At 39.0% G+C, this 72,089-nt stretch overlaps 2 protein-coding genes, 1 long non-coding RNA gene and 1 pseudogene across 3 annotated transcripts; 1 reads left to right on the forward strand and 3 right to left on the reverse strand.

Annotated features, from left to right (window-relative positions):
- The first annotated feature begins 8,594 nt into the window (after positions 1-8,594).
- On the forward strand, positions 8,595-30,747 carry LOC141488631 (uncharacterized). Its single transcript, XR_012468743.1, has 3 exons — positions 8,595-9,812; positions 10,397-10,500; positions 30,421-30,747. It is a non-coding gene; the product is annotated as an uncharacterized LOC141488631 (long non-coding RNA).
- On the reverse strand, positions 16,243-28,133 carry LOC141488630 (uncharacterized). Its single transcript, XM_074188871.1, has 3 exons — positions 28,038-28,133; positions 25,799-25,963; positions 16,243-24,676 (listed from the first exon to the last, which is right to left on the reverse strand). The coding sequence occupies exons 2-3, from the start codon at positions 25,934-25,936 to the stop codon at positions 16,589-16,591; spliced, it is 8,226 nt and encodes a 2,741-aa protein (XP_074044972.1). The 5' UTR covers positions 25,937-25,963; positions 28,038-28,133; the 3' UTR covers positions 16,243-16,588.
- An 11,180-nt stretch (positions 30,748-41,927) lies between the features above and the next one.
- On the reverse strand, positions 41,928-42,402 carry LOC141490106 (large ribosomal subunit protein eL37-like; annotated as a pseudogene).
- Positions 42,403-46,930: 4,528 nt separating this feature from the next.
- On the reverse strand, positions 46,931-54,893 carry TCHHL1 (trichohyalin like 1). The gene is made up of 3 exons (XM_074188872.1): positions 54,831-54,893; positions 52,133-52,290; positions 46,931-51,538 (listed from the first exon to the last, which is right to left on the reverse strand). Exons 2-3 carry the CDS (start codon positions 52,268-52,270, stop codon positions 49,127-49,129), a joined length of 2,550 nt encoding a protein of 849 aa, XP_074044973.1. The 5' UTR covers positions 52,271-52,290; positions 54,831-54,893; the 3' UTR covers positions 46,931-49,126.
- Positions 54,894-72,089: the final 17,196 nt, after the last annotated feature.

The following is a 72,089-nucleotide window of genomic DNA, read 5'->3' on the forward strand; positions in this document are numbered from 1 at the left end:
TGGCAACAAAGAAAAGAGAGAACCATGAATTCAAAGAAGCACTAGCCCTAGAAATTGAGAAATGAATTTTATGAGAACTCTGTAAGCAAAGAAAGTACAACAGGTATTGAAATTATAAATTTCCTTAGTTAATTGTGTTCTTCACATTTATGCCCCAGTTTCATTGCATTCTGTTTTGTGTCTGTTCTTCCCGTGGATACTATGTACATTTGTCGGAGAATGTCCCTTATATTTGTAATGGGGAATATTTTATAGCTACTATCTTATTTTCTTACTAAATTCTCTTGTTTTTTTATGTTTCTACAGGCTGACTTTTAAGGGGAAGTTAACTAGTGGAGGCTCATGAGCTATGGTTTGAGGAGTACTAATCCTTAGAATTATCCTAGAACCTGGGAGCATTAGTCATCTTATGCAAAAGTATGCTAACAGGGAGTGCTGCATATATTTTGTTTTATTTTGTCCTTTCTCAGTGGATACAGCTATCAGAGTGGCATACCTCTGACATTAAAAAGATTGGGCAAGGGGCAGCTAGGTGGCGCAGTGGATAGAGCATTGGCCTTGGAGTCAGGAATACCTAAGTTCAAATCTGGCTTCAGACACTTAATAATTATCTAGCTGTGTGGCCTTGGGCAAGTCACTTAACCCCACTGCCTTGCAAAAACCTAAAGAACAAACAAAAACAAACAAACAAAAAAAAGACTGGGCACTAATTTCAAGCAAGGATTAGATCTGGGACAATGAAATGCTCAGAGTCCAGGTCTGCAATCAAACCACTGACTTAGATAAATTCTCAAGTAGAGACATAAAGATACATAGTGATTATAGTTTCCAAGGGTAATTTTTGTTCCCCTGCAATGAAAAGCTGGTACCCTCAGGTGAAGACAACTATTGGGAGTTCCATCAGGTCTGAGAAGCTCCCTTAGAGTAGGTATTATGTAGTGATGTCAGACCCTTTGTGATCCAGTATAACATAGCTTGCCAATATTGGCCATTGGATTTTTTCCCTGGCAAAGATACTGGAGTGGTTTTCTATTTCCTTCTCCAGTAGATTAAGGCAAATAGAGGTTAAATGACTTGCCCAGAGTCACACAGCTAGTAAGTGCCTGAAACTGAATTTGAACTCAGCTCTTCTTGACTCTAGATCCAATACTGTATCCATTGAACCACTTGGCTGTCTCCAGGTGGAATAGGTAGTATGCTCTTATGTATTCCCTGGAAGGTTTCCTCCCTATTATGATCACTTTTCTGAAAACTAAGGCCTTAATGTTAGGGCATCTTCCCAGGAGCAAATCTGATGATGGTTTGTGCCAGGATCTTTGTTCTAAACAGAACTGTGTCTCTTCATTTCATTTTTTATCTGGAAGAATCAGGGGTGGCTAGGTAGCACAGAGGATAGAGCACCGGCCCTGGAGTCAGTAGTACCTGAGTTCAAATCCAGCCTCAGACACTTAATAATGACCTAGCTGTGTGGCCTTGGGCAAGCCACTTAACCCCATTGCCTTGCAAAAAAACCTAAAAAAAAGAATCACAAATTTAGAGCTTGAAGAAGCCTTAGAGGTTTTCTGGTCCAAGCCTCTCCTTTTACAAATGAGAAACCTGAGGCTCAGGGAAGTCATTAAGTGACTAATCCAAGGTCACACTTGTAGAATGAGCCAGAATCAGGATTTGATCCCAGACCTTGTACTTCCTACCCCCCTGCTTCCCCTAAATTGTTGTTCTTTTTTCTTTATAGATATCTTATCAACATTTTAGTCGTATAGCCTGGAGACATTTTATATTTCAAAGATTTTGTTCCGACCTTTGCCAAGGCCTTCTGTCAGCCACAGGTGCATTTTTTTCTTAAATTTTTTATTTTTTCTTAATTTTCTTAATTCTTATCTTGATTTTTCCTCTTTAATTTGAAATGAATGCCCTTCCCCTGCCCAACACCCCACCCCAACCCTCCCAGGATGCAAAGACTCCTCTGCTTGACTTTCTGTTTTACAAGACTCACAGAATATTTGCCACTGCTTACTCATGTCTTGAACTCCAGCCAAAGTAAACATTTCAGTCTCACAAACAGGAATTACTGTTATTTCAGTAAGTCAATTGTTTGGAAGGAGAGGTAATTTTCAGAGTAACCAAGGTGACTGGAATTATTATCTCTTGTTGTTAAAAATCACCTAGATAATAATGACTCCTACCTTCATAGCACTATCAAGTTTACAAAGTGATTGCAGTCTGTATCCCATCTGAACTTTACACCAACCATGTGAAGTAGATATTTTTGTTGTTCAGCTGTGACTGACTCTTCGAAGTCCTATTTCGGGTTTTCTTGGCAAAGATACTGGAGAGTAGTTTAACAATTTCCTTCTTTAGCTTATTTTGATAGGTGGGGAAACTAAGGCAAACAGGGTTATGTGACTTGCTCAGGGTCACACAACTAGTAAGTGACTGAGACCATATTTGAGCTCTGGTCTTTCTGACTAGAGGTCTGGTGCTCTATGGTGCCACCTAGTTCTATTACTGGTATCATTATTCCCAAGTCATAGACTTAAAGCTGGAAGGTATTTAAAAAGTTCCAATCTACTTGTTTTATAGAACCTGAGGCTCAGAGAACACTGGAGAAGGCAAAAGTAGGGAGCTCCTAGTTTAACTGTCTCATTTTACAGAGAAAGGAATTCAGTGATTAGACCACATAGGTAGTAAGCAGCAGGACTAGAGCATGAGCTTGGGCCACCTTACTCTTAGTCCACACTATTTCCATTGTATCTTTCTGCTGGCCATGCCCAAGATCATATTCAAGGTCATACCCAAAATCATGCCTAAGGTTATGTCCAAGGTCATGCAGGTAAGTTGCATAAATGGAGATGGAACTACATTTTGACTTCAAATCCAAGACATGTTAAAATGGGAAACTGAGGCTTGGAGAGGCTCAGTGATTTATCCATATTGTCAGTAAGTGTTGGAGTCAGGATTTTGAACCCTGGCCTTTCCTGGCTCTTAAGTCCAGTGTACTACCTTGACTACAGGAATGTGAAGTCATGACATGCAAATTAATTGGATTTAAGTTGGGAAGTTATGCAAAGTCACCAGTCTCACTTTATCCTCTAGAGTCATCAGGGTCCAGGGGCCAGATTTGGATCAGAATGTTTGGAGATGGCCATGGATGTGGGAGACATAGATAGAAAGACAATCCACTATAGTGGACAAAGGAATTTGAATTTTAAGCCACATTAAATATTCTTTGTTAACCTCTGTTCTGAGGCATATTGGTGTGGGACTTTCTCCTTATTGATAGAAATTAATGTCTCACTTTCTCCTCTGGAAAGCATATGGAATTGTTAAGAGGTGAGAAATTCTAGTCTTAGGGACTTTCCAAGTGAGAGTTTTCTTCAAATGGGTTTCTAGTATCAAATGGGCTTCCAGTATCAAATGGACTTCCAGCTTCAAGAGAAGATGCAAGAAGACAACTGCAGTTCAGGTTTCTGGAGGAAAAGACTATGGGATGAATTGGCAGTCTCCATCATATCCCTCTATTCCCAGCTTGTAATTGTAGAGCAGAGGCAGGGAACTTCAGAATTTGTGGTGTCATGATAATCCCATGTGGCATTCGAAATTCAATAAATCTAGGAGATTTCTAGAGGGTGAATTAATTAAATGATTGACTAAATATAGCTGGTGAATGATGTCGCAAATATTCATTTGACTTTAGGAGAAAAAAAGTTTCCCCACCCTTGATGTAGACTTTGGGGAGTTTTCTGTTGGGTGAGATCTAGGACATTGAGTTTAGTTATCCCAATGGAAGAGTTCCTTCTCTCTGTAATATATCCTATGTATACCTTCTTTGATTTTGCCAGGATTTGTATACATGGATTTCTTCACTATTCTCTCAGTATTTATGGAGGAACTAGTATTAATTACAGAAGTCAAGCCTTGGATTTAGAACTTAGGGTTCCTCTTTTCCCATAAATGACAAATTGATTCTTTCATATCCCCTGGACTAATAATATTTAAGGGAACAGATTGATATAGTTCTAGCCCAGTGTCCTCTATTTCTGTAGAGAGCAGAGAAGTGGCTTCCAGCCCCAACATTTTGATTCTCCTCCTGGAGAAGAGTGGGAAGCAGAAGAGGCTAGAGATGTCTATTTTGCCTCTCTTCAAGTCACACACAACATATGAACTCCACATCACTCCCTCCTTCCTTATACCTTAAGTATAAGAAAATTTTATTAAAATATTAAGAAGCCTTATCATGCTTTGGAGATGTTCACAGAGGCTATGCTCATGGAGTGTAAACTTAGGCAGACTATGTCAACCTGGAAATCCTTCAAGTACAGACCTGCCAGAGTATAACTGTCGTTGGGGAACCAACCAGCTATGCTATGAGTAGATGTACCATGTTTAGCTATAGCAACATTTAAATATCTTCTATTAAGTCTTAGCAGAGCTCTGATAGACATATGTTCACAGGAGGCAAAGAAAGAAAAAATCTCATATGCACCAAATTATTTGTTACAGCAAAATCCTTGAAGCTGCATTTTCTTTTTGGGGGAATTTCAAACATAGAAACGTGAACTTAGTAGATGTCCATTGATTGAGAAATGGCTAAGTCAAAGATATACTATGGAAAGACAATAGAATTTAATTGCACAATAAAAAAATGGATATGAAGAATTCAGAAAATGGGGGCAGCTAGGTGGCGAAGTGGATAAAGCACCGGCCCTGGAGTCAGGAGTACCTGGGTTCAAATCCGGTCTCAGACACTTAATAATTACCTAGCTGTGTGGCCTTGGGCAAGCCACTTTACCCCCTTTGCCTTTCAAAAAAAAAAACTAAAAAAAAAGAATTCAGAAAATGAGAACACAGTTATTCCTTCTACAGCATGATTTTTCCCATCCCAATTTCAATATACAATGGGTCGGCATAAGAAATTAAATGGAAATTTTTTGGAAGTTTTGTGGAAGCTGCAGATGATATGGGAAGGCAAATGGACAACATATAGAAACTCAAAAGTGTATAAAATATATGTTGTGAAAATAGATATCTTGGTTTGCTTGAGCCTCCCACTCATACTCCCAATTATCCAGATAAGCAGAAGCTCTATATGAGGACTGCACGTATGGGCTTGACATACCAATGATCTTTTGTGGTGACCAAGAGTTAGCCTAGATGGACGTGCAAAAAGATCAGTAACTCTGAAGCCAATTACCAGCTTTGAAGCCAGCTCTGAGTTGTTGAGCTGTCTTATTGGACTTCAAGAAACATCCCTATTTTCAAATACTTTCCTGACTTCAGTTTTTGAGATTATGGACATATTCTGCTTTATGGTTTTTGGATAAATCTTATTTCCAGAGACTCCTCTAATTTTGGTTGTGAGGTTCTCAGAATATGCTGTTTTTGGAGACATCTAATCTGAACTGTGGAATGCTTATCAAGAATGCCTTTTGATTTGTGTATCAGAGGGCTGTATCTCTGACACTTGGAATTCCTCACTAACCCTTCTCCTTGGAGATGAGACTTACTGACTCATTCCTTTCTTTCTTTTTTTTAGGTTTTTTTTTTTTGCAAGGCAAATGGGGTTAAGTGGCTTGCCCAAGGCCACACAGCTAGGTAATTAAGTGTCTGAGACTGGATTTGAACCCAGGTACTCCTGACTCCAAGGCCAGTGCTTTATCCACTACCCCACCTAGCCGCCCCCGACTCATTCCTTTCTAAGCCCACTCCTCCCCCCAAATTCCTTATCTTCCTTTGTTGAAAAGTTATAAACTTTTTCCATCCATTCCCAGGCTTCTGTTCAGCACTGACTGGATAGTTTATGCACATGTTATTCTTTTTTCTTCTCTGCTTAATAAAAAAATCTTTCTTTAATTTCACAGACATTGTCTTAATCTAATTTTCTTACCTTGAGATTTGAATCTTAAGATTTGGTTTTTATGTTCTCCAGGTGTCTTCCTCTTTGGGAGAAAGAGATCTAAATTTCCTCATGAGAGCATTTGTCTAGGCTTAAAATGTATAGTATTATGTAATATAACCCAACTATTTAACTCAAATTTTGCAATAAGGTACCTAAATACCCCATAAAATAAAAAGAAGAAAAATTTCTCTGGTGCAAAGGGATTTTCCTGATGGGGAAGAGGAGGGAGAGGAAGATACTCAATGCTCCTCTATCCCCAGACAGCTGGAAGGGATGACTGTACTTAGATGAACTGATGTAGACTTAAGGAGGAAATGTTTAACAAAACCCAATATAAATCATGACTAGGCTATATAAATGAAACAAAACAAAACTGATTTCTGTGCAATTATAATGACCAAGAACATTGAGATAAAACTCCTTCCTTCTTTAGTTAGATAGCTTGGGAACCACTGGTGTGGAACATACCATATCCTCTTAGATTTGTTGAAATGGTTAGTTTTCCATAACTACTTTTACAAAAAAAAAAACATTTTTACTTCAAGTGATGTCTTCTTTGAAAGGGGAGGGGAGAAGATCCATTTGCAAATGAAGATGATATAAAAACCAAATACAGCAATAAAAATTATATTTTAAAAAGAAATCCTAGTGAAGATGGGAAAATACACCCAGGCTTAAAGAACAGATTCATTTGGGGTGAAGAGTTGACCATTCTGATGAATGGGAAGTAAGGGAAGTAAAGGAAGTAAGAAAGGCTTAGATTTTAATTCACAGGTTACATAAAAGGTTCACAGGTTATTACAAAGTAGGGAAAGAAGAAAGGGAAAGGGAACAAATGTGACTGGGATTAGACCCACATGGATCCAGCAAGGAGGAGGGGATAGGTCAGACTTTTACAGGCAGTCTAGCCCATCTCCAGTGCAGGAAGGAGTCACTGGGAGGGGGAACCAAGGAGTGACCCACCTGGATGTGACTGGTGTCAGGCATCCACCTTAGAAGGCTAAGAGCCAATAAGGTGGAGAAGGGATGGGGAAAGGGTGTTAGGTTGCTTTCTATTATCTTGGGGAATTTACATTTGAGAAGGGGGCTAAATTGAACAATGGAGAGGGAGTCAGAGGCCCATAGAAAATATCAGCCAAGCAAAGATAATAATAATTCCTTAATATAATAGGAAAGGCTAGACAAATATTTCTCTAGTATTCCTTCTTCAACACTAGAAAGTTGTGATTTCTGAAGGGGGTAATCACATTGAAGAAATGACAAGATATGGAAGTGTGAAGGTAAAATAAAAAATAAGACTAGATCCTAACTAATGGGAATAGGAAAACTCCTGAAGTGGTTGCTTGAATTTAGCCCTGAATATTTTCACTGGGCTGGAACCAATTACTGTATTTTAAATATTTGTAATTTTGAAATAGTTTTGATTTGAATATAAAAGGAAGATTTTTAAAAACTTGATTTTGGGGGAAGTAGGGGCCTACGGGGATGTGGAGATCAGATAAGAATTTGTTTTAAAAACTTTTTATGCAATTCAATCAAGTCACCTTAAACCTATTAACTTGGGAGGCCATTAGTCCATTAACTCATTCTTTGAAGCACAGGAAACATCTGGATTTGAAACCTAAAGGGTTGGAGATACTATTTGCTTAAGGCTAAACTCAGAAGTCTACCAGTCACACAGGAAATGACTCACACATAGATCAGAATATAGCAGTTCTCTATCTTCCTCATCACCAGAGAAAGCCTGTAGGCAGAGTGCACTGGGGTGTGTCCAGAGGAGTGGGAGGGTGGAAAGTAGAGGCAGCTTTGGCAATCGAGGGCAATTGAGGGTGAGAGGATTCAGTCTGTCCCGGGAAAGGCGAGGTTGAGGGTCAATATGAGTTCTGCAGAAGGAATAAATTTCCTTACTTGGAACTATTTTTTTGCCTGAGTATCTGGTGTTAAACCACAGGGTTACTTTAACCACAAGACCCACCCTTTTTCCTGCCATCAAGTCTCAGGGTTTTACTTGGCTTACTGGTTCCCTCTACTGGTTTTTCTCTCTCTCTACCATTTAGAATTAGAATCCCCAAGTTAGAAGGGCTTTCAGAAACCATCATCCCCACAACTTAGTAGGATTTCTATGTTTAGTAGCAGTGGTGAAATAATAGAAAGAATGCTGAACCAGAAGTGTAGTACCTGAGTTTGAATCCCATGTATTAACATTTATTAGCTCTGTGTTGCTGGGCAATGTCTCTGGGTCTAATGTTCACATTTGCAAAATGAGGGACTTAGATTATGTGATCTCAAAAGTTCTTTTGGTTTTGAATACAGGATTCTATGTATTTTAGGAAAATCACCTTGGTAGTTGTAGGGGGATGCCCTGAAATGTGCAAAGATTTGAAGCTGGGGAAAGATAATGTAATGAGCTCTTTGAAGCCAGTCATAACCTAATCATGTCTGTTCATGGGCCTAGGGATTTTAATAATAACTTGCATTTATATTGTGCTTTTCAAATGTCATTTTATCCTCATCATGACCTTTGGAGGTGGGTGTTATCATTATCACCTTTTACAGATGAGGAAATTGAGGTTTAAGGCTAAAAAATTTGCTGATAGTCACAAGATGATGATGATATTTGTCCTTTATTCACTAAGAGGACCACTGCATTAAGGAAATGATGCCATGATAAGTATAAGAATTGAATTTGAGTGAGGGGGAGACTGTGTCACCAGCCTCAATTTCTCCCCAGAGCCACCTAGGCCCAATGGCCAGATATGGATCAGGATGACTGGAGATGACCCTGGATGTGAGACAATCAGGGTTAAATGACTTGCTTAAGGTCACACACAGGTAGCTTAGGTTTTGCCAATTCCAGGTCTGGTGTTTTAACCATGCACCTAGCTGCATTTGCTCATTAATCATTTTCTGAAAGTATTAAACACATCTTTCATGGAACAGCTGCCCCAAGAAACACAAGACACATTTATGTTTCTACCCATTCCTTTCCACCTTTCAAAAAGTCCCATTTATAAGCTTCAAAGTTATAAACTTTGAAGATATTTGCTGTCATCATCAATTGTATTGTTTGTCCTTTTATCTTTTTTTTTAGGTTTTTGCAAGGCAAATGAGGTTAAGTGGCCTGCCAAAGGCCACACAGCTAGGTAATTATTAAGTGTCTGAGGCCAGATTTGAATTCAGGTCCTCCTGACTCCAGGACCGGTGCTCTATCCACTGCACCACCTAGCCAGCCCTTCTCCTTTGATCTTGAAGAAGACCATGACATCAGGGAGGTGATGCCAAAACATGCATGTGGATTGAATTTGAATGACAATGCTGTGCTAGGTCACCAGACTCACTTTCCCTTCTGGAGATATCTGGGTTCAGTGGCCAGATATGGGTCAGGATATGGACTTGAGATGATGTCAGATGTGATGCAATCAAGGTCATCATCAAAAGATGTTTATTGAGCAATCTCAAAATTGATGACACTTTAGGAAAGAAAGGTACTTGGTTCTGGGTTTTCATATATTCTAAGACAGATAAAATTGATGCTTAAATTAGAAATGTAGTTGTTTAGAAAGATCAAGATCATCCATTGCATACTGGGCTATCACCAATTGTTTTGATTTTTGTCCTGCCACTGGATAGATGACTCTGGAAGAGAGGGGCTCATGATTGTGCCCAGCTCTGCTTCATCTAAATCAAATTCATGTATGAGTCAAAGCAACATCTGTGATGTCACTGATCTTCTTGGAGAGTCAGGGACAAACAATAATGGCCACTGTAGTCAGTAGATGGGAAAGGAGGGGATAGTTAGACTGGCTTGGGAGTATGCTCCCAAGGAGAACTTTACAGTTGCTGCTATAGGTTCCTTGGGGCAGAATTAATTGATGCTGGCTGTAGAAGGGAAGGCTGAGAGCTGGCACAATGACAGGTAAACATGGGATGGGGAATGATGGACTATAATGAGTTAAATGTTAGAGTCAAATCTTATGATGATTAACTTCTGTGGAGAGGGAGGGATGTGACCCATTGTCCTAACCTTTGATTGGTTTATTATATCAGACCTCCCCCTCCCCAATCCCATTTTTACAGAAAACCATTTTCAACCCCTCTTAAATCCAGTGCTTCTATTGATTATTTATTCTGTAAATATTTATGTAAATATATTTGTAAACTTATGTTAATATTTTTGTAAATATGTAAATTATTTGTACATAGTTGTTAGCACATTGTCTCCTGTGGAGGAGATCTGGCAAAGAAAAGGGATAATCATTTATTTGGCCCCTACTTCCAGACACTTCGTTAAATGCTTTACAAATATCTCATTTCATCATGGCAACTACCCTTCAAGATAAATATTCTTATTATCCTCATTTGAGGCACACAGCTAGGTCTTGCAAACTAGAGAAAGGGAGATCGTACAATGGATGGTTTGTGGTAATCTAAAGTTGTAGATCATTTGAGGCTTCTTGAGATTACAATAAAGTAACTATGAATATTTTCTGCAAATTACAGAAAATCCAAGACTGAAAGTAACTGGTAGATGCAGAATGAAGAAGAGGCTAAAAGATTTCTAAATAATAATTGCTAGCATTTATGGAGCACTCCCCATTTTACAGGTGAGCAAACTGAGATGAAATGGCTTACCCAGGTTCACTCAGCTAGTCAGTGTCTGAAGTCACATTTAAACTCAGGTCTTCCTGACTTTGAACCCTTTGCTCTAATCACTGTACCACCAACCTGCCTCCCAAGTTGGCTGTCCTCATGTGGATAGTTAGGCCAAATTCTTTAGAGTGATTTTGGATCATATGGTATAATCAGTTAACTATTGTGACAAGTGATGCTTTTATCAGTCATATTGTTGAAATAAGCAATTCAGAGATAAATCTTAAATTGTAAGAAATTAAGGTCATGGTGAAAAGCTTGATTAATTGCAAATTTTTCTCTTTTTGATTTTGTGATTAAGTTTTAAGTTCAAAGAAACTGTATTCACTACAAGAAAATATTGCCAGTATGTTCAGGCTTAGGACTGGTTACCAAACATTGCCATGTAGATTACAGTACAATTCAACCCACCTGGGTCCAGAGGGAAGTACCAACTTTAAATAAGTTCAGGCTGTTGATATCATTTCCTTGTCACTAGTGGTTCACAATGAGCAACTTGGGCAAGAAAGTTTTACTTAGCTGAATCATCTCAGATACCATATCCTTGGAATGTGCCTATCCTCCTGGGGTGACTAGGTGGTGCAGTGGATAGAGCACTGGCCTTGGAATCAGGACAAGAGTTCAAATCCAGTCTCAGACTCTTGGCTCTTACTAGCTGTGTGTCCTTGGATAAGACACTTAACCCTGATGGCCCCACATCAAGGGCCATCTCCAGTCATCCTGATTCTTATCTGGCCGCTGGACCCAGATGACTTTGAAGGAGAAAATGAGGTCCGTGATTTAGCACAGCACCTTCCCCAAATTCAAATCTAATTCATGTGCTTGTCAAGGTCTCACCTCCCTGATGTTGTGTGGTCTTCTTTGAGAACAAAGGACAAAAAACCCTCCATTAAAAACACTATCCTCCTTGAATTTGTTTTCCTGCTATGGTTGAGTAATATCATTTAGTTAACTGTTGAGTGATCTATGAATGTCTCATTTTTTTCAGGCAAGACCTGGTCAGGTCCAGTGCAGGATAAATAGGATAGAGACTTGTTGGAAAGTGGATGGATGGTATCTTATTTGGTTAGAGAGCAGAGTACATGAATCAGCATACCTAAGGGGAAAACAAAGCAACTAGGGAGTCTGAGGATCTGGGTTCATATCCCTGCTCTGTAATTTTGTGTCCAATTTGGGAAAGTCACATGACTTTTCTAACTATCAGTTTTCTCACCTATTTAAAAAAAATGGAGATGAAAAACTCTACCAGATGACTTCTGAGATCTCTTCCAGCTCTTGGTCTTGCCTCTTAGAGGTGGTGACTTAGTACCATGGATAGAGCCCTGAGGACTATCTTAGGATTGATCTAGAGTCAGGAAAACCTGAGTTCAAATTGGATCTCAGACACCACCCGGGGCAAGTCATTTTACTTCACTTTCCTCAACTGTAAAATGAGGACAATGACACCATCTACTTTACTGGGTTGTTGGGAAGACCAAATGAAATAATATTTTCCTGGTACATAGTAGGTAATGTAAATGCTCACCATTATTATTACTATTTAGGAACCATTTGGTCCCTTTGCTCTTTATTTAAAGTTGATTTTCAGTCTTGATTTCTCATCAGATTGTTAAAAAAAATGTTTAAAGTTGCTTTATTGTAAACACAAGAAACTTCAAGCAACCCGTGTATTCAAAGATTGAGGTGTGACAATGGCAGATCCATGTTATTCTACTCCAATTCCACCCCTGATGATGCTTTCTTTTCTTTCCCCATAGTTCATATTTACTAATCTGGACACATGTTTTTTCCCCTCAGTGGAAGGTTAGCTTCTGGAGAAATGTTGATGTTTTTGTTATTACTTTTGTTTCCCTAGTATCTAGAACCTAAAATCTTGCCCCTAGTAGACAGAGAAATACATTTTTGCTGAATGAATGAATGACTCATCAGAATGAATACTATGGCATCTTAAAAATGTCAACAAGGTAGAATACAAATGTGTAAATATACTGAAGAGATCAAAGTGGTCACATAACAAAGTAATGGCTATTGTGATTATTTTACTCATGCTTAAATGTGATTTCTTTTATCTCTCTTTTCAAATCACTAAATACATCATTATGATTTTCTGGTTTTATTCAGGATTTTATTGGTCATTATGCTTTTATTTCTCTAAATCACAGCATCTCAAAAAGTGAAAGGGATTCAAATCTTGTCTGAGATTAGTCCAAAATAAAAACAAAGAAGGATTATCTCTAGGATCTTGTAAGTCTATCAGTGAAATTCTAATGACCAAGCTTAGTCCCAAAGAAGTGATAGTAGGCATTTCTGCTACTTCTATGCAAAATTAGGGACATGGATGTGGAACTTTCTAAATGTCACATTTTTTTTTTCTGATGTGTTGGTGCTTTTGTTGAACTTTTTCTCCCTTTTTTAATCTTTCGTTATAAGTCATAGTTCTCTGAGAAAGCAGGGTTCAAGGCAGAGGGTAAGGAATCTACTGGGAAATGTCAGTGATCAAAAGCAAAAATGTCAAATAAAAATGTATTATCAAAAGGGAATTTGGGAGCAGCTAGGTGGCGTAGTGGATAAAGCACCGGCCTTGGAATCAGGAGTACCTGGGTTCAAATCCAGTCTCAGACACTTCATAATTACCTAGCTGTGTGGCCTTGGGCAAGCCACTTAACCCCATTGCCTTGCAAAAACCTAAAAAACAACACCACCAACAACAAAAAGGGAATTTGGTGGTGGTCATGATGCTGTGTATCTTATGGAGAGTGACATGGATTGGATCTGTAAATTCAGGTGAGGAAACTCCATTCTGGTTTTCTAGAGTATGAAATTTTAAGTGACTTGACCTGGGTTATAAAGCCAGTAACTTGTCAGAAGTGAGACTTGAACCCAAGGCTTCTGGCTTTAATACCAGCTCTCTATCAATGAACAATGTCATTTTTTCACTTTTTGAGCATGTGTGTTTGTGTGTGTATGTGTGTGTGTGTGTGTGTGTGTGTGTGTGTATGTGTGATACAAAAAGATTTCACTCCTTCCTCCCTTAGGCTCCAGGCATTACAATACATCTTAGAAAACAGTGTTTGGTAAAGGGTCATAGGTTTTAAAATACTTGTTTCTTTAACATTTTGGGTTGTTGGTTTCTTGCATTTTTTGTGTTACTCCACAGAAGAGAACTCCATCCTGATGAGAGTATATTCATGAAATATAGAGTTAAGTTTAGGAACAGAAAGGTGACACAGTAGATAGAACTTTGGGTCGAGAATCAGGAAGACTCATCTTTCTGAGTTCAAATCTGATCCCAGGTACTTTTTAGCTGTATGACCCTGGACAAGTCACTTAACCCTCTTTGCCTAAATTTCTTCATCTGTAAAATGAACTGGAGAAGGAAATAGTAAACCACTCTAATATCTTTGAAAATTTCTAAATGAGGTCACAAAGAATGAGATACAATTGAACAACAAAAAAAGTTAAGATTATAATTTTTAAAAGTTTGTAAAATAATGAAATAGCAACTTAGATCATCAGCTTGGAGTTGAAAAAGAGACTTTGGAAGTCACCTAATCCAATTTCCTAATATTAGAAGTTAGATGGCACAATGAATAGATTGTTGATGATAGGATCAGGAAAACCTGAGTTCAAATGCAACCTCTCTCACTAGTTGTGTGATCCTGCAAAGTTATTTTATCCCTCCCAGCCTCAATTCTTTCAACTGTAAAGTTGGAGGCAATAACAGCCCCTGCCTCATAAGGGTGATATGGGGATTAAGTAAGTTAATATATGTAAAATACTTTTAAATCTTAAAGAGCTATATAAATCCGTCCTGGTCCTCATTGTCATTCAATTCTTAAAATTATATATATATTTTTTATTTTTGGTTTTTGCAAGGCAATGGGGTTAAGTGATTTGCCCAAGGTCATCCAGCTAAGTAATTATTAAGTGTCTGAGGTTGGATTTGAGCTCAGGTCCTCCTGACTCCAGGACCAGTGCTCTATCCAATATACCACCTAGCTGCCCCCAATTATTTAAATTGTAAGAAAGAATGAACATACAGGATGTAACCTGTCTCCTTAGGGGGTCTGTAGCTAAGGAAGTGAAGTGAAAATCTCTGCAGGTAGCAAGGTAGTATCATTTTCCACACTCCTGTCTTTCAAAAGAATGACTTATTCCTTATCAAATGAAGCATTCTCTTTGGGATCATTGATAGTCATCACCACAAGGTGGCGAACGAGTACTATATTGTGTCCCCTGGAGTCTACCTGTTCTTTGCCCTGTTACTGGTGAGTTTGGCTGATGTGAGCTTTCTAGGGAGAGGACGGTTTCTGGTTACCAGATGCAGGCACTGCTGATGACTCATCAGGTTTCCATAGCAGGAGAAGAGAAGAGCAAAGAGGTGGGTTCTGACTGCAATTAGTGTAGAACTAAGCAATATATTTAGAGGGGATCTTTGTATTTCCTAGGTAGGTGGCATATTTGAATAGTGTCCCTGGAGACAGGAAGACTCATCTTCCTGAGCTTGGTCTCTGACGCTGTGTGACCCTGTTTGCTTCAGTTTTCTTATCTGTACAATGAACAGGAGAAGGGAATAACACTCCGTTTCCAATATCTTTGCCAAGAAAACCAAGGGGGTCACAAAGAATTGGTCATGGTCAGAACTGAAGAATGACAAAACATGGAAATGTACATTTGATTCACTTTTATGAAGCAATTGTTTACTGTGCCTTCAATCTATTCCCAAGAAGACTGAGCCTGGACTGGACCTTGGGTTAGAGTGTGTGTGTGTGTGTGTGTGTGTGTGTGTGTGTGTGTCCGCGTGAACATGTGTTGGGATGGGATAGGTTGGGAAGTCAAAATACTTTATCAATCATTTGTCTAATTTTCTGAGTGGCAATGCTTAACACAGTTGTTAGCATAGGTGCTTAATAAATATTTGTTGACTGACCAGGGATGATATTTGTCCTTCATTCTCAAAGAATCAGAGAGGTGATGTCATGCCAAGTAAGTGAATTGGGTTTAAGTGAGGGAAGGCGGTGCAAAGTCACCAGCCTCACTTTCTCCTCCGGACTCATCTGGGTCTAGTGGCCAGATAGGAATCAGGATAACTGGAGATGACCCTGGATGCAAGGCAACCAGGGTTAAGTGACTTGTCCAAGGTCATACAGTTAGTGTCGTGTGTCTTGAACTTAGATCCCCCTGATTCCAGGACTGGTTCTCTATCCACTGTGCCACCTACCTGCCCTGATTATATCCTCTAAGATTACTTGTAAGAATCATAGAATTAGAGCAGGGAGGGACCTGAGAAAATCTTTTCCTAGAATTTTAGGTCTACAGCCTGAAGAAAACTAAGTAGTGTAACTCCCTCGATTTAGGCACGAGAGAATCCAGAGTAATCAAATGAAAATTTCAAAAACCATTGCCTTACAGTGGCAAAAAGCAAGAGAAGTCTGAACCTGGGACTTCTGACTCGAGATCCTCTCTTCTTTTTACTGTGTCGTGTGCCTCTCCCCTCATTTTACATATGAGGAAATAAAGGGCCAGTGAAGTAAAATGACTTCTCTGAGTCTATAGAAGAATTAAGCAGAGGAACTAGAAGCTTTAAACCTATGTAAAAAGTGAATTATGTTCTGGAATGTGGCAATATGATTTACTTTCTCTCAGCTTCCAAGCTAATTAGCCCAATAGTTTGAATATGTAGGAGGAGGAAAAACACACTTTGGAAGACAGTGTTTAAATGCTATTCATTTATTATTGATTTTCATACAGGCTTAGAATTTGACCCAGAAATGTCCTCCAGCTGAAGCTTTGTGAGCTGTGATTCATTGATTTCGTACTTAATCGTAGAGCCAGACATTTGTTTTCTTCCTTCACCCTAAAGCATCCCTATATTCTATGAACCCCAGAAATCAAAAGATGATAGATTCTGTTGACCCTATACTAGTATTTGCTGTTTTCTCAAAGAAAAAGAAAATAATCAGACCACATAACACTTTTCCTGTAGGTCATAGTGAAGCATATCTAACAACTGAATTTTTGTGTGGGGATCTAGACAGAACTTTAGAAGTCATCCTCAAAGAATGGGGAATCATGTGGGTTCCCAAGATTCTCCTGGTACTCATGGACTTTTCCGGTCCAGTCTGGAGAGTATTGCTGGTCAGCTGGTTTCCAGACAGTACTAGGATAGCAAGCCTCATCATCAGGATATTCTTCCCAGTTTTGTTCTGTGGATTGATTTGTGTTGTCTTCTCCTTCCAACTCTTGAATTGGATAATTACCATAACTTCTTTCAACTGGTTCCCACCTCCAATGCTGCCTCTCACCATAATAATTGTCATCTGATTGCCAGGCTTGGGATCGATAATGACCTTCCTTACCAGATTCCCAGATTCCTGTGTGTCTGCTGCAGTGATCATCGTCAAAGTGATTTGCATTATTTTGTCTGCTTTCTTCATCTTTTTGTTCTGATGGATCATGTATACAATAGCATAACCAGTTGCCTTTTTGTTTGCTCAAAAAATACACATCACAGTACATTGAGTTATCCTTTATCTCCATCAGTGATCCCTGAAAGTTGGGGTGTCTACGCTCAGTTTTCTGTGATGTTGGCTTCTGTTTTGGAGAATTCCAATGATTAGATCCTTCATCTAGCTGTCCCTGATCATCATGAAATCTCTGAGAGAAATCTTTCTGAAAATTCCTTTCATTGTTGCCTAAAAAGTGTGTCTTATCACCTCCACTGGCAGAACTCTGATATCTCACTTGAAACCTCTCATCATTTCTTGGAGTTAGGGTTGGATTTTTCACACGGTTTCCGATCCTATCCCTTGATATGGGGACCTCTTCAAGAATATGGGGTTTCTCATTATATTCATATTTTGGTATTAGGATCTTAGGTCTCACTTGGAAGGTGCCATCAACTTCTGATCTAGGATTTTGGGTTAATACTTGATCACTCCTATTGTTCTGGAGCTCTGAAGTTTGTTGATATTTTCCATCTTCTTGGGATTCTGAATGTTGTCTCCTAGCATCCCTTGGTTCTGGTGTCTCCTGTCGATTTTTGTATCTCTCACCTTCCTGGGGTCCTGAAGTCTGCTGTTTAACTCGGTTCCTTCCATCACCTTGGATTTCTGAGGTCTGCTGACTATGTTTGCTCCTTCCTTCATCTCTTGGAACTGAAGACTGCTGTTGAATGTGGTGTCTCCCATTATCCATTGGCAATGGGGTCTGTTGTCTTCTGTCATTCTGGATTTCTGGGGACTGAGGTCTAACTTGTCTTCTCCCACCATTCCTTGAGACTGGTATCTGGTTCCTTCTGTCATTCTGGATTTCTGGGGATTGATGCCTAAGTTCATGTCTCCCATCATCCCTTGGTACTGGGGTTTGTTGTCTTCTGTCATTCTGGATTTCTGGGGACTGAGGTCTAACTTGTCTTCTCTCATCATTGCTCGAAACTGGTATCTGGTTCCTTCTGTCATTCTGGATTTCTGGAAACTGAGATCTAACTTGATGTCTTCCATCTTCCCTTGGTACTGGGGTCTGTTGTCTTCTGTTATTCTGGATTTCTGGGGACTGAGACCTAACTTCATGAAACTCATCATCCCTTGGTATGGGAATATGCCTTCTGTCATTCTGGATCTCTGGGGACTGAGGTCTAACTTGGTGAGTCCCATCATCCCTTGGTACTGGTATCTGGTTCCTTCTGTCATTCTGGATTTCTGGGGACTGATATCTAACTTGGCGTCTCCTATCATCCCTTGGTGCTGGAATCTGCTGTCTTCTGTCATTCTGAATTTCTGGAGACTGAGACCTAACTCTATGTCTCTCATCATCCCCTGGTACTGGGGTTGGTTGTCTTCTGTCATTCTGGATTTCTGGGGACTGAGGTCTAACTTGTCTTCTCCCATCATTGCTCGAAACTGGTATCTGGTTCCTTCTGTCATTCTGGATTTCTGGAAACTGAGATCTAACTTGATGTCTTCCATCTTCCCTTGGTACTGGGGTCTGTTGTCTTCTGTTATTCTGGATTTCTGGGGACTGAGACCTAACTTCATGAAACTCATCATCCCTTGGTATGGGAATATGCCTTCTGTCATTCTGGATTTCTGGGGACTGAGGTCTAACTTGGTGAGTCCCATCATCCCTTGGTACTGGTATCTGGTTCCTTCTGTCATTCTGGATTTCTGGGGACTGATATCTAACTTGGCATCTCCTATCATCCCTTGGTGCTGGAATCTGCTGTCTTCTGTCATTCTGAATTTCTGGAGACTGAGACCTAACTTTATGTCTCTCATCATCCCTTGGTACTGGGGTTGGTTGTCTTCTGTCATTCTGGATTTCTGGGGACTGAGGTCTAAGCTTATGTCTCCCATCATCCCTTGGTACTGGAACGTGCCTTCTGTCATCATGAATTTCTGGGGATTGAGACCTAAACTGGCCTCTCCCATCTTCTCTTGATACCAGCGTCTGGTTCCTTCTTTCATTCTGAATTTCTGGGGACTGTGGCCTAAGTTCAAGTCTCCCATCCTCCCTTGGTCCTGGGGTCTGGTATCTTCTGTCATTCTCTATTTCTGATGACTGAGGTCTACCTTGATGTCTCCCATCATCCATTGGTACTGGGATCTGGTTCCTCCTGTCATTCTGGATTTCTGGGGACTGAGGTCTAACTTGGTGTCTCCTATCATCCCTTGGTACCAGAATCTGCTGTCTTCTGTCATTCTGGATTTCTGGAGACTGAGACCTAACTTTATGTCTCTCATCATCCCTTGGTACTGGGGGTGGTTGTCTTCTGTCATTCTGGATTTCTGGGGATTGAGACCTAAACTGGCCTCTCCCATCTTCTCTTGATACCAGTGTCTGGTTCCTTCTGTCATTCTGGATTTCTGGGGACTGAGGTAGAACTTGAGGTCTCACATCATCCCTTGATACTGGTGTCTGGTTCCTTCTGACATTCTGAATTTCTGGGGACTGAGGTCTAACTTGAATTCTCCCATCATCTCTTGGTACTTGGCTCTGTTGTCTTGTGTCTTTCTGAATTTCTGGGAACTGAGGCCTAACTTCTTGTCCCTCATCATCCCTTGGTACTGGGGGTTGTTGTCTTCTTTCATTCTGGATTTCTGGGGACTGAGGTCTCACTTGCCATCTCCCATCATCCCTTGGTGCTGGAATCTGCCGTCTCCTCTCATTCTGGATTTCTGGGGACTGAGGTCTAACTTGGTGTCTCCCATCATCCCTTGATACTGGTATATGGTTCCCTCTGTCATTCTGGATTTCTGGGGATTGAGACCTAACCTGTCTTCTTCCATCATCCCTTGATACTTGTATCTGATTCCTTCTGTCATTCTGGATTTCTGGGGACTGAGGTCTAACTTGATATCTCCCATCATCCCTTTGTGCTAGAATCTGCTGTCTTCTGTCATTCTGGATTTCTGGGGACTGAGGTCTAACTTGATATCTCCCATCATCCCTTGGTGCTAGAATCTGCTGTCTTCTGTCATTCTGGATTTCTGGAGACTGAGACCTAACTTTATATCTCTCACCATCCCTTGGTACTGGGGGTTGTTGTCCTCTTTCATTCTGGATTTCTGGGGAGTGAGGTCTACATTCATGTCTCCCATCATCCCTTGGTACTGGAACGTGCCTTCTGTCATCATGAATTTCTGGGGATTGAGACCTAAACTGGCCTCTCCCATCTTCTCTTGATACCAGCGTCTGGTTCCTTCTGTCATTCTGAATTTCTGGGGACTGTGGCCTAAGTTCAAGTCTCCCATCCTCCCTTGGTCCTGGGGTCTGGTATCTTCTGTCATTCTCTATTTCTGATGACTGAGGTCTACCTTGATGTCTCCCATCATCCATTGGTACTGGGATCTGGTTCCTCCTGTCATTCTGGATTTCTGGGGACTGAGGTCTAACTTGGCGTCTCCTATCATCCCTTGGTACTGGAATCTGCTGTCTTCTGTCATTCTGGATTTCTGGAGACTGAGACCTAACTTTATGTCTCTCATCATCCCTTGGTACTGGGGGTGGTTGTCTTCTGTCATTCTGGATTTCTGGGGATTGAGACCTAAACTGGCCTCTCCCATCTTCTCTTGATACCAGTGTCTGGTTCCTTCTGTCATTCTGGATTTCTGGGGACTGAGGTAGAACTTGAGGTCTCACATCATCCCTTGATACTGGTGTCTGGTTCCTTCTGACATTCTGAATTTCTGGGGACTGAGGTCTAACTTGAATTCTCCCATCATCTCTTGGTACTTGGCTCTGTTGTCTTGTGTCTTTCTGAATTTCTGGGAACTGAGGCCTAACTTCTTGTCCCTCATCATCCCTTGGTACTGGGGGTTGTTGTCTTCTTTCATTCTGGATTTCTGGGGACTGAGGTCTCACTTGCCATCTCCCATCATCCCTTGGTGCTGGAATCTGCCATCTCCTCTCATTCTGGATTTCTGGGGACTGAGGTCTAACTTGGTGTCTCCCATCATCCCTTGATACTGGTATATGGTTCCCTCTGTCATTCTGGATTTCTGGGGATTGAGACCTAACCTGTCTTCTTCCATCATCCCTTGATACTTGTATCTGATTCCTTCTGTCATTCTGGATTTCTGGGGACTGAGGTCTAACTTGATATCTCCCATCATCCCTTTGTGCTAGAATCTGCTGTCTTCTGTCATTCTGGATTTCTGGGGACTGAGGTCTAACTTGATATCTCCCATCATCCCTTGGTGCTAGAATCTGCTGTCTTCTGTCATTCTGGATTTCTGGAGACTGAGACCTAACTTTATATCTCTCACCATCCCTTGGTACTGGGGGTTGTTGTCCTCTTTCATTCTGGATTTCTGGGGAGTGAGGTCTACATTCATGTCTCCCATCATCCCTTGGTACTGGAACGTGCCTTCTGTCATCATGAATTTCTGGGGATTGAGACCTAAACTGGCCTCTCCCATCTTCTCTTGATACCAGCGTCTGGTTCCTTCTGTCATTCTGAATTTCTGGGGACTGTGGCCTAAGTTCAAGTCTCCCATCCTCCCTTGGTCCTGGGGTCTGGTATCTTCTGTCATTCTCTATTTCTGATGACTGAGGTCTACCTTGATGTCTCCCATCATCCATTGGTACTGGGATCTGGTTCCTCCTGTCATTCTGGATTTCTGGGGACTGAGGTCTAACTTGGTGTCTCCTATCATCCCTTGGTACCAGAATCTGCTGTCTTCTGTCATTCTGGATTTCTGGAGACTGAGACCTAACTTTATGTCTCTCATCATCCCTTGGTACTGGGGGTGGTTGTCTTCTGTCATTCTGGATTTCTGGGGATTGAGACCTAAACTGGCCTCTCCCATCTTCTCTTGATACCAGCGTCTGGTTCCTTCTGTCATTCTGGATTTCTGGGGACTGAGGTAGAACTTGAGGTCTCACATCATCCCTTGATACTGGTGTCTGGTTCCTTCTGACATTCTGAATTTCTGGGGACTGAGGTCTAACTTGAATTCTCCCATCATCTCTTGGTACTTGGCTCTGTTGTCTTGTGTCTTTCTGAATTTCTGGGAACTGAAGCCTAACTTCTTGTCCCTCATCATCCCTTGGTACTGGGGGTTGTTGTCTTCTTTCATTCTGGATTACTGGGGACTGAGGTCTCACTTGCCATCTCCCATCATCCCTTGGTGCTGGAATCTGCCGTCTCCTCTCATTCTGGATTTCTGGGGACTGAGGTCTAACTTGGTGTCTCCCATCATCCCTTGATACTGGTATATGGTTCCCTCTGTCATTCTGGATTTCTGGGGATTGAGACCTAACCTGTCTTCTTCCATCATCCCTTGATACTTGTATCTGATTCCTTCTGTCATTCTGGATTTCTGGGGACTGAGGTCTAACTTGATATCTCCCATCATCCCTTTGTGCTAGAATCTGCTGTCTTCTGTCATTCTGGATTTCTGGAGACTGAGACCTAACTTTATATCTCTCACCATCCCTTGGTACTGGGGGTTGTTGTCCTCTTTCATTCTGGATTTCTGGGGAGTGAGGTCTACATTCATGTCTCCCATCATCCCTTGGTACTGGAACGTGCCTTCTGTCATCATGAATTTCTGGGGATTGAGACTTAAACTGGCCTCTCCCATCTTCTCTTGATACCAGCGTCTGGTTCCTTCTTTCATTCTGAATTTCTGGGGACTGTGGCCTAAGTTCAAGTCTCCCATCCTCCCTTGGTCCTGGGGTCTGGTATCTTCTGTCATTCTCTATTTCTGATGACTGAGGTCTACCTTGATGTCTCTCTTCATCCATTGGTACTGGGATCTGGTGCCTTCTGTCATTCTGGATTTCTGGGGACTGAGGTCTAACTTGGTATCTTCCATCATCCCTTGGTACTGGGGTCTGTTGTCTTCTGTAATTCTGGATTTCTGGGGACTGAGGCATAACTTGACTTCTCCCATCATTTCTTGGTACTGGGATCTGGAATCTTCTATCATCCAATATTGTTGACTGTGACTGTGGTCCAAAAGAATGTCTACCATTATTTTGAATTTCTTCATGCTCTGGTTTAACTTTCTGCCTCTCTTCATGTTTTGACACTGAGTTCTGCTCTCTTACTTGATGTCTTTCATAATCTTGAATATCTGGAAAATGTGATCTATTTTCATATTCTTCATCATCCTGGATATTACTTCTCCTATCATCTCTTGTTTTTGGGCTTTGCTTTCTCTCTTGTAGTCTCTCATCATTCCAAGGATCTGATGTTGATTGTTTATCTTGGTGTCTTTCATTTTGAGCCACTTGAATTTTCTGTCTATTTTGGTTTCTGGTCTGTCTCTCCTGTTGCCCCTCATCACTCCTGGGATCTGTTGTCTGCTGTCTAACTTGGTTTCCATCATTGTCTGTATGTACTGTGGTCTGATCCCTCACTTGATCATTTTGGGGTTCTGGGGTTTCTTCTCCAAATTGTTGTCTCTGATCATCCCTTGATGCTGGGATCTGATGTCTAACTTTTGGTTTCTCATTATTTCTTGAAGTTGGTAGCTGATCTCTTACTTGGATTCTTTCTTCTTTTTCTGATACAGGCTGATCTCTTCCATATTGTCTATCATTATCTGTGAATATTGATTCCTTTCTATTCACATAGTATTTCTTCTTATGACTGGGTAACTGGCTATCATTTCTTTCTTTGCGTTTTTCCTCATATTTTGCTTCTAGATCTTCATCACTATCATTGAATTCTGGAACATGCCTTTGATATGATGTTTGATTTCTCACTTGGTATTTTCCATCATCTTGTGAAGCTTGAGATATCACATTCACCTGATGCCTTCTTTCCTCCAAGACCCCTGGGATTTGACCATTAGTCTGATATCTCTTATCATATCTTGCTTCTGGGGACTGTTCTCTCATTTTGTGCCTGCCATTATCCCTTGGAGTTGGAATCTGATCTCTCACTTGATAGCTGTCATCATCCCTTGGTCCTAAAGTCTGCTTTCTAACATAGTATATACTACCATTCCTTTGTAGTGGCATTTCTTCCATGACTTGATGGTTCCTATTTTCTCTTGGTGTAATAGTTTCTATAAAATGTTGCTCCCCACTGTCCCTTTGTTCTGTTGTCTGCTCTGTGACCTGATGCCTCCAATTGTCTACTGGTACTCGTGTCTGCTCTTTAGCTTCATATTTCTCATCATCTCTTGAAAACTGACTCTTTTCTCTATCAGAGTATTTCCCATCATCTTCATTAGCTGGGCCCTGTCTCTCAGTATTTCCAAGTGTTGATGTCTCACCTCCAATGTGATGACTTCCACTGACCCTTCTTGCTGTGCTGTCATTTCTTACATGCATCCTTGTTTCTTCACTGGATTCTTTTTGGTTAGCTGTTATTCTGTCCTGCTCAGCATCCTGTGGAGTTTGGGGCTGGGTGTTCTCAAGATTCCTCCCATTATCGGTTATTCCTGGAAATTTGTCATCTCTCAGTGGTGTCCCTTCTACTCTTCCTTCTTGTGATTTCCGTGACTCAGATCTCCCTTCCTGTAGTCCTGGACAGAGCAAAGGTTGAATGTATACATAACAGGCTTTCACTACACTGAAAACCAGTAGAACAAATTCACTGAAGTCAACTGTGCCATCACCATCTTTATCCAGGAGTTGGAGGATTTTGTCAGCTGTTTCTGAATGACCAGGTTTCTGTAAGAAGGTAGGAAAAAAAATTAACCATGCACCATTTCTCCTGTTGGTCTGTATTCTGTCATCTAGTTATCAGAAGTTGTTTGATCTTTTCTTTGTTTATTTTTGGTCATCAGGAATGGTGATTATACCAGTATAGGGAATTCCTAGTGTGAAATCTCCTTTCCCCAATTCAGAGTTTCAACTCCTAATTTGAGAGAGTTCCTTGAGGGCACTAAGAGGTTATGTAACTTGCCCCCAGTAGTGTATACCAGAGGAAGGACTTCATACCAGATATAATTTTGATTTAAAGATTGACCCTATATCCATTATCACACATTAGCTGAATTCTTTTACAGCTGATCCTATAATGGTCCTGTATTTCAGTGCATAATCTGGACTTTTCTTATTTTTTCAATCTTCTAAAATTTACTCACCTCCATTTACTCTGTATTCTGTACTCTGTAATGTTCTTTTTTTTTCAGGTTTTTGCAAGGCAAATGGGGTTAAGTGGCTTGCCTAAGGCCACACAGCTAGGTAATTATTAAGTGTCTGAGACCGGATTTGAACCCAGGTACTCCTGACTCCAGGGCCAGTGCTTTATCCACTGCGCCACCTAACTGCCCCTGTAATGTTCTTTTAAAAAGACACTTTATCTTTCTGTTCCAGGATGAGAGCTCTGGCTGTGCCCATGCCTGGAATGCTCTCACTCTTTATTTCTTCTTCCTCGTCTCTGCTTCCTGGCTTCATTCAAATACCAAAGTCTTCACTTACACAAGAAGCCTTTCCTAGTCTTCTTTAATGTGAGTGCCTTCCTTCCAAGACTGCTCCCAATGGCATGTTGTCACTGCCATTAGATTGTAAACTCCTTGAAAGCAGACACATTTCTCCCCTTTCTTTGTTCTCCCCATATTTATCATAATGACTGGCACATAGTAGGCCTATTATCAATGTTAGTCAATTGACATGCTGAGTTGTATTCCTTCTGTGTCCCTGACCAAAGAAATGCATGTTACAAAACAGTGAAACAGTGTTGGACAATTTTACCCTAATCTGCAATAAGTTAAAGCAAATTACATGTAAGAAATAAATTGATAGTCAAATCAGAGAATTTCCAGGGAAGGGAACTCTGGGGCTTTTTACCTGAAGGGCTTCTCCAAATTCCTCTCGCAGGAGCTGTTTTAATTCTTGTTTACTCAGTCTTTGGCATCCTCTATCAGTCCTTGAATTTTTATAGAAAACATCAATAACACTAATGATGCCTTTCAGGAGTTGAGGCATATTTTTGACTTCCCAGTGGGATTGTACCTGAAGTGAGGAATTATAGAAAAAAATTACTTTTAGATAATCTGTTTTTACTTGTCTCTCTACATCTCCTAGATGGATACTGATAGAAATGTTCTGTTTTGTAATGCAGGATTCCAGCTGACATGTAACATGAAAGGAGAACATTTTTAGGTTCATGTCACCTCACAATAAAAATAAGACAAAATCTAACTAAGGCACTACTGACTGTGCCATCATGAATGACTTCCAAAAACACAGTGACCTGGGACAATGCTCTGCAATCTTTTCTGCCATACACACACACACACACACACACACACACACACACACACATATATATGAATATTGACCATCCCTCTATGCACAATTCTCATATATTAATGCCAATTATCTTTGCTATTACCATGGCTAAAACATCAGATGATGAGAATGAATCATTTATATTTCCAATGATTCTGTTCAGACTAAAGATGATGAAGGGTGTTTTCATAGAATTTTATATTCTAAAAATTCCTCTAATTTTGAGTGAGAGGATCTGGTTTTTACTCTCATTTCTGACTTTTATCACTTGTAAGTCCTTGGTCAAATTACTTAATTTCCTTGGACCTCATTTTTGCTTATCTATAAAATGGAGTGATTAGACTAGATAATCTGCAAAGTCCCTTTTAGCATTAGATTCATGACTTATGATGCTATATCTATAGTCTTGCACCTTCCTTTTATCCTTCTAGGACCATCTATCTAGGTTTGGAAGGGACATTGGAGGCCATCTAGTCCATTCTCCCTGTTTTAGAGACAAGGAACTGAGGTTAAATATTTTGTACATTGCTTTACAAACTTTAAGCAATGAATTTTTTATTTAATTTGCTATTTAAATCCACCATCTTCATTAGTCCTCAAGCTTTTTTCCTTCTTACTCAAGTTTAGCAAACTTTAGCTTTCTCCTGAAAATAGCAAATTCCTTGAAATCTTTCCCAGTAGACAACAGAGTCTGCACTTCCTCCCATTTCCTTTCCTAAATTCATAAAGTCAGAGGAATTGGTTGACATATTTCAGAAGCACACATTCATGAACTGCAAGAACAATCTTTCTTTTTGTAACTTCAGAAAGTAGAGCCCAGAGAGGGAGACAGGGTGGAGTAGTGGCAAGAGAAATAGGTTTGCACTCAGTGGTTCTGGGTTTGAATACAGCTTCTACTAATACTTAATGTCTGTCCTGATCCATTAAAATAAGGGACTGGACTAATTGACTCCAAAAGTTTCTTCATTCTAAATTGATGAACCAAGACCTTTTGACTTTTCCAGGTCACATCTCAAGTTAGTGAAAGAATTGAGGCCTGAACCTAGAACTATTGCCTCTCTTCTATTCTGGATGACAAGTAGATCTGGACCATGGAAGAACCATAGAATATTAGATTGAAAGGAATCTCAGCTCTCTAGTCCTTGTTTTAGGAATGAAGAAAATGGGAAGTTTGAGGAACTTGGTCTAAGGTCAAATAGCCAATTTGAAGTAGAAGGTCCCTAGGAATCAAAGTAATCAATAAATCTGACACAAAATTTCTCTCATTGTTTGTAGTTAGATAGTTGGGGGGCAAAGAATCTCTGTAAAATAATGGGAGTAGTTCAGCTACTCAACCAAAACAGTGACTCAGTCTAACTGTACTTTTAACCTAATGGTATAACTTGGGGCTGAGTCATCTACTAGAAGTTGTTCTGCTTTTCCTAAGTGGTTTCCCAAAGTGACAGCAAGAAAAAGGAAAAGATCTAAAGAATAATGGAGAACAACGAGCCGATAGGAGCATCCAGAGGGAATAGAAAGAGGAGAGTATATTTTCCAACTTAAGGTCACTGGGCTGCTGTTTCCAACTCAGAAAACAAACAAACAAACAAACAAACAAACAAAAAGCTTTTAGGTAACAATATTTTGTAAATAAAACATATTGTCAAAGCTCATTGGCATTTTGCTCTTCTCAGTGATGGACAAGTTCTGTAGAGTTCAGAAAACTGAAGACTCATTGAGAAATATTCATCTCTACTGCTCACAAAAGACTACCAGAAAGACAACCATTGAATGAAATAAAAAATTTGAGACTTACCCTGGTCACTAAGAGCAATGGCAGATGGCAGACTGTGGCTGTAGAGTACCTGGAGTACTGAGGATATGTTTTCTCCCTTTTATATAGGGGTTTTAATTGCACCCTTTAGCCATATATCTCCTGTAGACAACACCCTTTATGTAAAATGGACTGATTCATTACCAACCAAACCCCATTCCACCTGATTATTCCCCAACACGTTGTTTAACTCAGTATTTCCTTGACAGCTTTCCTAGCATGCCTTAGATTTGCAACTCATTATGTGGATTTAAATAGTGTAAATTTAGAAATGCAAGGGGCCATAGTGGTTGTGTGGTCCAACCCCTCTCTCCCACCCCATTTTACAAATCAGGAAAATGATGCCCCCAGAGATTAAGGAATTTTTCCAATGTTAAACAGGGAGTGTATAATTTTAATTAAAATTAAATCATTTCTGGAAAGAGACCCATAAAGTGCCAGAAGGGAAATCACAAAGTTAGTACTAAAAGAGATCCTAATGGTCCTCTAGTTCAATCCCTTCATTTTATAAATGAGGAAACTGAAGCCCAGTGAAGTTACTTTCTTGCAACAGTTAATTATATGTCCCATAAGAATAAAGGCTCCTTGGGGGAAGGGACTGTTTTTTGTCTTTTTTTTTTTGTATTCCTAGTACTTAGCAGAGTTCCTTAAACATAATAAGCACTTATTATGATAAACTGACTTGCCCAAGGTTATATCGTGAGTTAATGGCAGTCATGACATGAATTTAGACCTTCTGATTCCAAAGGCTATCAGTATTTTGAAGTCAGCTCTCAACAGATAATCCAGTTATAAAAGGGTCTATTCCACATATTGCAATGATTTCTATTACCTAATTGATTTATATGAGACTGAAATATTCAAATGCAGTAGAGACCCTTGGTGATGTGATTAAACATAAAAAGAACTAATGTAAAAGAATCTCGACTTTTTCCATCTTTTTTCCCCTCTTCTTTATTCTCTATCTAATCAATTGCCATGTTCTTTTGTTCCCATCTCCATGATTTCTTTCACATTGGTCTCCATTCATGCACCACCACCATAGTTTATATTTCCATCATTGCTTGCCTAAATTATTACAAACACCTCCAAGTTAGAATCCTGGCTTCTATTCTTTGCCCTCTCCAAGACAACATCCACAGAACTGCCAAACTGATGTGTTCAGACTACAGGTCTGTTTGCAACACTTCTTTGCTCAAGAAAATATCAGTAGCTCCCCATTAGTTCTAGGATAGTTAGTGTTACACCTAAAATCTTCCACAATCAGACATTCATTCTCTTTCTAGACCCCCACTCCTCATATTTTTCCCTTCATGCTTTCTAAATTCTAATTGAGTAAGCTTTCTGGATAGTCCCTGAACTTGCTATTCCATCTTTGCCTTTGCACCCACTCTTGAAGATACTAGGGATGTCTACCTTCCTCATCTCTTACTTAGAATTCCTTGTTACCTTTAGATCCTCCTCTGACACATTTTTTTTTCTTATCTCCCTGGTTGCTGAAATTCTCTCCCTCCTCCAATAATATATTTACCTGGCTCTTCCTATATAGTAGTATATCAACTCCTTGGGAAGGAAATTTTTCTTTCTTTTGATTTTATTCACATTCTCTTAATAGATGCTTGTTGGATTATAGTAACATGAACTTATGTTGGGAGAAATGAGCAACCACTTGGTACAGTGGATTGAGTACTGGACTTGGAGTCAGGAAAACCTGAGGTCAAATATGACCTCAAACACTGTTTGCCCATACTGGGCAAATCACTTAACCCCTATTTACCTCAGTTCCTCAGTAAAAGTGGACCTATTGCTGAAGGAAATGATAAAACACTCTTGTGTCTTTCTCAAGAAAAACTCCATGGACTCATGGAGAGTTAGATTCGGCTGAAGGCCAAATGAAAATAATTACACTTGTCTTCAATCTCAGCCAGCTTGTTCCCCACTCCAATGGCTTTGCATGGTATACTCTTCTTTTCCTGTTTAGGGGAATCATCTACAATATGAGAACAGAAAAGAATCTCCCTTTTCTTTTGGATTACAGCAGCAAAGGGCTAGGCAAAGGGCAATAGTGTATTATGGGACCCAGTGATCTCCTAGTTTATAGCTGCCTAGCATGGACAGTATTGCAGTCAGTTTTTCTACTTTCTTTGTTCAATTCCCTGCTTTCCCTAACAGTTGAACCCTTCCTGTAATTTTTTAACCTTGACCACCATAGGTCCATTAAAGTAAGACTTTAAAAAGTATTATATATTATTGCCTTTGTGTTAACCTGCTCCTCCCTTAGTTTCTTACATAACACACCTTATGGTAGATCATGCAGGATCCTTCCTATGTGGTAACAAAAATAACACATTTATTTTTATCAAAGGAACTCCTTAAAGGGCCACCTCAGAAAACGTCCAAATCCAATCCAAGTCATCAATTGATGTCCTTTGGGATTGATGGATTAATCTCCAAAAATCTAATGGGTAAAGAAGACAAATCTGGAACATAGAATCTTGAAGGTAATATGTTGTATAGTGGAAAGAACAACTCATCTTGAAGCCAGAGAAGATGGAGATTCAAATCATACCTCTCAGATCTATTAACACGAGATATCAGTTTTCTTTTCAGTAAAATAAGAATAAAATAACACCTACCTCACAGGATTCATAAGAGAATCAAATGAGGAAATATACATGAAGCACTTTGAAAACCTTAATGTGTTGTCAATGTCATTTATAGGATTGAAGAAGGACGCTTAAGTCTTATGTTGGGAACTGAGAGGACAGAGATGAATAATCCTTAGACTCTTTGTTGGGGAAGAGGAAGAGAGGAAGGAAGATCACTGCTTCTTTTCCTGGACCTAGGGCCTAAGCCCCAATTCTAACACTAAGCCCCCTGTTCTATCTAATGAAATTATCCATTCAGTTTTACCTCTCGACCTTGAACTGAGTTATCTTGGTTGAATGAAAACTCACCTAACCCACCCTGAAAAGATTGAGTTCAAATTCTATTCTCTGATGCTTTTCATCATTGTGTTCTTGGGAAAGCCACAGTCTCCATAAGGTTCAGTTTCCTTATCTGTAAAACAGATAGGCTGGTCTGATGTTGAATATTTCATGCCCATCCAGTCATCTACCAGGAAAGTTGGGCCAGAGAATATAATCCAGAAGGATATATTCAGAGAAAAAGATGAATAAAAATGTTTCTATTTATTCAAAGGTTTAATTTAATTCACACATATCTTTCCAAAATAAAGTATACAAACACACACATGCGTACGCACACACACATATTTATATATATTTCTAGTATGCACACACATATACTTATCTATGTAAATATATTTTCCTTTTAAAGTGATATCATTTTAGGAATAAAAGTTTCAAATTTAGACCACTCTGAATAATTTTGTTTTAGAGAGCTAAGCAAGAAATTTCAGGAAGTTGATAAATAACCTTCAATCCACTTTGATTTTCAGGAGAAAACTCTTTCGTGCCCACACAGAGGTGGGTCCCCTGAGGAGGTCTAAAGTATTATTGAGTTAATGAAAGAGGGAAGGGACATCTGACGTTTTAGCTTTGATGTGTGCCTTTTGTGCCACTGGACAAGCCAGTTATCCTGTGTGTCTAAAGGGCAGGGACCCAAGTGATCCAGCTCCCAGTGGTCATTAAGTACTTGTTAGTGCAATTAATTAGAGTTCCAGGAATAATTATCATTCTTGGTTTAAAAATCTGTCTTTTAAGAGGAATAATCTGTGTAAATTACACCTCCACCCTATTTGTAAATAACTCTGTGGCATTCAAAACTTCTTAGTGTTAGCTGGGCCTTGAGGCTCTTTGTCCTCATCACGTAGCCTGGTGAGGATTGGGCTTGTTCTCTGCAGCTTCTACTCTTTCTTATTTCCTCCTCCTTTCAGTTTTGACCTCTTTCTTGCCATATTTGTTCTTTCTCTCTCTCTTTTAAAAAAATTTTGGTTGTTATCTTTTGTTTTTCTCTTTCTCTTTATATTTACTTTTTAACTTTGCACTTATCTTACAAGTTATATATACTCAATTGAATGAAATGTTCCTCAAGAGCATGAACTGTTCTGTTATTGGTTTTTTCCCCTTACTATTCTTATAACCCAATATAATGCTTTATCCATGGTAGGTGCTTAATAAAGTTTTGTTGAATTGAAATGGATTGTTTCACCCCACCATCCTTTTTTCTTTTTCTCCTTTCATAATTTCCTTTTTCCTTATCTTTTTGTTCTTTCATTTTTTCTTTCTTCCTTTTCTTCCCTTCCCTCCTTCCTTCCTTCTCTCCCTCCCTCCTCCTTCCTTCCTTCCTTCCTTCCTTCCTTCCTTCCTTCCTTTCTTCCTTTCCTTCCTTCCTATAAAAAGAACTATATAAATGTTTGTATTAGGTCTAGAACGTGTGCAAATACCTTTAATTTTCTAAGATGGGATTATCCTTGCAAAAGATTCTGAGCACCTGCTTCTAAGAAACTGGAAGACATATATATCTATCTATCTATATCTATCTATATCTATCTATATCTATATCTATATCTATATCTATATCTATATCTATATATATCTATATATATCTATCTATATATATATATATATGTGTGTGTGTGTGTGTGTGTGTGGACATTTTCCATTGATCTGTCATGAGACTGGGAGTTGCTTTCTATTTTTTTCTTAATAGTGTTTTATTTCTTTTCCAACAATATGTACAGATAGTTTTCAACATTCACTTTTTGTAAGATTTTGAGTTCCAATTTTTTCTCCCTCCTTCCCTTCCTCCTCTCCCCTCCTGCTCCCTTCCTCCCCAAGATAGCAAGCAATTCGATATAAGTTATATCTGTCCAATCATGTTAAACATATTTCCACATCGGTCATATTGTGAAAGAAGAATCAAAATGAAAGGGAAAACCATGAGAAAGAAAATAAACACAAAAAAGTGAAAATAGTTTGCTTTGATAGTTCTTTTTCTGCTTGTGGATGGCATTTTCCACGATGAATCTTTTGGAATTGGATCATTGTACTGCTGAATAGAGTTAATTCCATAATATTTGATCATCATACAATGTTGCTGTTAAATGTGTACAGTGTTCTCCTGGTTCTACTCACTTCACTTTAAGTTCAAGTAAATCTTTCCAGGTTTTTAAAAAAATCCATCTGCTCATCATTTCTTATAGAAAAATAGTATTCCATTTCATCAATATACCACCACTTGCTCAACCATTCCCTAATTGATGGGCATCCCTTCAATTTTCCATTCTTTGTCACCAAAAAAGAACTACCATAAATATTTATGGACATATGGGCCATTTCCCCTTTTTTATGATCCGTTTGGGATACAGACCAAGTGATATTACTGAATCAAAGGATACGCACAGTTTTATAGCCCTTTGGGCAAGTTGTTGGAAATAAGTTTTTAATATTGGCTCCATGGCAGAACTGTCAGCATCTTCAAAATGACTTGAATCCACATATGCTAAAGCTTTTGATGGATTAGCATCTGACAGTAAAGGATTGCTCCACTCATAGGGTGTGGTGGGAAAGGGCCCCAGGACCTGATTTCTTCCTTTTCTCTTAAATTATGTTGCCTAGGTCTTTAGCTTTTTTAATTAATTTCTGTTTCAGACTCGGGAAGTAGAATCTTTAATCTGGCCTGGGAATTCAAGTTATAAGAATTAGTCAGTCCAGTAGAGAAACCCTGAAGATGAAGAATCCAGGGATTCCAGGCCGGAACAAGGACAGTACTTCTGGCTTTGACTTTAAACTTGTTTGGACTAATGTGATGTAGGAACTGACCTAAGCCAACACATCTACCCTCCCCCATCCCACCTCAAGATGGTGGTGTTTGGGTTATGCCCCTGATATGGTATTGGAGGGAAATGTTTGTATATTTGTATTCCCTATAGCTTTAAAATAACTATCCCTTTGTAAAAGATAATCCAGTGTTTCAAAAGGTTAAATGGAACTGGGACACTAGCCATTGCACTTTCAAAATGATGGAAACAGGGGGTGGCTAGGTGGCGCAGTGGATAGAGCATTGGCCTTGGAGTCAGGAGTACCTGAGTTCAAGTCTGGCCTCAGACACTTAATAATTACCTAGCTGTGTGGCCTTGGGCAAGCCACTTAACCCCATTGCTTTGCAAAAAAAATTTTTTTTAAATGATTTAAACACAGCCAGTTGGGGCTTGAGCCAATCTGAGTCAAGAAACTCCCCTTCAGGGTAGGAAATCAACATTTATATGAGCACCTACTGTGTGTCAGAGATGATGTGAAGTGCTTTAGAGTTTTTATCACTTTTGATTCTCACAACAACTCTGGGAAGCAGATGCAGTTAGACTCAGTTAATATCAACATTTCACATTTGAAGAAACTGAGGTCAGCTGAGATCAAGTGACTTGACCAGGATCACACAGCTAATAATAATGGTAGCATTATTTTTATTTATATTTACATTTATATAAAGGGCTCACTAACAAAAATTCTAGGCACTTTAAATAGTAATAGTTAACATTTATAAATAACTTATAATGTGCCTGATATTGTGATAAGCTCTTTACTTTCATTATCTCATTTGATCCTCATAACAAACCTAGGAGATAGGTGATATTATTATCTCATTTTACAGATGGGGAACCTGAGGAAATGACTTGTTTAGGTCAAATAACTAATAAGTGTCTGAAACTAGATTTGAATTTGGTGCAATGTTCTATGCTCTATGGTGTCACCTAGTTACCAGAAAGCCAGGGGTTCAACTGTAACAAGCCTGGCCCTAATAGAGTGGGGTCATAAGCAACTATTACATCAATTTTTTTCCTTTCTGTTTCCACATATATTTTGAATTATATTCTATTTTTTCTCTTTCTTCTCCTCTCCTCTCTCTCTCTGTCTGTCTGTCTCAGTCACTGTCTGACTGAATCATTCTCTTTCTTCTCTCTGTCTCTGTGTATCTCTCTGTCTTGGTCTCTCTGCCTGTCTCTCAGTCTCTTTTTCACTGTGTCTGTCTCTTTTAACTATCCTTCTGGAAAAAAAATAGGAAAACATACTTCAATTACTGGGTCTAGACTTCCCCCTGAGAATCTCTCTAGTCTTCCTGATTCATCTTTACCGTAGAAAGTTCTTAGAAGGGCCTCTAAAGTAAACCATTATCCCCTTATAAGTACCCCCAACTGTCCTTCCTCCTCTACTCCTGTTGAATTTCTATCCCCCCTTCTCTTCTCTTCTTTAAGGATATGATTTCTCTCTCATCACACCCAATTTGGATCAAGGTACAACCTGGAAACAAAATAAAGGCTGACAGAGTGCTTTCCGTGGGGGTGGGGTGGAGGGAGGGAAGTAATATTGGGGGGAAATTGTAAAACTCAAATAATATCTTTAATAAAAATTAATTAAAAAAAGAATTTCTATCCACCCATTAATCTATCAGATCCTATTAGGTGACAGGCATTAGATACAAAGACAAATATGAAATTGGAGCTTAATGAATGAATGAAAAAGCATTTATTCGTGATAATTAGTGCTGTGAACTGAGGATATGAATCAAAAATGTAAGATTGCCCTGTTGTGAAAGACAACACTTAGAAGGTGTTATAGGGAAGACAAAGGCTTGGGTATCCTAGAGGTGCAGAGACTGGATGTGGAACTGACAGCAAGGTCTGGCGGTCGTTAAGTTTCATCAGGAGGTCAGAAGAAAATCTTGGGGAGTCTGGAAGGACTAAAGGCAGGGCTCATGTGGGACCTCCACCTCACTGGTTAATGAATAACACTTATCTAAGCTGTGGGAGCTGTCAAGCACTCTAGACAAGGACTCTGGGAAGGGACAAAGCATTGAAGAAGAAAGCTTATATTTTATTGGAGAAAATATATCCATATGTAAATAAATACAAGATATAGATACACATCTTGGACATATATGTATGACACAAAAATCACAGATACACATATTCACACACTTGCACATACAAGTATTTGCATGAATAGATGTAACACACAAACACATGTATGCACATATATGAATTATATGTCTCACTATGGAGAGAGCAACATTCATCTTCATCAACACAAGGTGATTTTTTTGTGAGGGAAGGCTCTAGAGGTTGAGGATGGGGACAGGTGAGAGAAGACCTCATTGTAATTGGATATTTGAACTGAATTTTGAAGGAAACTAGAAACAAAGGACATCTAGTGTTGGAGATGAGGATGAACTGAATTCTAACCTATGCAGTGCAGCAGCAGAACAATAAGACAGTGATGCGAGTGAGGAAAAGCATCCTGTAAAATCTGAAGGAAATACCACCTCCTCCAGGAAGACTTCCAGATCATCTCACTCTGTCACAGTCTTTCCTTAGACCTCACATAGTTCTTTTGCTTTGGACTCTCAAATGTATCATGTCATATTTTGTATAATAACTATTTGTGTTGTATTTGGATACTAGACAATAAACCTTCATTACTGTCTGGCAGAGTCTGTATCTTCTCTAAATTTTATATCTCACTTAGTACCCTGTTCAGTGAGCTTTGTATAGGAGTCTGCCTTTGTATAAATAATCAGGATTGAATGTGGAGTCACTTCCACTATCACTGGATCCAATCTGCTGGTGCCAAACTATGCTAAGTGGAGTTCTACTTGATGTAAGTCATCTGATTTAATTGGCCAGTATTCCTTGCTTGCCTCTTTGGGTCCATCCATGTGACTGGTATACAGTAACCACTTAACACATTGCATTGAAGAGAGATGTGTTTTTTTACTGACTTTCTTTTGTGTTAACTCCCATAAAAGTAGGGTTACTTTTTGACCCCTTACCTAAGGGAAGATGGCAAACAGGCCCTGCACCATTAGGAGGAGGAGGAGGAGGAGATTCCTAATTTACATTTGCTGCTCTGTCATATTTTTGTAGGCAAATTTCATAATCTCTCATTGCCTCAGTACCTTCTGCAACAAAATAGGGGTAGTCACCGATTTCCATCTTAATTTCCTCCTGAGGATTTTGCGATGTTAAAAGAAATAAGATCCTGTGATGTGGTTTGAGTTCATCTGAATAAAAGTGATACATAAATCCCCGATGTTCCTGTTAGTATAGGGATTGGCACTATTTAAACATGAAGCATTTTTCCAGCTGAATGAGTTTTCTGAAAATATGCTCATCAACAATTACACAAATTTATGACTCCCCAAATACCATTAGGAAGGGGTGTAACTATATAACAAAGCATTGGGACATGCTGTGAACTTAGCTGTCTTAATGATATTCTGACGCAACTCAGTCATGCTCTTTGGTCAGAAAATGGAAAAACCAGAACAGTCAACTAAGCTCCCTCAAATATTCAAATGGGATCTGCGATCTCTCTGATGGTCATGCTCTTTCTAACCACGCCGATGTTAACCCGCCCATGGCCTTCCTGTGCTGCTCTTGTTCCTCTCCCCCTCAAGAGTTCATCATAGGCAGTCCACCCAATGCCCTGATTTTTCCCTACATATAAAAGATATCATATATTGACAACTCAGGATGTCCACCTGTGAGTCTTCTTTCTTTGCCATGTAACTTCCCCATAATTTTTTTTCTTGATGTTCCTTGAGATTCCTTATTTCCTTGATGTGGCAGCATGTTTTCATACACCCTGGATCTCTCCATTTCCTTCTGTGTAATAATGTTCATTTTAATGAATTAAGATTCTATAGTGGTGTATGACAAGGGACTCTATACCACACCAATAGAACATTTATTTATTTTTAGTATTTATTCATTTTCCAGTTACATGCAAAGATAGTTTTCAACATTCATCCTTTTGCAAGCTTTTGAGATCCTTATTTTTCTAGCACCCTTCCTTCCCTCTCCCCTTCCCATAAAAAAATATGGGAGGCAGGTAGATAGCACAGTGGATAGAGCATCAGACTTTAAGTCAGGAAGATCTGATTTAAAATCTGACCTTAGACATTTAGATATTCGTGTGACCCTGGGCAAGTCACTTAACCCTGATTGTCTCTCCAACTACTCCCCAATAACAATATGGGATTTTTTATTTCTGAGAGAAGTGTAGGGTCATTTAATAATAATGCTATCATTTATAATAGCATTTTAGTATTTTATTTATTTTTCTAACTACATGCAACGATAGTTTTTAATGATAATTTTTGTAAGGTTTTGAGTTTCACAGATTTCTCCCTACCCTCTATTCCCTCCTCCTTCCCTGATAGAAACCCACCAATATTAATAACAATGTTTGTCCATAATTTTCAAAGAAGACCATGACATCAGGGAGGTGATGTCAGACAAGCACATGAATTTGATTTGAGTGAAGGGGATGCTGTACTAAGTCACCAGCCTCACTTTTCTTCTCCAGAGTCATCTGAGTTCAGTAGTCAGATATGAATCAGGATGTCTAGAGATGGTCCTGGATGTGAGGCCATCAGGCTTAAGTGACTTGCCCAAGGTCACACGGCTAGTAACAATCAAATGGCTGAGGCTGGATTCAAACTCCCATCCTCCTGACTTCAAGGTCAGTCTGTGCCATCTAGCTGTCCTAAGCAACTAGTATATGTTATATCTGTATAAATTATATAGCATTTATTATGTTTCAGTCAGTGCACTAGATACTTTACTAATATTTTCTCATTTGATCCTCAAAGTAACCCTGGGAGGTAGATTTTATTATTATCCCAATTTTACATATGAGGAAACTGAGATGAATAGTGGTAAAGGAATTATCCAGGATCACATAGCTTGTTAAAATCTGACTCTAGACTTCCTACTCTATCTATTGTGCCATGTAATAGTGCTCTACAGTTTCCTAAAGATGGTTTCCTGGGTGGATGATTAGGCCAAACACTTTGGATTAGGTATGGTTCTCTTTTGGAAGGTTTGATATAATCATCACAATATGGAAATACCTGCAGGCCTTAATCATCTGGGATCCCTCTTTGGTGACAGTTTTGGGCTGAATATTCACTTTGAGGGCTGACTAGAACAGTCAGCCTTCATTTTCTGTCTTTGACATTTTCCTTCAATATGCTGTTTTCTCCCATTAGCTGTTGGCTTCTTAAGGTCAGATACCATTACTGCTTTGACTAGATCTCCTCCATAATAGTGGCAAACAAAAACCTTCGGCAACCACACTCACCCTTATGAACTTCAACTGATATTTATGGTCAGAGGAACTTTAAACAAGTTTATCTCTTATTTTTATGTAAAAATAGGTAAATCGTTGAAAGAAAAAAAACACAGAATAATGGAATCAGACTGATTTTTCTTAGTACATCTCCTATATTTCCTTGCCAAGGATTTCAACTCAAGATTGGAACTGGAATCAATAATATTTTTATTTTATAGATAGGGAAAATAGTTTATGACTGTCACACTTGTATCACTTCCTAGACTATAAGATTCTTCAATGCTGAGATCAGGTCTTATATGATATTCTAATCCAGGCTCTCCTTACCTCTTACCTAGACTATTTCTATAGTCTTCTAATTTTTTCTGGCACCCCACTTTTCTTTTTTCCAATCTATTCCAGTCATACTGATCCATATCTTCCCATTGGACCCATTTGGTTCTGAAGGAGAAAGTGAGGCTGGTGACTTTGCACAGGTCTCCCTCACTTAAATCCAAATCACGTGCATGTCACGGTCCTCTTCAAGAATAAAGGACGTGTAGGGGTGGCTAGGTGACGCAGTGGATAGAGCACCAGCCCTGGAGTCAGGAGTACCTGAGTTCAAGTCCAGGCTCAGACACTTAATAATTACCTAGCTGTGTGGCCTTGGGCAAGCCACTTAACCCCACTGCCTTGCAAAAACTAAAAAAAAAAAAAGAATAAAGGACATGCAGCAGCAGCAGCACCACCACCACCACCACTACCACAACAACAGCAACAAGCAGCAGCTGTAGCAACAACACAACTTCCAAAAATCCTCAGACTAAAAAATTTGACCATTTATTCCCCTGTTCAAGAATTTTCAGTGGGTGTCTATTGTCTTCAGAAAAAAATAGATTTGCTTCTGTTGGTCATGTAAGACCAGCAAATTTGTAGTAGGAGGGACTGGGTTCAAATCTAGTTCTGTCCCTTTGCTACTTGTATTATTTTTGGACACATTGTTTTATATCTCTGGGTCTTAGTTTTCTTATCTGCAAAATGAGATTTTGGATTAAATGAATTCTAATGTATCTGCTATCTCTAAAGCCATACTCTATAATGTAATCTGTCTCTAGCTGACCTTTCAAGATTATTTCATATTGTTCATCTTGACATACTCTTTGTTCTAGTCAAACAGGCTTTGTTCCCTGAATTTGACATTCTGGCTCTTGTCTATATACCTTTCCTTAGATGATCCACTATATTTGAAATGTTCATCTGCTTCAGAGTCTTTGGTTTCCTTCAAAGCACAGTTCTGATGCATATTACACACCCCCCACCCACCCCACATACATACATACATACATACACATATACTTTTATTTGTATATCTTAGATCTTCCAATTAGAATATAAAGTTCTCAAAGTAAGGTAATGTTCTATTTTTGTCTTTGTATTTCCATCACTGAACTTGGCTTGTTGTATATAGTAGGTGGTTAATAAATTTATTTAATTGAATTGGAAGATGTTATATATTTCTGTTATCTCCCATGATACCTGATACAGGGATGAACTAAAGGTAGCAACATTAGTAACTCATCAAATATTATTGAAATGGTTACATTTTATTAAGGGGGGAAGGACCAAATCAGTAGAGATGTATGAAGAGACCCAGATCAAGAAGAAATAATTTAAGGATCATTGGACCGTGTGAAAGCCCATGAAAAGGGAGAGACAGAAAGGGAGAGAAAAATACACACACACACACACACAGAGAGAGAGAGAGAGAGAGAGAGAGAGAGAGAGAGAGTGAGTCAGAGAGGGGGACAGAGACAGAGACAGAGGCACAGAGAGAAAAAGAACACTGATTGTCATATTTCAAGAAACGATGAAGGACAACTGCCCAGATCTTTTAGAATCCAAGGATAAAATGGAAAATGGAAAGAATTGTCTGACCATGTTCTGGAAGAAACCCTTCAAATGAATACTCCTAGAACATCATAAACAAAATCCAGAGCTTCCAAATAACAGAAAAAAATACTACAGGAAGAAAGATATCAAGAACTGAGGAACCACAGTCAAAATTGGACTTGATATGGCAGTTCACTATATAAAGAAGTAGATAGCATGGACTGATATTCCAAAAGAAAAATATATATATATATATTATATATATGTATCTATAACTAAGAGTTAATGAAGTTAGGTGGCACAGTGGATGGAGTGCAGGACCTGGAGTCAGGAAGACTCATCTTTTTGAGTGTGACCCTGGGCTGTGTGTCCCTGGGCAAGTCACTTAACCCTATTTGCCTCAGTTTCCTCATTTGTTAAATTAGTGAAATGATAAACCACTACAGTAGCTTTGCCAAGAAAATCCCTAATGAGGTCATGAAGAGTCAGACATGACTGAAACAACTCAAAAGTAACAACAATCAAGAGTAATTTACCCCAAAACCTGAGAATAAATCTCCAACAGGGAAAAAAAGGACCTTCAGTGAAGAAGAGGAGTATATGCATTCTTGATTAAGAAAAAAAAAGGAAAAAGAAAAAACAAAATCAAATAGAAACTTTGAAATACAAACACACAGCAGAATTACAAAAAGGTGAATAGAAATGAGTAGTCAGACATAATTTTATAAGGATGAAATTTTAACTTTCTAATGTGAAGGGAAAGAATTCAAATATTCCTTGGCACCTTAATGTCATCAGGGTTGATAGAGGGAGTTAAATAAGACAGAGGGGTGACAGTCATTGATTTTCATATACATATATTTATTTATTAAATTCAGGATATTTATTTTAGCAAATAGTTGAATACTCAAGATGAACTAGATGCTGCAACAGCTGCTCTCTTGGGTTTAGGTGTTGCTCCTTCACAGAATCCATTCCTGAATCAGCAATAAGGCAATTTTTATTTGTTTTTTTTTTTGTTTTTAGGTTTTTCAAAGGCAAATGGGGTTAAGTGGCTTGTCCAAGGCCGCACAGCTAGGTAATTATTAAGTGTCTGAGACCAGATTTGAACCCAGGTACTCCTGACTCCAGGGCCGGTGCTTTATCCACTCTACCTCCTAGCCGCCCCAATAAGGCAATTTTTAGGTGCCTCATTTGGCCAGTACCAGTGGTGTTGCATTGTTTAGCCTTTGCACTCCAATATACTTGCTCTTGCATTTATCAGGATATCCACATTTGCCACATGTTGACTTCTGAAGATGGTATACCTTAGAACCACAAGGACAGCACAAAGTGTGCATCTTATTCTGGCGCTAACTGAATGAAGGTGTCCCTTTCATCATCTTCCTCCAGCCTCTAGGACCAAAAAGGATTTTCTTATGTTTTTTTATGACCTTAAAAGAAAAAAAGAAAGAAGAGACTGGACAGTGTATCTTTTTAGATACACTAAGAGGAAAAGGGTAAGAAAGTGGAGAACTTAGCCCACATATTTGGGGTATATGAATAGAAATCCATGAAGTGGTAGAAATGAAGAAGAGACCCTTATTTGAACTTCACTTTCAGCTGAACTTAACAAAGGAGAGTATGGTATTCATATACAATTTGGTGTAGAAATATTTTATGTTTTGATGAATTATTTAATTTAATTCTATCTTCAAAGTAAGAATCAATAACATAAAAATTGTGCAGTTACATGAATCAGCAAATAGTTATGAAATGATTTTGATTGATCAGCACATTTCATCTTGGCAGACTTTGACTGTAGAAAATATCAGGGTTTACCCATCACTCAATCCAATCTCCTCATTGTGGAGATGAAGAAATGCTACAAAGTGGTTCATTAAGATTTTCATTTATTCAGCAGAAGGAATTCATTCAACCCACCCTTCCCCATGAAGAAACTGGATTGGAAAGTTTTTATTTTTATTTAATTTTTTTTTAGGTTTTTGCAAGGCAAATGGGTTTAAGTGGCTTGCCCAAGGCCACACAGCTAGGTAATTATTAAGTGTCTGAGACAGACTGCTCTGAGACCGGATTTGAACCCAGGTACTCCTCACTCCAGGGCTGGTGCTTTATCCACTGCGCCACCTAGCCGCCCCTGGAAAGTTTTTAAAATGACATATTTGTAGCCAAGTTCTCTTTATACTTCTTTTCTTTAGATTTAAGTTTCATCAACATTGGAATGGCTAGAACTGGAAAATGCTGCCCTGTAAAAATAAGTATTTAAATAAGAAAATGACAGCAGTGGAAAATAGGATCTAGAAATCTCTTCATTTGTTTCCCTACCTGTCTCCCTTGTTTGTCTTCAAGCAAGAGTAACCTAGAACTGATGAATCTAATTCACAGAGTTCTTAACATGGGCACAGTAAGTGTTAATAACTATTTAATAATTAAAGAACTCTTGATAAGTAGATCCATAAGGATGTTAGTCAACTGGACTGGAAGGCAACTAGGTAGGGTAGCAGATAGAATGCTGGGTGTGGAATTAGAAAGACTGAAGTTCAAAACTGGCCTCAGAAACAACCTGGTCATGTGACCAAGCAAATTCCTTAACCTCTCAACTGTATAATAGCCCCAGGGTTGTTATGAGAATCAAATGAAATGATTTTTGTAGCAGTATTTAGCACATAAGTAGGAGCTCAATAAATACATATTTTCCCCTTCCCTGGTTCATTGTTAACGATACATACCCTGATGACAGGAAGAAAATTTATATTAGACCAGGATCCCACCCATCTTTAAATTTGATTTTTAGGATAATTAAATCATCAGCTTTTTCTTCTTTAGGTTAAACAACCTCAAATCTCTTAACCCATTTCTCTAGGTCTCACTTTAAAATACATACACACATATGCAATGCTATGGAGCTTTAAAGTTGTGAAGACTCTTAGAAATAATTTTTAGCTTCATTTTCCCAGTTATAATTGCAAAACTGAGCTGTAGAGGGAGAGAAGGTAGTTATTCATTAGTCAATGAGTCAAAAAACACTTATTAAACATTTATATCTTCAAGGCTTTGTGATAATTGCTGAGGATACAAAGAAATGCAATTCTCCCCCTCCCCCAAACAAAAATAGTCCTACTTTCAAAAAGCATGAATTCTGAAGGAGACAATGTGTAAAAAAATCATCCTTACAAGATAAGTACAGTGTAAATAAAAGTTAATCTTCCAGGGATAGTAGTTGGGAACTTGGGGAAGGGGTAAAACAGGAAAGGCATCCTTCAGAAGGTGGAATTTGAGCTGAGGCTTGAAAAGCGATCATATTCACGATGGTAAATGCTCTCCACATATAGACAAAGAACTGCCAGAGTCTGAATGCAGATCAAAGCATACTATTTTCACTTCTTTTGTTTGTTTGTTTGTTTTTGTTTTATACTGTTTCTTCTTTCATAATACAACTAATATGGAAATATGTTTAACAAGATTGCATATGTATGACTTCTAACAGATTGCCATCTTGGGAAGGAAGGGAGAAAAATTTGGAACTCGAAATCTTATAAGTAATGCCTGTTGAAAACTATATTTGTAGGGGTTTGAAAAAACAAAATACTATTTACAAAAAAAAGCAAAAGAGGTCATGGAAGCCAGGAGATGGAAGTCTAGAGGGAGGTCATTGGTGACAGTTAATGAAAAGTCACTGAGGTAGAAAGTGGAAAACTTGTCTCAGGACATATTAAGAGATTTGAATTAAGAGTTGGGTTAAGAGATTTGAGGTTGTTGGAGTCTAGACTCTATAAAGAAAGAAGGAAAAAATATAAAAAGACTGGAAATGTGAGAAGGGTCAAGTCTTGAAGGACTTTAGTAGCTAAACAGTTTTATATTTGATTCTAGAGATAAGAGGAAAGTCTAGGAATTTGTTGAGTTGAGTAGGGAGTGGGCAATAACTTGGTCAGATTTGTGCTTTAGGAAGATCACTTTGGCAGCTGAGAGAAAGATAGATGAGTGGAGAGAGGACTTGAGGCAGAAGATGAACCAGAAGGTGTTTACAATAGGTCAGGCAAGAGGTGATTAAAGATATCTTCAAAGTGGCAACTTGGGGAGTGGAGAGAGAAAGCTATGTAAGAAGGACACTGTAAAAATAGCCATTGTAAGACTTGGCAACAAATTAGGTGTGAGTGCAAGGGGAGAGTCTAAGGTGTGAGCCTGGGAAGATGGTGGAATTTTTGATACTCGTTGTTCTTGCTTTCTAAGAGATCAATGATATCATGAAGTCATGACTTGCATGTGAATAGGATTTAAATGAGTAAGATTTGCACAAACCCATCAACCTCTCTCTTTCAGTCACAAAGTCTAGCAGCAACACAAAAGTCAAGATGGCTGGCAAAGGCCCAGGAAGACTGTGTTGTCTCTGGTGTCTGACCAGCTATAAGTGTTCCACAGTGACTGTTTCAGTCATCTTCATGGCGATTGGAACAAATTGTTATCATCTCCCCATCCTGGAGGTAGACATCCCTGTAAAGCACTAATGGGTTTGAGACCTGTCAGTTACCCTTAACTTCATTTAGCTTGTCTGTTGAGATGGTTTTACCAAGTTGTGACTGTTGTGCATGCTGTGGCCTCTTAGAGTCAGATGAAAACTGGGCAAGAAGTGGACACCAAAGATGAATGAACAGTTTTGAAGAGGGTTAAGCAAGTCCTCAAACTAGAGGTGCTAGCTCTCTCAAACATCGCATATATCCCACTCTAACTGAACAGTAATAGAGACTTGATCAAAGTCCCATAGTTGGAAAACTTCAGCCTGGGACTAGATCCACATATTTTGACTCCTGGTCTAGTGTCCTTTCCAGTGTATAGCCCCCCCCCCCACCGCCGCCTTGTTAAAAACTTAATTTTTAAGAGTAAGTTTAAAAAAATATAACAAACTCACTCATTACCAACAAAAACAATTTGATATACAAAGGACAAAGAAAGAGAATTGCATGTGAAATCATGATATTACATCAACTTTTCAATCATTTCCATTGTCATCTGACTGTTTAGTTCGACCACTTCCCTGTAAGATAATATATCCTAAAATGGGACCCAGTCATTTAGTAAGGTTCTAACCGTTATAGAGAAGTTTGTGAGGGTAATTTTAGGATCTCTAAGGACTAATTGCTATTATGGAGTTGGATATGAACACAGGAAGGCCTGAGTTCATCTTCTGTTTCTAAAATATTCTTGCTATATGACCACGGACAAGTTACTTAATCTCTTAGACTTTCAAGCAGTTCTTCAATACTGTAAATGAGGTAGGGGTTAGTGGAGGCAAACAAGATGATGAACTTGGTCTAGTCTGTATTTAAGAATAACAGCATTGCTGAAGTGACTAACCAAAGATCCAGACAAGCTAGTATGTCTGGAAGAGAATATGGTTTTATGGAGAAAACTTACTCAAATTCTGCCGACTTGCATGCCTTTTCCTCTCCATTTATAGCAAGGACATAAAAATTCCTTAAGTCATCTAGGTTTGAAATCTTGGACTATTTTTCTACAATATTAGATCCTGAGTTCTTTGGGGGCAGGCATTTATTTTTGCCTTTCTTTGTATTCCTAGTGCTTTTCTGCATCTGATACTTTGGGAGTACTTAATATGTCTTGTTGTTTTGACAAAGGAATGTTATTTCAAAATAGCTGGCACAGGAGAATACATTTGCCAGCTTTTCTGATGATATTTGAATTCATGCCAATATACAATCATTTCTATAGGTATACGTGCATGTATATTATTTCTAGCTTTTTTTTGAATCCAGATTGAAGTAACAGGATAGGGAATGGGGTTTCTGTGCTCCTAAAACCTCTAAGTTACAACAAATAGCTCAGAGGTAATCATTCTTACATGTAATCATCTTGTTTCTCTCTTGATACTTGCAAGAGAGGAAGTGAAGGAAAAATAGGCTGAAAAACGAAAGTGATCATCAATAGACTTTATTTTGTTGTGAACAAGAAAGATCAGGACTAAAAGATCAGTAGAGAGAGTGTGGCATAATGAAGAGTGAGTTGGTCTTAGAGGCAAGATCAGCTTCAATCTAATGAGGGCTGTATGACCTTAGCTGCATCTGACACTTTGGGAGTACTTAATATGTCTTGTTGTTTTGACAAAGGAATGTTATTTCAAAATAGTTGGCACAGGAGAATACATTTGCCAGCTTTTCTGATGATATTTGAATTCATGCCAATATACAATCATTTCTATAGGTATGTGTGCATGTATATTATTTCTAGCTTTTTTTTTGAATCCAGATTGAAGTAACAGGATAGGGAGTGGGGTTTCTGTGCTCCTAAAACCTCTGTTACAACAAATAGCTCAGAGGTAATCATTCTTACATGTAATCATCTTGTTTCTCTCTTGATACTTGCAAGAGAGGAAGTGAAGGAAAAATAGGCTGAAAAACGAAAGTGATCATCAATAGACTTTATTTTGTTGTGAACAAGAAAGATCAGGACTAAAAGATCAGTAGAGAGAGTGTGGCATAATGAAGAGTGAGTTGGTCTTAGAGGCAAGATCAGCTTCAATCTAATGAGGGCTGTATGACCTTAGCTGCATCTGATACTTTGGGAGTACTTAATATGTCTTGTTGTTTTGACAAAGGAATGTTATTTCAAAATAGTTGGCACAGGAGAATACATTTGCCAGCTTTTCTGATGATATTTGAATTCATGCCAATATACAATCATTTCTATAGGTATGTGTGCATGTATATTATTTCTAGCTTTTTTTTTGAATCCAGATTGAAGTAACAGGATAGGGAGTGGGGTTTCTGTGCTCCTAAAACCTCTGTTACAACAAATAGCTCAGAGGTAATCATTCTTACATGTAATCATCTTGTTTCTCTCTTGATACTTGCAAGAGAGGAAGTGAAGGAAAAATAGGCTGAAAAACGAAAGTGATCATCAATAGACTTTATTTTGTTGTGAACAAGAAAGATCAGGACTAAAAGATCAGTAGAGAGAGTGTGGCATAATGAAGAGTGAGTTGGTCTTAGAGGCAAGATCAGCTTCAATCTAATGAGGGCTGTATGACCTTAGGCAAATTGCTTAATTTCTCTGTGACTCAGATAATATATTAAGTTGCAGTATCGATAGAGGGCATTTCCTCACTGGGAGCTCACAGGTCTGGACAAAAAGACAACAAGCACAGATACTCTTTTTTTGTTTTATTACAGTTAAGAGTTGTGCATGCATGAAATAGTCTTCCATTTCTCTCACACTGATCTTTTTGACTCAGTGTCTATGAAGTAGGTTACTTAGGAGACTTGTTCTATTTGTCCCAGAAGTTAAGGGTAATCTCATTGGCTACTTAATTTGGTGATGGACACTGATGAAATGTCTTGCTTAACACTAATATCCAGGATATATAGGAGAATAAATTAGTCACTTGGCTCATTTTTCAGAAGAGGAAACCAAGGATCAGCAAGGTTATAATTTGATTAAGGTTAGTCAGAGAGCTGAGATTCAAACCTAGGTTATCTGACTCCAAAATCAGGGTCATTTTTACTGAGTTAATGAATTTTAGAATGAATTTGGAAACTCTATAAGAAGAATAACTTATTATGCCCATGAATGAATTGCATACTTTGGTTATGAAGTAATAGTCCAGAGACTACTTCCCTAATGCCATCATTAAAAACTCTATGGTTTAATAACTTGAAATAATATGATTTAAAGAAACTGTTGTCTAATGTAAAAAAAAAAGGAAGTGTAGGAGGGGAGAACCCAAATTTTTAGTGGAATGGAATCTCCAGAAAAGGATCTCCAGATCATTTGGAATGTCAAATGACCAGAGTCCATTATGGGCCACTTGATGTCATAGTCTAAATTTTTTTTAACTGACTATATTTCCTTGATTAGAAGTCGTTTCCTCAGTGATAATTCCTAAAGCTAAATGCTTCACTGCTTGGCTTTGTAAAAATTCTGAATGGGGACTTATTGGATGATGATGATGATGATGATGATGATGATGATGATGATGATGATGATGATATGTGTGTGTGTGTGTGTGTGGTGTGTGGCTTTTGATAGGTAAAGGTCACTACTGACTTTTGTTTCTCCCTGATAATCAGCATTTTGGGAGCTGTCATCCCTCTGCTATTGTTCGTCTTCTAGTTGAAGCTGGTCATCTTCTTGTGACTGAGATACCAGGGTCTCTTGCTGCATATCATATTCTTCATCAATCTCAGGGTCCTCTTCTTGTTGCCTTGGCTCTTGTTTGTAGTCACAAGGAGGATTGAGGAGAGTTGGGGACTCAGGTGTCTCACTTCTCTGAGGTTCTCTCTCAACCATCAACTCAGGGTCAGAGGCTTGAAATGTATCAATTTGACTTAGGTGCTCTTCTGGGACTGGGAGATCAGGTTCTGCTGATGACTTCTGGAAATTTTCATATACTGATTTGGAATGGACTTCAATTTCTGAGGATGAACAAGGCTCTGTGTCACTGGGTTTCTTCTCTACCTGCTCTGAGAGCCCTAGTGAAGAGTCATCTTCATTCCCTACGTGTTGTTTTTCACTTGCTTCTGCTAGCCTCTGGGAGTTCTTGTCTTCCCTTGGATTCAGGGTATCAGGACTTGAATCCAGGGTGAGATATTGTGTTTCTGAGTCCTGACCTTCTAATGGGGCTTCCTGGCTCTCAGACTCTTCCCCTTTTCCTTCTGCATCTGCTCCATGAGTCTCTGGGTCTTTTCTAGGGTCTTCTTTCTCTGATTGCTGTATTATGGAAAGTTGCCTAGCACCATCATCTGTGGGTTCTGGGATCTCTGTTTTTGGGAATGTTGCTGCTACCTTTTGTTTCATGGATTCTTGAGACCTTGATTGATTCTCAGATTCCTCAGTTGTGGCTGTTGTTTCAGTCAATGATAATTTCTTCCCTTCTTTGATCAGCTCTTCTTGCTCTTCTGTTGTATTCTCATTGTCTCCTCTATCTATTGGTACCTCTGTTCCTGGGATTCTACTTTTGCTGCCTTGTACTGGAGATTCCTGGAGATTATTGCCATCTTTTTGTTCAGGCTGCTCTTGGGCGTCTTCTTGACTCTGACAGTTCTTTTGTGTAGGCAGGTCCCTGGACTCTGAGATATTCTCCTCCCCTCCTGAATTATTGTATGTTTCAGAGAGTATTCCAGCATTCTGATTCTCTGCCTTTTGAGCATCATGTTGCCCAGTTGGTTGGTCCAGAGTCTGACTGATTCTCCCATCTTTTCCTCTAAACTGGTCATCCTGTGGTCCTAATTCTTGCACTGGGTCTTTTGTTTCTGGTGTCCTCTTTGCCACAGAAGCACTCTTATTGTCTCCTGAAAATTCTGGTTCACTTATTTCATGAACTGTGATCTCTTCTTCCTCTGAGACTGCTGGTCCTTTGTGTTCAGGGTGGTTCTGATTACCTCCTGATTTTAATTCTAGGGTTCCAGATTCTTTCCTAATGTCCCCTTCGTCTGCTAGTTCCTCAAGCTGCTTTTCCTTCCCATCAGGCTCTTGTTCTGTGAGAGTTTCCATTTGATTGTCTTTCTCATTTTCTTTTTGTCCAATTGTTTTTGAGTTTTCAAGTGTTTTCTTCCCTTTCCTTTCATCTATAACAACTTCTATCTCTGAGTCTCTACTGTCATCACCTTTGGCTAGTATGTCTTGAGTTTCATATTCTCTCCCTTGTATTAGTGGTTCGTGGAGATCTTGAGTTCCATCATCATCCCTGTATTCTGGTAAGCTCTTGATTTCAGATAGTTTCTCCTTAGTCTTCTCTGTAGTTAGGTCATCTGTCTCTGATTTTCTCTCTTGATTTTCTTGGGATGATGGTTCTTGTGTCTCAGCATGCTCCCCATCATCCTTATTGATGGCTCCTTCCTGACTCCCAGATGTTTTTTCTGCCTTTTCTTCGTTGTGTACACTCTGAATTTCCATGTTTTGTTCTTCTTCCTGCTCTAATGGTTGATCCCTTGTTTTGGTGCCATCTTGTTTTTTGGGCACTTCACACTCCTCACTTACAATCTTCCCATCCTTTTGAGAACAGACTCTCTTAACAAATTCTTTTGGTGGCCTTTTTTCCTCAGATGGGACTCCATCTTGTCCTGTTGCCTTAACTTGTTGAGTTCTTTCTTGGTTCTGGTTATCTCCTTCTTCTTGGGACTGACTCTTAGGGAGGTTGTATTCAACTTCTCTGCCCAGTAATCTGGGATTCTCAAGGTCATCCTTAGGGTCTTCCTTGGTCAGTGTATCAGGTACTTTTTCCATGGGTTTGACCAAAGATTCAGTACCTGTCAGTCTCTGTTCATACTGATCTAATCCTGCTTCTTCTTCATAGCCACTAGTCTCACATGCTTCCATGTCCCCTGACAACACTTTATCTACATCAGATTCTGTTTTAGGTTCCAGAGTCAGGATAGACTGCATATCCTGGTAACATATATTCAACAAATCAAAGATCAGGAGGATAAATTCATTGAAGCTGATGGTTTCGTTGCCATCTCTAGCCAAAAGATTCAAGTTGCTTCTTGCAGTGAGAATATCAAATGGCTGTGGGGAAAAAGTAAGAAAGTTATTTATTAATACTTATTCATATGTTTGGCACAACTTTTATGTGAATACTAGTACCTGAAAACAGTCAGAATCACCCTGAGTGTTTAGAATCCTTTGGTTCCAATAACATTTGACCTTAGGTCATTGACCTTAGGCCATTCAATCTCTCTGGGTCTTGGTTTCTTCATTTGTAAAATGAGGGGGTTGGATTAGATAACTTCTTGGTTCCAGCTCCAAATTCATGATCCTAAATAGGATTATAGCTAAGCAGAAACCTTCATACTATATGTTAAGTTGAGTAGATTGTTTTGGATCAGACAGTGGTCCTGGGAAAGAACCTGACTTCCTGAAACAATAGACAATCTAGGAAGAGTGGGTCATTGATTTTTTTAAATTTACATGATCAGCAAAGTAAGTCCAGAGAGTAAAACTGATTTGACAATAATTGTTTCAGATTCTAAGCCAAGATAATTTTGGAGGAGGAGTAGAATTGGGGGAAAATCACTCAGATCATCTTAAATGAGCACCCACCTTGACCCAGGACAAGAAGAAAGAGCAAGTTCTTTCTTTCATAGTTATAATAATTCTTACCTTCAGAAAATCTCCAATTTCCCCCAGGAGGAGCTGCTTTAGCTGTTCCAAGCTTAGTGTCCAACAATCACCTTCATCTGTTGCATACTTATGGAAAGTCTCAATGATATAAATGACACCTTGTAGGAGTTGAGGCATCTTCACCAGTTTAAGGTAAACTGAGAGTGAGAGCGAGAGCGAGAGCGAGAGCGAGAGCGAGAGCGAGAGCGAGCGAGTGAGAGAGAGAGAGAGAGAGAGAGAGAAGGAGGGAAGGAGGGAGAAAAGGGGAGGGGAGAGAGAGGGAAGTGGGAGAGAAGGAGAAAACAGGAAGACAGGGAGGCAGGGAGACAAGGAAAGTGAGAGAGAGAGAGAGAGAAAAGAAACAAAATCTAATCTTCAGATTGAATTCTTTAAGAGATGCCAAAATTGTTACTTTTCTTCTTTCTCTTCTCCCCACACAGTTCCACACTTCTCTTTTCTACTCTGCTTGTAAATACATATAAGTACAGTAAATGAACCAGTATGCATTTTCTTATGAGACACTGGGGGTAAGAGTAACTACAATAGGTTGAAATTCATATAGAATATTCCAAAAGTCTTAGTACAGCTTCATTAAAGTTATTAAAGCTATACTAAGGTGCTTGAGATGACTTGGATAGTGATAATCCCAGTTTCAATAGTTTCCCACAGAGACGATGGATATGACATCCTTTATCTCATTTGACCCTCACAATTGCTCTGTGAGATAGAATGTTTTTTATTGTTTAATCATTTTTCTGTCATGTCTGACTCTTTGAGACCCCATTTGGGGATTTCTTGGCAGAAATACTGGAGTGGTTTGCCATGTCCTTCCCCAGGTCATTTTACAGATGAGGAAACATATCCTATTCACACTACCACCTAGCTGCCCTAGGGTCTACAGCTATTATTATCATCTTCTTTTAAACATGGAAACTGAGGCTCAGAGAAGCTCAGAATGATTATGGTTGCACAATAGCAGAGGCAGGATTCCAACCCAGATCTTTCTGGTATAGAGCCAGTGCTCCAGCCCCTACAAAATGGTGTCAAATTTGAATAGGAACAATGGCTACTAAACAATACATAAGCATCCTTGTGAGCTACACATGGACTTAGGTTTTTTTTTTTATGTTTTTGCAAGGCAAATGGGGTTAAGTGGCTTGCCCAAGGCCACACAGCTAGGTAATTATTAAGTGTCTGAGACCGGATTTGAACCCAGGTACTCCTGACTCCAGTGCTTTATCCACTGTGCCACCTAGCCGCCCCTGGACTTAGTTTTAAATATAAAATTATCTATGTTTTATCATATTTTTAACATTTTTGCCAAATATTCCCAGTTACATTTTAATTTAGTTCAGGACACACTCAGGAGTATTGGTGGGTCAAATGAGGTCTTGTGCCACACCTCAACAGTACACCACTTCAATGACAGGATTACTAATAGCTAACATTTATATGACACTTAAAAAGTTCTCAACCCACTTTTTCATTTGACTGATAAGGTCAGAGATGATGATTTAGGAGAAGAATGAAGATCTTCCCTTTCCTAGATGAGGTTTCTTGCCCAAAGGAGCTCCTGGCTCTGTGGGACAGTCAGAAGAAGGCATTTCTTGAATATGGCTAAGATAATATGAATTTTACCATCAATGATCTAAGCCTCCTAGTCTCCAGACAAAAGACTGGTAAAGAGGAGCATTCAACAAATGGCTTGAGGCTGTTGTTTCAGAAAGCACCTGCTCATTTTTTCAAAGATGTGATAAATGATCTGCTGACCAATAGGTCCAGTCCTAGCCTCTGAGTCATTCTAGCCTGTTGTCCAACCATCATTTAAATGGCCTAATCTAAAAATTTTTATCTCTGTAAAACAAAGTTGTTCAACTTGTTCTGCTAAATATTTGTACCTGTGTCAGTCAGTTTAAAATAATTTTTTGAAACTTAAAATGTCTAAAGGAATACTGGAAAGAGCCATGAGTTTAGAGACAAGATCTGAGTCTAAGCTCTGGATATGAAATGGGGGGAAAACTGAACAAATCTCTTTCCCTCTTGGCCTACAGTTTCTTTCTTTATAAGCTAAAAATAATACTTATATTACTTATCTTACAGGATTGTTATTGTTTGTTGTTTGTCTTTTCTTCCTTAGGAAGACCCTGACATCAGGGAGATGACGCCATAACATGCGTGGGAATTGGATTTGAGTGAGGGTGTTACGCCAAGTCACCAGCCTCACTTTCTCCTCCAGAGCCATCTGAATCCAGTGACCAGATATGAACCAAAATGACTGGAGATGACCCTGGCTGTGAGGCAATCGGGGTTAAGTGACTTGCCCTATGTTACAGAACTAGAAAGTATCAAGTTTCTGAAGCCAAATTTGAACTCAAGTTGCCTGGACTTCTGGGCTGGTGTTCTGGCTACTGTACCACTGAACAAATATAGTAACAATGTCTCTAAAACATTTTGTAATTGTGAGGGTCTAAATAAATGTAATGTGTCTCATCCTTGTTACTCTTTTTACTATAATTGCTATTGTAAATACTTTAATCATTGCACTCACCAGTCTAGTATCAGTAATAAAGGCATAAACTGATATTTCCTTAGGTTTTCCCCCAGAATTTTTTATAGAAAAGCAATCTACTATGTGAGATGTTAAAGGTGCCCTCCTCCCTCCCTCTCCCCTCCTTAATAGAAAAGGTTTGAAACTCACCTCCTTCACCAACAGGAGGAAGTGATGTGGGGGCAGTTGCTGGTGAACTGATGGCTGGGCACCCGTAACCTTTTATTCAGTCACTAATTGCACATGGGAGATAGAAAGGAGACACCCTCTGGGTCTGATGACCTGATTCATCACCAGCCAAGCCCAGCCTTCCTCCCTCCTCTTCCTTGTCTGTTGCCAGGTTAAGCAGTTTCCCATTTCTCTACTTTGTGATGCTTCAGTTAGACTCAGGTAAGAGCTTTATCCAGAGGAAGGATAGAAGTACTGATCAACTTGGGTTTAATTTTGTAGCTGTGGAGTTTGGGGATAGTGTTTATGGTAAAGTGTTGGTTACTTTTAATTTAACCCATGGACCCAGCTGCATTTCTATTGGACAAGTCATAGGACTATTAGGGGTCATAGAGGTCAGCTGATTCCCTCCCTCTGCCTTCAGGATGGCAATTTGATCCAACTCCAATAGAAGGGTGTCAATCATGTGTTTAAAATAAAGGGCCCACTTTGCCATGTGACAAAGTAGAGATACCAGTTCTTTCAGGTGTGGTAGCTAAATGTGTCTATTTTCCTATCTAGAGGTGGAGTTAGAGGGGGGAAAACCCCCAACAAGTTACTAATTTCAGAGACTCTGTCTCATTCTTGCTAGGTTGTGTTTGATTATATGGTGTAGAGCTCTTTTCCTTAGATTATTTTTAGTTCAAGGATAAGGAAAGGGATATATGATTTCCTTAATATAGGAAATATCTGGAAGATGAAATTTTTCTTACCTATGTGGGTTGGGATTTCTCTAAACCTATAGTCTCAGAGAACACCCTAGAGAATCAAGAGGTCATTGGTAGGTCAGTTAGTCAATCAACAAGAATTTATTGTGTTAAGTTTGTTCAAGACACTGTGATTAAACTAAACCAATGACTACTCTTGAGGAGAGTACATTCTTATCACGGAAACAGTATATAAATAATTAAATACATATAAAATATAGAAATTGAAATAGTGTAAGTGGCAGGCAATCTGTAAAGGGAGGAAATTAGCAACTAGAGAGATTGAGAAAAGCTTCCTGAATAAGATGGAACTTGAGTTGAGCCTTCAAAGAAGCCAACGAAATGGAACAATGGTGATGAGGGAGTTGAAACATTCCAGATATGGTGGTTCATTGAGTCTGAAAGCATGGAAATGGTATTGATTTAAGGAATGGCAAGTAGGTCTGTGTGGTAGTATTGTTGCATGCTTAGAGGCAACTAAGGTATAAAAGATTGTAAAGGTAGTAGGAGGAGTTAAATAGAGGACTTTATAGCTGAGTCTGAAGGAAATAGGGAGCCAATGGAGGTCACTGAGCACAATAAAAAACATATACTTTAGGAAAAAAAATCACCTTTGCAGCTGAGTGGAAGATGGATGAGAGTAGGGTAGAGACAAGTCAAGGAGAACGGTTAGAAATCTATTGCCAGAGAAGTTCAGGTAAAGAGTGATGAGAGCCTCAAATGGAGGGTAAATGTATAAGTGGAAAGAAGGGGACATAAATGATAGACTTTCTTATAGTGAAAATGAGACTTGGAAAGAGATTGAATATATAGGGTGAATGTGGAAAGTCAAGGATGACATTGAGATTTCAAGCCTGGTGAACTGAGAGAAAGCTGGTATCAGTAATAAGAAATTTAGGAAGAGAGAATGGTTTTGGAAGAAAGATAATGAGAAAGATAATTCTGTTTTTGTCATGTTGAGATCTATTTGCGATGCCTAGGAAGCATTTGGAAAAGTGTGATCAACTCTGAGAATATAGATCTGAGAATCATCTGTATGGTAATGATCATTGAACCAATGAGAGTAAATAAGATCGTCAAATGCTATGCAGTTGGGTGGCACATTGAATAAAGCATTGAACTTGGAGTCAGGAAGACCTGAGCTCAAGTCTCCCTTAGACACTTACTAGCTATGTGACCTTGGATAAGTCACTAAACCTTTTTTTCCCTAAATTGTAAACTGGGGATAATCACTGTACCTACCTTGAAGAATTGTGACTATCAAATGACATATTTGAAAAGCACTAACACAGGGCTCAGAACAGAGTAGGTACTATATAAAATGCTTATTCCTTCATCTTCTTATTCCTTATATAGTAAGATACTGACTTGCCCAGGGCCACATAGCCAGAATTTTAGAAATGGGACTTGAACTCAGATCTTCCTGAATTTGAAGTCAATTTTCTATCTACTCTCTTTATAAGTCAAAGGGGATATCAATTAACTGCCCAGGTTATTGGCTCCACGTTGCAGAGAAATAAAGAGAAAAACTAAATCCTGAATTATTGATGAGGTGTTGGAAAGTGGCTTCAAGGAGAGGGGAGGAGAATGAAGAAGACCTTGAGATGCTTTATTGCCAGGACCCTTTAGATTGGTCCTTTATTAGAGACCATAAGCCATGAGATGGGGACTGAGTGAGTATAGTTGAGAAATTCTGCATCAATTGCTTTAAAATATAGACTATTTGGGGCGGCTAGGTGGCGTAATGGATAGAACACCAGCCCTGGAGTCAGGAGTACCTGGGTTCAAATCTGGCCACAGACACTTAATAGTTACCTAGCCGTGTGGCCTTGGGCAAGCCACTTAACCCCATTGCCTTGCAAAAACTACAAAAAAAAAGACTATTTCTGAGTATTACAAAATAGAAGGGGGGAGGAGGAGACCATTCCATCAGGAATTGGAATGGAATTTTAGGACAATTCTTTGTAATAAATGTCATATGAAGAGTGTTCGAAGGAATCAAGATCTTTATCCTTTTTTTTTTTTTTTTTTTTTTTTTTTTTTTTTTGCAAGGCAATGGGGTTAAGTGGCTTGCCCAAGGCCACACGGCTAGTTAACTATTAAGTGTCTGAGGCCGGATTTGAACTCAGGTACTCCTGATTCCAGGGCCGGTGCTCTATTCACTGTGCCACCTAGCCACCCCCCAAGATGTTTTTCCTTAAGAAGAAAAGAAGCAGTACACGTATCCTAATAGTCTTCAAATATTTAAAAACATCTCTATGGTGCTATGTCCTTCACTGATTATGGGGATCATGGAGAAAGGTTTAGAATATATTGTGAATTGATACACCTTTTGCTTATAAAATAAAAACATAGTGAAGTTGAAGAGAACACTGGGCTTTCAGTTTGAACACTCATGTTTGACTCTGGTTTATAGAGAGATATTTGTATGACTTGACAATTTCTTTTAGCTTTTTGGACCTGTTTCCTCACAAGTAAAAGGAAGTAGTTAGACCACATAACTTTTACAAGGACCTTTAAAATTTATAAAATATCCCGTGAACATTAACTCATTTGAAACTCACAAATACCCTTTTAGGTAGCCATTTTAAATATTGGTATACCCATATCAGACCTTGGCCTCTATCAAAAAAATGTGGTATTTCCTGCCCTCCAGGGACCTACAGTCTATAAGGAGGATATAACATAGAGACAAGTAAGTCATTACACATGTAAAAATTAGTTTATAAACATAATCATTTTTATACTAAAATTACTATAATAAAAGTAATTTCAATATGTTGGAATTGGGGGTGGAATACTACCAATTGGATACTTCAGGATGGGCCTCATTTGTAAGGCAGCACCTGAACTGAGTCTAAAGGACATGAGAGAAGAAGGGAGAACATTCCATGGATAAAGGATAGTCTTAGCCAAGGCAGACATGATTCATGCACTGGGAACAACAAACAGGTGAATTTAAGGTAGTAAAATTTAACATGAGAAAGGATATAAGAGTGCATGATAGGGAGAATATGAAATAATCCCAATAATATAAGCTAGAAACAGATGGTGAAGGGTTTTATAAAAATTTTTAAAAAGCAGTTTGTATTTTACTCTAGAACAGGCCTTCTGCCAAGGACCATTTTGATATTTATAACATCATTCACGGACCATACAAAATTATCAACTTAAACATTTAAACCTCCTATATTTGGTCAAACATTTAATTAATTCTACCCCTAAAAAGTTCCTAGATTTATTGAATTTTGAATCCCATCTTCAGTTACTATGGTAGCACCAGAACAAATGATTTCATGGGTCTAGCAGGTGGGATGTTCCCTGCTCCTGCCCTTAGAGACATAGAATTCAAAGGTAACATGTTATATAGATGAATAGTTTAATAATATGGCATAATGGATAATCCTGAACTCAAAAGTCAGGAAGACAAATCTTGCCTCTGATATTCCTCACTTGTATGACTCTCAGCAAATTATTTAATTTCTTTCAGTATCGGTTTCCTCATCTTTAAAATGAGGATTTGATGGCCTGTAAGATTACTTCCAGCTCTAAATCAATAGTTCATTAAAAGAAAGGAATGAAGCCATGAAAATTAATGAGTGAGTGACATAGTCAGACTTGTATTTGAAGAATGTAAATTCTTCTATGATGTATGGAATGAGTTGGAACAGTAAGACACTACAAGTAAGGAGACAAATTAAGAGATTATTGCAATGCCCAGATGAGGGGGTAGAATTAAAATGTTTTGGGGGATAAAATGGGATATATTATAGAAATAGAATCAATAAAACTTGGCACATTATTAGATATGTAGGAGGGAAGGTTGAATGAAAATCAAGGATGAGCTGAGGTTGTGAATCTGTTCTAGAATAGTGGTGTTACCCCTGGCAGAAATGGTGGAGTTTGGAGGAGGGATGAATTTTGGGGAAAATAGCATGTATTTGAATATGTTGAATTTTCATTGTTGAAGGGACTTCCATTTGGGAAATATATTACCTCATGGAGTGGGATTAAAGCTCAGGAGAGACTGAGATTGGCTACATAGATTTAGGAGACATCTGTATAGAAATGATAATTGAACTTCTGGGAGCTGAAAACATGAGAATTAGAGAAGAGAAGAGATCAAAATGTTGGGAGAGAACTACAATTAGTGTGTTGAAGAAAGATGATAATCTGATATGGGAGATTGAAAAGAAGTGGACAGAAAGGCTAAAGAAAGAATGTGTCTAGGAGGAGGGAGTGGTCAAAAGGGTCGATACCTTTTGACTATTGTGGAGTATATATCATTGTATTTAGCTTTTAATTGCTGAGTTGCAATTAACTTCATGATACCTTCATGAAGGCAGTTTTTGTCTAGTGATTAAATTGGAGGTCAGATTACAAGGATTTAGAAATGCATACAAGGTGAGAAAATGGAGGCGATGATTACAGACCATTCTTTAGAGGAGTTCAGATGAGAAAAGAAAAAGAGTCAAAAGAAGGAGATGATTGGGTAAAACATAAAGAAAAGAGAACTAGACACCTGAGCCCATGGCAAGATCAAAAAAAGTTTTTGTTGATTTTAGATTGCAAATGACTTGGTCTCTTTGTAGGCAATAGGGAAATAGTCAATGAGTTTGGAGAGACTGAAGATGAGATAAGAGAGGGAAAGAATAAATGAGTAAACTGGGACAGAAAGAGATGGGATCAAGAGCAGAAGGGTAGGAATTAGTTTTATCAAGAATGCCCACATTTTTCATTGGTGATGGAAGCAATGGGAAAGTGAGTGGAGATGAAAAGGTGATTGGGTATGTGGAATAGAGGACAAAAAGTGAGAGCACACAACATATTGTGTATATGTGTATAGAAGGATGTAAATTCCTTAAAGGCAAGTACTGGTTCGTTTTGACATTTGTATCTCCAGCACTTGCAAGGTCTGGGAACATGGAAGGTGCTTAAAAATGACCATTAATGAATTACGGTCCTATTTTCTCAGTGCCAGAGGAGACCATCACCTGTACCAACATTGAAGAAGGAGAGAAGAATGTAAGAAGAAGTGAAATGTCAAGGAAATTCGTGTTTGGGATTTAATAAGGCAAACCTGGAGATAGGACAAATAGGTCAAGGGATCCAAGTGTAGTTAATAGTGTATCATATAATTAGTTAGTCACAGGATCAAGATGATGAAAGAGAGAAGGGAGACCTGGAAAGGACTGGAGAGTCTGGAGGTCATGATGAACAAGTATTTTTAGAAGGGCAGAGGCAGAAGAGATGAAAAGTTAGGAAATTGTGGTTGAATAGAGGTATTTCAAAATTCTGGATCTGATAGTTAAGTAGTTATGGACTATGGTCAGTTTTAGGTTATAGTTTTTTTTTTGTATATGATTGCTTGGAATTGTATATATATGGTTAAAGTGTTTGAGACTGATTAACTGGGAAGTGATGGTGTAGCTCTTGAAAATTGGACACATAAGAAACAAATTACGTCCTCAGTTGATAATTGGAGTCTACCACTCCAAGTTCAAGTATATTATGTAGATTTTTCTTCTAATATCCTAGCCAAGCCTCTACTGGAGTAAATACTGTAGACATAATCACATTTTCTCAAAACAAAGACTAAGGTACCATAAAAGAGTAGTTATAAAACTTTCTATGAAATGGGGGACAGTCTCTCAAAATACATAAAGTGTCAATGAAGAGAGGGAATGTAAGCAGAGAATAAACTATTAATGAGACCTAAATTCAGGGAACATGTGTCTAAATAACTCAACCCCCCCAAAAATGAAGGGTTCCATTTTCCTTTTTTCCTTTTATAATGTCTTCATGCTGTTCTCCCTTGGATGTAGCATCTTACCTATACAACTTACTCAGGTTGATTCTCTGAGTCTGCTCCTCTATACAATTTCACTTAAAGTTGCCAGAGTTAATTTTCTCTTAAAGGCAAGTACTGGTTTGTTTTGACATTTATGTCTCCAGCACTTGCAAGACCTGGGAACATGGAAGGTGCTTAAAAATGACCATTAATGAATTATGGTCCTATTTTCTCAGTGCCATGGGAGACCATCACTTGTACCAACATGGAAGAAGGAGAGAAGAGTGTTTCCACCTGGACTATGTCTCCTGGGTTGATAAGCTAGTCTTTTGAAAGCTAAACGTTCTTGAAAGATTGACTGGCCTATGGAATGTTGCCCTTCAATTCCATAGGGAAAATTTCTTCCTACTTCATAAAAGGAGAATAGGGAATAAACATTGTCTTTGGACTTCTTTTAACACATTCAAACCATATTACCTGCTCCCTCTGAGAATTAATCCAACTGGGAGAAGAATCAATTCGTCAAAGGTATGCCTCACTTTCCCAAACCCCTTATAGAGCTCCTTTAAGGCAGAGGCTATTTAATGTATGTCTTTAGATGGGGGTATAGCTGTTAATTTTGATATTGCTTGAGAAAGGAGAAAGAATGACCTGAAGGTTGATAGATGATAGCAGCACGAAATTGCTCTGGGTGATAAAGATGTATGGAAGGGACTTCAAAGAAAGTCTGAAAATGGGAGTGAGTTATGAGGTATACGCTTCTGGTCTGAGAGAAATTATACCCACAGTGAGACAGTTGTTAGAGATGTAGTGCCATCTCATGTTTCTTTTGAGCTACTGCAAAGTCAAATAATAAATAAGGAGCAGAAGAACTAGGATTCCAATTCAGAGCCAAGGTCTTCTCCAAATGCAATGCTCTTTTCATCACACCAAATGATCTTCCAAGAACATTGTATCCAAGATCTCATTTTGAATTCTTTCTTTGAAACTAGCTGGGTGTCCTTAGATAAAAAGAAAGTAATAACAAAAGTGATTTCTTTCATTTAGTCCTCAGTTTCCTTAAATGTAAAATGAGAGGCATGTATGCAATTATCTCTAAGGCTCCTTTTGAACATCAATCCAATGATCTTATGACTAGACCACTTAATCCCATATGCTTAGTGACTCAGGGAGGTAGTAGGAAGGGAGGGACAGAGGAAAGAAGGATGATTCTTTAGTAGCTATTTTTAAATTAAAAGAAAATGTCCTGAGGCTTATGTATACTCAATCTATAAAAACACATCACTTGAGCCAGAAATAAAACTGAGTGTTTTTGTGCCTTTGGCAAAGCTTGAAAATTGATTCCCTTGTGATTTACTATCTATACAAGCCTTTGACTCTTCACTGTAACACATTGAATTTATCACAAAATATGGGTGGCAAAAATGGAATTTTCTATAATTAAAACTTCTTCTGACTTTTCCCTTTCCAGGATGTTCCTGATGGTGGTTTGATAGGACTGGGGGAAAACAATGAAATAGAGATTTTTAAAAAGCAACCAAATAAGAAACTATTGTTCTTCAAATCTTCACAATGAAAGTTCTCAGATATGCCTTGAAATCTGATGCTTCCCAAATGGCTATTTTTGAAAAGAATGACCAGAGGAGTGACTCTGAAGGTAATAGTAAAATTTGTCAAGATAAAAGTTAGCATAAGTTACAATTTTCTTGGTCAGCTTTATGTTAAAGCTGACTATCTCAACCATCTTTCAAAGCAGAGCCATAACTAGGAGGGGGTCAAGGCCTTGAAACCTAGAGGTCACTCATAGTACTTGCAGTCATAGGATCATATCTTTAAGGTTGGAAGGAATCTTAGAGATCATTTAGTCCACCTCCCTCATCTTGAAGATAATGAAATTGAAGAAGAGAGACATTAAGTGCCTTGCCCAAGGTCTTAAAAGTAGTGTCAGAGGCAATATTTGAACCTGTTTTCAAACTGAAAAGACTGTTGTACCAAGATCCTTAGCAATGTGGAATCATCTGATCTTGGCATCATTAGCAAGGATAATTATTAAAATAGGAGGCTACCAGATGATGTGCTTTCTCTCTCCTGTGGCCAAACTCTAGATGAACTGCCTGCCCAGGTCTTTGATTTCCCTGGAATCAGCCTGAAGGTATGACAAGTTTCCTCTACTGTGATTCCCACCCCCTTTCCTTTTCTCTCCCCACCCCTTAAATGAATTAAGGGCACCTTTTAAGACACTTGCCCTATAGGAAATAGAAAAATTGCTATTTACAACTCTGCTTAAAAGCATTTCTAAATTTGGAGAAGACAAATAAAATGTTTGTTAATGAAGGCACAGAATCAAAACATCTTCCAGCTGAAGGGCTTTTAATAATTTAGGGGTATATCTCTCCCCTCCTTGCCATTTGCTGATAAGGAAATTAAGGGTCAGACAAATAAAATGATTTGCTCATGTTCACACAGCTAGCTTGAGACAGGGCTGGTTCTAGAACCCAGGTCTCCTATCTCCCAGACCAGTTCTCTTAAATGAACATTAATAAGATCATTAACATCCATACCAAGAATCTTCATTTTGGATAGGCCCTATTTATGATTTGGTAGAACTATATATTTTTTTATTAATTTATTTTTTTATTCTCATTTTGTACAAATGTTTTTTTAACATTAATAAAATATTTTTGTTTACAAGTAAACAAAATACGCCTCCCCCCCATGAATATAGATAGACTTGCTTGGGCAAAAAAAGTAAAGGGGAGAGAAAAAAATTAACATTAAAAAAAATAGTAATAATTGTAGGTATGGCCAGGTGGTGCAATGGACAAAGCACCAGCCTTGGAGCCACGAGCACCCGAGCCCATATCCAGCCTCTTTGACCCAACAATCACCCAGCTGTGTGACATGCAAGCCACCTGATCCCCACTGCCCTGCAAAAACCAAAAAGAGGGGAAAAAAAAGAAAAAAGAAAAGAAAAACAAAAGACCCAAAATAAAATAAAATAGTAATAATAGTAGGGGTGGCTGGGTGGCAGACAGAGCATTGGCCCTTGAGCCAGGAGCACCTGGGTCCAAATCCGGCCCGAGACACCCAAAGATCACCCTGCTATGTGGCCCCAGGCAGGCCACCCAGCCCCACTTGCCCTGCACCCTCCCCCAAATAATAATAACAAAAATGTGCTTCAGTCTTTGTTCCAACACCAACAACTTGGTCACGGGTGGATCACATTCTTTATGATAAGTCCATCACAGAAGTTACCTCCATATTTTTCCAACGTTGCCATTGCTGATCACAACTCCCTCCTTTCTTATTTCTCCACTACCATGTACTCTATTTTCTCTCTCCTTTCACTCTGACTCTGCTGTAGGGTTACTGAGTGGTGCAGCAGACAGATCCCTGGTCCTGGGGCCAAGAAGCCCTGAGCCCCCATACCACCCCTTAGGCCCAGAATCCACCTGGCCCCATGGTCCTGGGCAGGCCTTCCAATCCCAGCCCCTTGCAAGAAGTAAAAAAGGAAATGTGTTATATCTGACCACTCTCCCCCCATAGTCCATCCTCTCCTCCTTTATTCACATCCCCACCCCTTCTCCCTGCTCCCCCCTTCTTACTCCAGATGCTTATACCCCATATGCTGTTTCCTCTCCTAGCCACCTCTGATGAGAGCAAAGGTTCCCTCATTCCCCCTTGCCTCCCCACTTCCATATCATTGCAATAGCTCATTGTAATAAAAAAATCTTATTGTGTGAAATATCTTGGCCTATTCCCCCCTCTCCTTTTTCTTTCTCCCATTCCATTTCCTTTTTTTTTCTATTGACTCCATTTTTGCACCGTATTTTATCTTCGAATTCAGCTTTCTCCTGTGCTTCAACTACAAAAGCTCCCTCTACCTGCTCTATTAACTGAGAAGGTTCATATGAGTATTATCAGCATCATTTTTCTATGTAGGAATACATGCAGTTCATCATCATTAAGTCCCTCATATTTTCCCCCTCTCCTCCAATCTCCATGCTTCACCTGAGTCCTGTTTCTGAAGATCAAACCTTCTGTTCAGCTCTGGCCATTCCAAAAGAAACATTTGAAATTCCCCTCGTTCATTGAAAGTCCATCTTTTTCCCTGGAAGAGGACATTCAGCCTTGCTGGGTAGTTCATTCTTGGCTGCATTCTAAGCTCTTTTGCCTTCCGGTATACTGTATTCCAAGCCCTATGAGCTTCTAATGTAGTTGCTGCTAAGTCCTGTGTATCCTGACTGCAGCTCCACGATATTTGAACTGTGTCCTTCTGGCTGCTTGTAATATTTTCTCTTTGACTTGGGAGTTCTGGAACTTGGCTATAATATTCCCAGGAGTTGTTGTTTTGGGATCTCTTTCTCAGGGGGGATCGGTGGATTCTCTCCATTTCTATTTTTCCCTCTGCTTCTAGGATATCAGGGCAATTTTCCTGTAGTAATTCTTTGAAAATGATGTCAAGGTTCTTTTCCTGATCATGACTTTCAGGTATTCCAATAATTTTTAAATTATCTTTCCTAAGTCTGTTTTCCATATCAGTTGTTTTTCCAATGAGATATTTCACATTTTCTTCTAATTTTTTCATTTTTTTGGTTTTGAAGTATTGATTCCTGATTTCTGGTAAATTCATCAATGTCCCTGAATTCTATTCTTTGTCTGAAGGATTTGTTCTCCTCAGAGAGTTTTCTTATCTCTTTTTCCATCTGGCCAGTTTTGCTTTTCAAAGCATTCTTCTCCTCAATAACTTTTTGAACTGTTTTATCCATTTGACCTAAGCTGGTTTTTAGCATGCTATTTTCTTCAGCATTTTTTTGGATTTCCTTGACTAAGCTGCTGACTTCATTTTCATGTTTTTCCTGCATCTCTCTCCTTTCTTTTCCCAGTTTTTCTTCCAACTCCCTCATTCGATTTTCAAAGTCTTTTTTGAGCTCTGTCATAGCTTGAGCCCAATTTCTGTAGGAGCTTGTGCTTCCTCATCTTCAGACTGAGTATTTTGATCCTTCTTGGGCTCATTTGCAAAATATTTCTCAATAGTCTTCCTTTTGTTTCTCTGCTTGCTCATTTTCCCAGCCTGGGCCTGGTTTGGGGGTGCTTCCTGAGCTTTTGGGGCACTCCCACAAGGGTCCCAGTGTGTGAGGCTCTGTCCTCCCTCCTGGTCTGTGGATGACCATATGTGCCACCCTCTACCATGGGCCTGAGGTGGGGGGGCCCTGCTGTTCTAAGGGGGCCTAGACTGTGATCAGGATCTGAATGTGGTCAGAGCCCTAAAGTCCTATTCCAGAGGCAGAGGACAGAGCTCAGCAGTCTCTCTTCATTCCCCTCCCTCAGCTCAATGGGCTCATGCCCTGGAGGCTCCTGCTTACCAGCTCCGCCTGCTTCTGTTTCCGGATCTGGGCTGGGGTGGCCATGCTGCTCTCTGTGTGCCCTGAGGGCTGGGCTCCACGTGCTCACTCTGGCAGAGGTCCCCCGCTGTTCCCCCACTTTGTACCCAGTGCTCCTCGGGGTGCAGCTCAGGAGACGCCCCCGCTGCTGTGAGCCGTGGCTCCCAGCGCCCTGGGGCTGCCTCCGGGAGGTTGAAGTTCTTTGGCCCTGTCACGCCACCCCTCTGGCAGGCTGCCTCTCCGACCCCCGGGGAGCAGAGCCTTTCTGCTCTTTTCCAGGTTACCTTGAGTAGGAGAACTGCCTCACTGGGTCCCTTTGTGGGTTCTGTCCCTAGAAAGTTTAGTTAGAGCCCTTAGTTTATGAGTTTTATCAGAGGGCTCCTAAGACTTGATCCCTTCTTCTCACCATCTTGGCTCCGCCCTCCTGGTAGAACTATATTTATGTCTTCTGTAATACATTGGACCCATTTGCTTGATAAATATATGGTACCTTTATGACTATATGTTCTAATTCAAAGGTAGTCAATATATTCTAGAAAAAGAGCTTTGGACCTGGGAGTCAGGAGGTGTAGGATTGTAAATGCAACTCTGCTATTCATTAGGGGGATGACTTTGGATAAACCCTTTAGCCTTTATTTTTTAATTTTTAGATTTTTCAAGGCAATGGGGTTAAGTGGCTTGCCCAAGGCCACACGGCTAGATAACTATCAAGTGTCTGAGGCTGGATTTGAACCCAGGTACTCCTGACTCCAGGGCCAGTGCTTTATCCATTGCGCCACCTAGCCGCCCCCCTCCCCTTTAGCCTTTATTAACCCAACTTTTTCTTCTGAAAAATGAAGGGGGTGGACTAGATGACCAGTAGTAATTCTAAAACAGTTTGACTTTTCTATACTCATGTGGATCAAAATGCAGCCTGATTGACATATTTCCTTACTTATTTTCAATACTTCAGGGATGCATGATTTTGTCCTTGGATACCTCCTATAGACATCCCAATATAGAGAGATGCTATAGTATTCTTTTCATTCTATATTCCCAGTATCTTCAAAATTTGCTTTGATAAAAAAAATGCATCCTTCTGTGGTCAAACTGGTGAGAAACTTCTCTGACTTGAGTCAGGTCTTTGGATGATAGATAAATCATTCCCCTACTCAAGAAACTTTGGTGTCTCCCTATTGCTTCAGGGTAAAATACACATTTTGATGGCATTTTACTCTTCCCAATTTAGGCTCTAATAACTTTTTCCAGACATAACTTTTCAACTAAAATGATCTACTTTCTAGTCTATCTCTGCACAAGTCATCCTCTAAGGGATCACATGCTTTCCCTTATTACCTCTGTTTCTTTGAATCTTTAGTTATCTTCAGGTTATATAGAGATGATTAATAACCACACCAATAATTATTATTAATGATATGAATAGCTTGGCATAGTTATTGATAACTCTACCAATGACTATATCAAGAATCACCTGACTGCTAATAATTATCCAATAACTACTCAAGCTGTTATATTCAATTTGAGGTTATTCCTGTACATAGCCCATCCCTATCCCCAGGAGTTGATACTATCTCCTCAACAGAAATTTCTTGGTATTTCTTTGTATATATTTAATATTTTTGTACCTGCTAACATGTTCCAATATTTTGTAAACTACCTGAGAACAAGGACTGTTTTGCTTTGTCTTTGTTTCTCTAGAATCTAACATACAGTTGGAGTTTAATAAATACTTGTCGAAATCAGTTGAATTCAATTGATCTAAATTCTGTCCCTAGACCATGCTTGATCCCCTTTTTCTTTCTTGGACCTTCTAGAGATCTCCTGGTAGAGGGGATAATCTTTTTCAGGTTTTCTTGATAACCTATGATGCTCTACATGATTAGAGGGGGGCTCTAGCCAATTCAGAATGAAAAATAGGTTATATATAAATATTTATGTATATGTGTCTACATATACACATATCTTATACTAAAGAAGATATTTTTTTTATTTATTGACCACTAATTTTGTTCTGTAATACAATAAGAAATGATCAATTAAGTATTTAGAGATATGATCGGAACCCTGTGGAAAAAACAAAGAATATATAATGTGTCAGGATAAGTTTGGAGGGAAGAGGGTATTTATTCTAGGTGAAGAGAAGGACACAGGCAAAGGAATGACAAAGGAAATTAATATGTCATATCCTGGGACAATGAATAATCTAGGTCAACATTGGAGTTTGAATGAACTGGATGAGTCAGGTTGGGGTACTTGGAATCCAGAGACTATAGATTCGCTGGATTGAACCAGACAATCTGGGATGATTCTATCCACTAGGAATAGATCTGCATAGATAGGTAGACTGTTAGGGGAGTTTGGCTATGGCAGAGTTAGAAAATGGCAGGGCCTTAGCCTTAGGGAGATCCTATGGTGATCAGTCAGTGGGTGTCTCAGAAGGAGACAGAGATACAATGTCATGAGACAAGTAGCATTGTGAGGAAAGTGAATTGTAAACCATAATAAAATGTGATTTTTAAATTATGTCTATTATTACTATTAATTATAGCAAAAGTTAACTGACATGGGTTTGGTCACTCCTCTGTGAGTCACCATGCCCTGATGATCAGACACATTTCTATATGGAGATAAGGGTGCTTAGTCTATCTTAGCCATTGTTAGTTGTCGAGTATTCTTTTCATACAATAACTAAGGATACTTGTTGAATATCTTTTCCATATTATAGCTAAGAGTGGTCAGCCTTTAGTTTAGGTAGTCTCTGAATGTCTTATTTCATTCTAATTTTGAAGCTGAATGACCTGACCAGTCTGAGTCTAAAATAGTGACCAAAGTTTGTTGTAAGTTTAAACAGCTGAGAGGTTCTGGGACCATTAGGTGGAGATGACTGGTAGTAGACAAAACTCTTAAGTTGAAGAGACTACCTATGACCAGAAAAGACCTGACTTCCCAGGAGGTATAGATTTTGAGGAAGACAGTGCAGAACAGAGGTGAAATATAAAATTTCTAATCAGCAGTTCTGCAAACTACATAATGGGATTATCAGCAGATTGTAACAGTAGTTAAAAGTTTCAAGTTATTGTCTTGTATCTGTAAATGATGAGTCTTTTAGCATTACTTTTGTGTGTAGGAAACAAATTCCTGTCTTAAAACAGATCTTTTTTGTACACTGAATGTTTTTTTAACTTCTTCTATTTAAGAAGACTCTAGATATGTGCCAAAAGTTAAAAATAATTCTTCTCTGGAGCTCCACAAACTAAGTGGAAGTCCTTTCATTAGATGACAATCTTCCTCAGGAGTGAGTCCAATCTGGACTACATAGGTGGGTCCAGAATAGACTGGGCCCTTTGTGCAATGAAACCCCATCCCAGGCAGACCTTAAAAATAGGTATAAATATGCACATATATCATATATGAGTATTTATTCTGATACATATATGTATTTACATAATCATATACATAATTATGAGTGTATAACATAAATATATAGCTGTTATTTATAGAAAATAATATATATTTTATATATGTGCAGCTCTCTTTATAAAGGTATATATACAAACACACATACATATTAAATATATAAATATATATGTATATATACATCAGCTATTATTATTGTTAGAGGGAGTTTGATGATTTGGTGGATGAGAGAATCCTAGACTCCTAGTTAGGAGAGCCTGAGTTCAAATTTTCCTGCAGAAACTTGTTACTGTGTGACCTCAGGCAAGTCACTTAACTTTTCTCAGCAGCAAAATGGGAATAAATAATAGTACTTACCTCTCAGGATTGTTATTAAGGATCAAATGAAAGTATATATATATATATATATATAACATTTTGCAGACCTTAAAATGCTATATAATGTTAGCTATTAAAAAATGAAGAGGCTTTTTAAAGGTCCTTGAACAGGGAAGTGACACAATGAAAGAGAATCAAGGGTTTCTTTGAGTTTGGAGAGTCAGAGTCTCACTAGAATCCTGGAGAAAATAGAAATAAGGAAGAAAAAACTCAGAACCTTGAATTTTAGTCTTAAATGATCATATCTCTATCAGTTTCTTAGTATCAAACAGAACATCTCATTATTCATTACAAGGATGAGCATCTGCCCCAGAATACAGTCTTGTCCCTTTATTGAGAAAATTCATAATTACTGTTATGATGAACATAAATATTGGTAATTTTGGATAATTACTATTATGATGAATGGATATCAGAATAGGAAATGAGAAGCCACTTTGCCAGGGTTCCACACTGAGGTAACACATTGACTTTTGGTCCTATTTGGAACCAAGTCACTTGCTTTCTGATAACTTTAGCCCTTCCTTCTAATAATTAAAGATGAATGTACAAATGAAGTTAATAGGGTATTGCTTGAGGATAATGATCTGTGATTGAGCTAGTATCACAAGAAGTATGGTAGAGCTCCAATAATTTCCCTAAAGGCACAAAATCAAGACTAATTTCATGGTGTACTGGAGAGGAATTTGAATGTGGGTTGAGGGAAAGCCAAGGTAGGTTGAACAGAGGGTAAATGACCTTTGTAATTGGACCTCTGTTCTGATTCTCCAGATAAGGGCAGCTAGGTGGCACAGTGGATAGAGCACTGGCCTCGGAGGACTAGAGTTTGAATCTGGCCTCAGACAACTGACACTAACTAGCTGTGTGACCCTGGGCAAGTCACTTAACCCTGATTCCCTTGCATCCAGAGTCATCTCCAGTTGTCCTGATTCATATCTGGCCACTGAATCCAGATGACTGGAGGAGAAAGTGAGGCTGGTGACTCAGAACTGCACCCCTCTTCCCTACTCCCCACTCAAATCCAGTTCACCTGCTTGTCTTGGTATCACCTCCCTGATGTCATGGTCTTCTTCAAGAATGAAAGACAAATATCATCATGATTCTCCAGATAGCCAGCAGAGGATCTGTATTTTTCTTTGCCTCTTCCCACTTCCCCCTCCACTTTCTTTTGCTGTGAGAGAAGTGATTATTTTTTTAATCTATTAACAACCAATTGATAATTAGGATTGAGATTTTTCCTTTCTATTTCCTCATTCAAGATCAGTCCCTATAAGTAATTCAAGCACTCTCTGAAGGACAAGACTGATAGATGAGAATGGCTAAATCTTCTGACATATTTTGTCTCCTGGGCAGACCCCGCCCAACTAGTGGAACTTATTTTTCTTTAGAGTAATCTACCCCCTCTAATTTAGGTGCATTCTAGCACCAAAGCACTGAGCCCATGCCCTTGCACCTTTTCATTACAGTCTAGGGAAATTCAGCTCATGAAGGAGAAACTCAATTAGAGTGATCTGGGTAGAAACAG

The sequence above is a fragment of the Macrotis lagotis genome, chromosome 5 (assembly GCF_037893015.1).
Source record: "Macrotis lagotis isolate mMagLag1 chromosome 5, bilby.v1.9.chrom.fasta, whole genome shotgun sequence".
Lineage (NCBI taxonomy): Eukaryota > Metazoa > Chordata > Mammalia > Peramelemorphia > Peramelidae > Macrotis > Macrotis lagotis.

Coding starts and splice junctions, on each gene's coding strand:
- LOC141488630 (XM_074188871.1), bottom strand. CDS start 25,936: ATGCCTCAACTCCTGAAAGGCATCATTAGTGTTATTGATGTTTTCTAT. Junction 24,677..25,798: donor AATTTGGAGAAGCCCTTCAG/GTAAAAAGCCCC, acceptor ACCTTCTTACAG/AAACCTGGTCATTCAGAAAC.
- TCHHL1 (XM_074188872.1), bottom strand. CDS start 52,270: ATGCCTCAACTCCTACAAGGTGTCATTTATATCATTGAGACTTTCCAT. Junction 51,539..52,132: donor AAATTGGAGATTTTCTGAAG/GTAAGAATTATT, acceptor TTTTCCCCACAG/CCATTTGATATTCTCACTGC.